Raw genomic sequence first — 72089 nt, 5'->3', positions numbered from 1 at the left:
AAGGTATAAAATTAAACAAGAGTTTTGGAGGAAGTTGGGCAATATTTACCAGTTTTCAATTTATATACATTTTGACAGCATAACTCCATTACCTGGAAGTTATTTTAAAATTTATTTAAAAAAAATATCTAGCTGTCACCCTAACTGGTTTGGCACAGTGGTTAGAGCGTCTGCCCTCGGACTGAAGGGTCCTGGGTTCAATTCTGTCCAAGGGCACGTACCTTGGCTGCAGGATCAATCCCTGGCCCAAGTTGACAACTAACTGATGTGTCTTTCTCACATCGATGTTTCTCTCTTACTCTCACTCTCTCTCCCCGCCCCCTTCCATTCTCTCTGAAAAGCAATGGAAAAAATATCCTCACTGAGGATAAAAAACAAACAACTATATAATCTTATTAACCAATATCCCCCCAATACATTTAATTAAAAAATAAAATAAAAATATCTAGCTGTTCCCTGGCCGGCGTGACTCAGTGGTTGAGCATCGACCTGTGATCCAGTAGATCATGGTTCGATTCCAGGTCAGGGCACATGCCCAGGTTTCGGGCTGGATCCCCAGCAGGGGGTGTGCAAGAGGCAGCCGAGCAATGCCTCTCTCTCATCACTGATGTTTCTATCTCTCTTTCCCTCTCCCTTCCACTCTCTGAAATCAATAAAAACATTTAAAAAATATATCTAGCTGTCTACATCTTTTTAATGGAAGGATAAACCAGAGAAGTATATAAACAGCTGTTTTTAAGAAAATCAATTAAGCCGGGTCAGGTGTGGCTCAGCAGTTGAGCATTGACCTATGATCCAGGAGATCACGGTTTGATTCCCGGTCAGGGCATATGCAGGGTTGTAGCTCAGTCCCCAGTAGGGGGCGTGCAGGAGGCAGCTGATCAATGAGGACTATCTCATCATTGATGTTTCTGTCTCCCTCTCTCCCTCTCCCTTGCTCTCTCGTAAGTCAATAACATTTTTTTTAAAAAAGACTTAAAAAAAAAAAGAAAATCAATTAAAAAAGGAAAATAAAATGATTTCCTATGGGAGGAGGGAAGGAGGGGGAAAAGGAGGAGACAGAGAAGCTAGATTTCTCTGAATAACAGCATAGTATTATATTTGGAACCTTGTAAATATATAATAATTATGTTACACAATTATATTCTATTTCAAAAGTCTTGTCATACTCCAAAGCAAGGAAGTTACTGAATATTACTGAGATCACATCAAACAAGTTTAAAAGGCTTCCACTTGCCAAAGATAGAGCGATTTGAGCATCAAAAAAGGAAAACTGTGATGGATTGAAATATATCAACTAGCCATGAGATCATGATGAGGCTAAAAAATATCACTGGCTGCCTTTGGAGGATACTAGTGAACCAGTGCATTATTCTGAAAACTGGAGACTAGAGAAAAAGTAACTGACTAGATAATTGATGATATTAAAGAATTATTGTTGAATTTTTTAGATATGATAATGATATATAGCTAACTTGTTCTAAAGAGTTATAGCAACATCTTGAAATATTTATAGCTAAAATGATATAATATCTGGTTTGCTTCAGAATATTCCAGTGGGAATGGGGAAAAGGGAGGAGGCTGTAGAGGAAATGAGATTGGATGTGAATTAATAACTGTTGCAATGGAGTAATGGATACATGGAGATTTATTATATTATTCTCAGTACTTTCCTATATGTTTGAAATTTTCCATAGTAGAAATATAATTTTATGGACGTAAAGCTATATTGAAAGCCAGACTTGGGTCCACACTGCTAACCATGATGTCTTAGTGATGCCATGGGTCATTAGTGAGCAGTCCCTGGATCCATCTATTCACAAGGGGTAACAAAATGGAATGTTCTGATCTCTCTTATTTTCTTCATTCCTTAACCCTAATATATTTATAAAGGAGAACTCCCCCTTGCCAACTCTTTGGCTCGTATAAGAAAAACAGGATAAATGCTTGATTCTTCCCTGTATTAATCAGTTTTCATTATAAAGAGTAGTTTCCTAAGCATCTTTCCCAAGGTGACCAAATGAGCGATCTTCATTTGTATCATTGTGGATTGTAAGCTTGTTTATATTGCAAGCCATTACAATTATAATCCTTGTTGATGTTCAGACTGTTCCATCTGCAATCAGTGGGATCACCTTCAACTTGCCTTCTGGAGCCTTTTCTCAGGACTCCCAGATTTTCAGCTCTAACAAAGCATGCCTTTCTTTCCCGTATTGCAGGCTCATCCTGTTGGTTCACATGGCTTATCGCTTTGTCAGAGGTTCCTCTTGGTGACAGTGTTGCTACAGAAATGCCAAGAAGCCCGCCTTCCCTAACCCCACCCCCATCTACAAGGCCTCTTTTCCCCCCACCCTTAGAGTCTGGGGGAAAAATGCCACCCAGCCCCAAAGGCTTCTGGGAAGGAGGCTGCCTGCTGTGGGGTTTGCTGGAAATCTGTTCACTGCTGCAGTACTGGCATTTCTTCTTTGAATTAGAAATCAATCTGAGGTCTAAACTGCCATCTCTCATCAGACATCATTTCTAGAATTCCATTTTTTACATTTCCAGAATTCCATTTCTGCTTGACCTAGGCTTTGTTAGCCTGCCCTAGTTAACTCCACATAAGATCCCACAATTTTCCTGTTTCTTGTGTTATCAGGAAATGCTGGAAGCTAAAGGCCTGGAGGAGTGGGGCATCCGCAGCCACTAAGCTGAAGTATAGGGCTTCATACACTTTATATATATAATTGATTGATTTGAAAGAGAGAGAGAAACATCAATTTATTGTTCCACTTATTTATGCATTCATTGTTTGCTTCTTGTATGTGCCCTGACCGGTGATCGAATCCACAACCTTGGCATATCAGGATGATGCTCTAACCAACTGAGCTACCTGGCCAGGGCTATAGGTGGCCTCCTCCATTTGCAGACTCAGATACTAGGCCAGTGGTTCTCAAAAGTGTGGCCCTTGGATACAGCCACAACACTGGGAACTTATTAGAAATGCAAATTCTGAGACCTTCACCCCAGACCCACTGTGGGGATGGGCCCCCCAGCCTATGTTTTAACATTCCCCTCCTGGGAATTCTGAAAACCAATGCACTAGGCCAGTTGTGCTAAATGGGAAGTAGCTATTGGGGGCAAGTCCTGGGAGGACCAATCAAGAGGTCCCCATCAGCCCGGCCGGCGTGGCTCAATGGTTGAGCATTGATCTATGAACCAGGAGGTCACCGGTTTGATTCCTGGTCAGGGCACATGCCTGAGTTTCGGGCTTGATCCCTGGTGGGGGGCCTGTAGGAGGCAGCCGATCAATGACTCTCTCTTACCATTGATGTTTCTATCTCTCTCTCTCCCTCCCTTCCTCTCTGAAATCAATAAAAACATATTTTTTTAAAAAGTAAAAAAAAAAAAAAGGCCCTTATCAGTCCATCAGTGTACCCCACACAATACTCACCCAGAGGACACACACAGGGTTCCTATTTCTTTTACATTAATTTCAGAAATAGTGTTTTCTCTTACCATTAGAAAAGTCATCCACACTGCTTACAAGTTTTTCTGAAAAGATGGAACTATGTTGTAGAAATAAATGACAAACATAAACCCAACATCCTAGCAACAGTTTCTCATCTCTGTACATTTATATATTTTTAAATTTCCATGTTTATATTTATATAAAATTGGGTTTACTTATACATATCATTTTGGATCATACTTTTCCACTTCCACTTCTGCAGGTACTGTTACATAATATGCAGTATTCCAGTAACAATAACTTGTGAATGCGTATTTTACCATTTTAAAATAAAAATGTAGCCTTGGCCGAGAACCAGGAGAGCTGGGCAGGCTTTATCTTGCCCCAGAAGCCACAGCAACACCAACCAGAGTTTGTGACCTGAAGATAAGCTCTGGGTTCACCCTCATGCCACAGATGAGAAACGAGAACTGGGAGATGATGCTGCCATCGCCATGCTCTGACTTCCACAAGGACCTGTTCTTAGACTTATGAGAAGCTTTTCTAGGAGTCTTTGCAAAAAAAAAAAAAAAAAGTATTTCATTTTCTTGGCTTAGAATCAGATTTTTTCCAGGCTTTCACAAACAGACCGAGGTTTCTGTGCTAGTTCCCACTTTCCCCCCAAATCATCACCAATAACAAGTGAGGTACAGTCACACCAGTTTCTTAAACCAAGAAGGGATCACAGGTGCTCCTGGACCTAACTTAATACCATGAAAAATACCTTTCCTTGCTACTTCCCTAAAAAGTTCTTGCAAAGTTTTACCAGTACTCCCCAGCTTATTTCCTATCTTTTCAGCAGATATCCCATCTTGCATGACTTGGAAAAGTAGAAGTTTCCTTGTCTTTCTTCTCTCCTTCCTGTTCATTTTTTTACATCTTCACACCCATTCTTCCTTTCTTCTCTGGAGCTCTAGAGGATGACGAGGCTATATTCTGAACTTGTGTCCTTTTTTTTTTTCTTTTTTTTTCTTTTTTTATGTGAAAAGCATTTTTTCTTTTGTAAAATGATGGTGAGAATAGTTACAAGTTGCGGCTTTTTTAATTCGTTAGTGTCCTAAATTGGCAAAATTGAAAGTTGACCAACTTCTGCCCTCTCCCACACAGACCCATATATGGCCACACCTGTGTGTGTGTGTGTGTGATTCCTTAGTCCAACAAAGATTACGTATTTAAATTTTCTTACACTTTGCTCAGCCAGCATGACTCAGCAGTTGAGCATCAACCTATTATGATCCAGGTGATCGCAGTTCGATTCCCGCGATCATGCCCGGGTTGTAGGCTTGATCCCCGGCAGGGTCATACAGGATGCAGCTGATTGATGGCTCTCTCTCACTGATGTTTCTATCTCTCTCTCTCCCTCTCCCTTCCTCTCTCTGAAATCAATAAAAAAATATATATTTAAAAATTTATTTCTTACACTTTAAAAATGTGTGTAATATTTATCATAAATTAATGCTTTATAATGAAGTCAACAATATTCTCCGTATTGTCTCTAAAAAATGGCAGCCTTTACAGAAGGGTGGATCTTTTAAAGAAACATAATATAATAATAGGAAAAAACATAATATTAGCTAAAAAATGGGTCCTGTCACAAGCATGGCCTCAAGGAAATGGCCAGAGGCAATCTTGGAGGAATGAAGGGAAGAAATAATGGGAGCCTGGTACCCAGCATACTGGGGGCAGCAGGAACTGAGGAGACTTGTAAGAAAGTAAATGTTCTGCCCTGGCCCGCGGCTCAGTGAGTTGGAGCGTTGTCTGTCCGGTATACTAAAAAGAAGCTGGAGGTTCGATCACCGCATCAGGGCGAGTACGGGAGGCAACCTATCAGTGTATCTCTCTTACGTCGATGTTTCTCTCTCTCTCTCTCTCTTCCTCTCTGTAAAATCAATAAACAGCACTAGCCGGTTTGTCTTAGTAGTTAGAACATTGGCCTGCGGACTGAAGGGTCCTGGGTTCAATTCCAGATTAAGGCAAGTACCTTGGCTGCAGGTTCGATCCCCGGCACTGGCCAGGGCACGTGGGGGAGGCAGCCAATCGATGTGTCTCTCTCACATAGATGTTTCTCTCTCTCTGTCTCTCTCCTTTCCACTCTCTCTACAAAGCAGTGGAAAAAACTTCCTAGGGTGAGGATTTAAAAAAATAAAACAAAACATAATCATAAACATGTCCTTGGGTGAGGATTAAAAGAAAAAAGAAAATGAATGTCCTGTGTTTAATGTTACATTTTCTGCTGTGTGGCCCAGGGTTATCATCCTTCTCCTGTGGCCCCACGAACATATATAACCAGAAAAGCACAAGAATTTTGGAGACAGTGATATGAACTGCCAAGAATGAAATAATACGTAATGTTAAAAAAACAAACAAACATGATGATGATGATGAAGACAGAAAGAATACAAAGTAGGAAAACTTGAGCTTTTGGCTAAGGGGCCTGGTTTAATTAACTACATGGGATTTAATGGCAAGTGCCTCTGTCAAAATTCTGTTTTCCAGCGGCCCTGTTCTTTGTATTCTAGCCTTCCTTTTAATTTATTTTTATTTTTTATTTTTTTATTTTTTCAATTACAGTTGATCATATGATTTCACTGATATGTGGAAATTGAAGAACAATATAAATGAACAAGCAGAAACAGACTCATAGACACAAAGAACAAACTGATGGTTGCCAGATGGGAGGGGAGTGGGGGGCTGGGTGAGAAAGGTGAAAGGATTGAGAAGGACAGATTGGTAGTCACAAAACAGTCATGGGGATGTGAAGTACAGCATAGGCAATAATATTGTAAAAACTATGCATGGTACCTGGTGGGTACTAGACTTATCAGTAGAATCACTTTGTAAATTATATAAATGCATTCCACCCTTTCTGAACCCTGTTTCCAAAATGTGTCTCTGGTCCAAGTATATTCAGGGAAATAGCTTCCCTCGTGTGTATTGGCTCACCCTGATTCTGCTCTTCCTCTTGCACCCCTGTGCCCTTCTTCAGTGATACATTTCTAGAGAGGAGAAGCCAGGCCTGCTTCATTACCCTTGCACATTGCCTGGCAAACCGCCTTGTGCAACAAGGTAGTTAATAAATTTAAAACAAAAACAAAAAACAATTTCTAACCCCTTTGCACTCATTGGAGAACTGCAGCCAACCAAAGGCGGTAGAATTCAGCGGCTGATTAAGGCCTAAAACGGATGCTATTTCTACCGTGAAGATTTCAAACACATGTCAACTGCTGAGTGAAAGAATTAATTAAAACGATGAATCTTCAGCAAGATCCGACGTTTTCCCCTTTGACTGCGATCAAACATTGACTTTGGTTTTTCACTTTCCCACAAGGTGGCAGCAGGAATCTCTTCTTAGCCCGGAGTTGCCTAGAGAGGAGCGGAGGGGGGAGCCGTAGGGCAGGGGAGGCAGGTGGAGCGACAGGGTAGCAGCGGGAAGCCAAGGGAACAGTGGGGGGCAAGGGGGGATCAGGGAAGCAAGGGGGCAGGGGGAGGCAGGTGAAGCAGCAGGGGGCAGGGGGGAGATGAAGCAGCAGGAAGGGGGGCAGGGGAAGCAGCGGGGAGTAGGGGGGCAGGTGAAGCAGCAGGAAGAGGGGCAGGGGGAGCAGCGGGGGGCAGGGAGTCAGGGGATGCAGGGGGGCTCCTCCCCACCTGTGGCCCAATTAGGAGCCATTGACTAACAAGAGGCCTGGAAGACTCACAGGGCCTGGCCTGGGGTTCTCTTTGTTCCACCTCTTTTCCCATGCAAAGAACTGAAAGAAAAAAATGCTGAATGACAAGAATTAATGGTGTCACACAAATACCATCAAAGACAATTTAAGAATTGCTCTTCTCTGTCCGAAATGAATGAAGAAGACAGAAGAGTGGTGGCTCCCTTTTTACCATTAACTACTCTATTTTGGAAAGAACAGATGAAAAGGGTTTTTCACTGCATTGTCATTCAGCTTGATCAATGCTCACAAATGTACTGTTTAGAGAATTTTTGAGGGAACAGTTTGCTACAAATCACATAGTTTTGATTGATCAAAACCATAACCTTATTTATAATCATAACCTTGTTCGTAATCTCAACATGTTGATATGCCTAAAATCACTATAGAATAGTTGTTTTGAAAAATAGACTTTTTGAGAGCAGTTTTAGGTACATAGCAAAATTGAGCAGGAATTGTAGAGGATTCCCATATACTCCCTGCACACACACATGCAGGGCCTCACCCACCAGCAGCACCTACAGCAGAATGATACATTTGTTACCGTCGATGAAAGTACACTGACACATCCTGGTGTTGTAACATTCTATGGATTTGGACGAATACATCATGACATGTATCCATTATTATAATATCCTACAGAGTAGCTTCACTGCCCTAAAAATCCCTATGCTCTGCCTATTCATCCCTCTCTCCCCTCTAACCCCTGGCAACCACTGATGTCTCTACTGTCTCCATAGTTTTGCTTTTTCCATAATGTCATATTCTTGGAATCATACAGTAGGTATCCTTTTCAGATTGGCTTCTTTCACTTAGTAATGTGCATTTAAATTTCCTTCTTCCTTGTCTTTTCATAGCTTGATGGTTCATTTTCTTCTAGCACCGACTACTGTTCCATTGTCTCAATGTATCACAGTTTATTTATCTATTCATCTACTGTAGGACATCTTGGTTGCTTCCAAGTTTTGGCAGTTATGAACAAAGCTCTTGTAAACATCCATTTGCATGAAGATTTTGCGAGGACAAAAGTTTTCAGCTCCTTTGCATAAATACCAAGGAGAGTAATTATTGGATTGTATGGTTAAGAGATGTTTAGTTTTATAAAAAAACAACCAAACTGTCCTCCAGAGTAGCTGTACCATTGTGCACTCCCACCCAAAATAAGTGAGAGTTCCTGTTGCTGCACATCCTTGCCAGCATTTGTTGGTGCCAGTATTCTGGATTTTGGCCATTCTAATAGGTGTCTAGTGGTTTGTTGCTTTAATTTGCATTTCCCTGATGACACAAGATGATGTGGAGCATCTTTTCATATGCTTAAGTTGCCATCTGTGTATCTTCTTTGGTGAGATGTCTTTTCAGGTCTTTGGCCCATTTTTTAATCAGGTTGCTTATTTTCTTTTAAAAGTTTATTATTATTGTATTTTAAACTGAGATGTAATTGACACATATCTATTAGTTTTAGGTGTACAACATAATGATTTTATATATGTATACACTGCAAAATGATCATCACAAATTTAATTTGTTTTCTTATTGTTGAGTTTTAAATAATTCTTTGTAATTTGAGATAACAGCCCTTTATCAGATATGTTTTTTTGCACATATTTTCTCCCAGTCTGTTATTTGTTTTCTCATTCTTTTGATCACCTTAAAAAAAAAAAAGAAATGAAAGAAAATTAGCAACTTCTAAATCTGTCTTTGCAGGAGGAACAACATTCCTGCAGAGGTAGTGTGTGGAGGGAGGGCCTCCAGAATCAGTCAGTTTGCGTTTGAATACTGGTTCTGCCACTTAGGTGTGCAAGTTGCTTAGTGTCTCTGTGCGGCACTTTCAGCATCTTTAAAATGGGGATAATAATAGTGTTTACCTCAGAGGGTTGCTGTGAAAATTAAATTAATTAACATAACAAACATAAGAGGTTTAAAACAGGTCTTGGAAATTTTGTTATAAAATTGTTCAATACTAATTTCAATATTTATTTGATGAGAACAAAAGCTATGGTATGTAGAGTTTCAGAAACATGAATGAAAAGAAATGGTGGAAATCTCTAAGTTGAAGGGCATGGCGGTTGAAATCATCCTCCACTGAGCAGCACCAGTTCTGTTTTAGAAGCTGCATCAAAGCGACTTTGGTTTTCACAAAGCAATTTCCGTCCATTTAGCACAGAATGCTAACTTGCTGTGGGAAAAGTGACAATGAAGTAAACTAAGTTGAGACATCTAGAGGTTTCTGCACAAATCACTTTACTCTTCTATGATGAAGTTAGGTATTAATCATTTTTTTTTAATTTTCTGAATTTTTTCTGTATTCTATGGTTTGTGTATTTTATGCATTGACATTTTGGGGCCTTGCTAATTCTGGAGAGACTGCCCCTCCCAAGGCTAGCTAATTCCTAGAGATAGCAAACAAACAAATTTGACCTTGGGGCACTGCCTTTGATATTCAAACCAACCATTCGCAAATCCAGACCCTCAACCCCTCCTTTATCTCACTTTCATGCATTTTAGAACAACTACAGACAGTAAAATGTATCGATCCTTATCTGTATCTATAAATCCTAAGAATTCATAACTGATTCAAAGGAGATTTTCTTCTTTTTCCTTATAATTTGGTTTGAGTTGCAAAGTTGAAGCAATGTGCCAAAATTGCTTTTATTTTCCCTAATTAAAGGCAGGATATTATCTATTCTTATTAGCAAAGCAAAAAGATACATTACAGAAGGAAAAGTAAAATAAAAAATAAGATAGTTCTTTTCCTTTCAGGATCACAAAAAAAAAAAAACACATAAAGAATTAAGCTCCAAATATTTCCCAAATCCTGAAACAGAAACCACTCATCAAAGTTCTAATTCTACTTCCTCTAAACATTCCTTTGGCTCATCCGCTTGCCTTAGGACTGCCCAGCGGGTGATGAGAGATGTGCTATTCGGCCCCGAGCTGGAGTTAATGTCTACCTGCAGCGCTGAAACCTGAAACTATTAGACCAGGAAATTCTGAATTAGGGTCTGAGGGACAAACAGATTGCTGCACACATTTATAAGGAAGCAGTACATTACACATATATATATACCTATCACACATATATATACCTTTCTCTATCTTTTGGTCAGATCTGACCCGAGCACCGTGAAAGGAGCACAGAAATATGAGTCACTGACTATTCTTGTCCTTAAACTGCTTCCAGCCTTCTTGGGAGCTCAGCCCTGTACTCTCCCGAGAACTGGCTGAGCGAGGACAGGAGCTGGGAGTCTGGAGGGAAGGGAATGTGTGACTGAGTAGCGCAGACTCCCTGGAGAACCTGGGCTTGAGAAGGGAACAAAGGGGCCAGCAAATAATAAGCCACTTGTAATAAAATCCACTTGGATAATAACTAGCAGGTAAAAGTGTGTGTGTACCCTATTCTTCAGCATCTGACTCTAAAGGTGTCAGGTTCGATTCTCCAGTTCATAATTTATATTCATGTAATTTTTCTCATACATATTTGAATTGAGAAACTAACTTGGACAAACCAAACTTTATTTGCCTCATCTCCCATGACATCAGTTTATTTTCCTTCCCTCAGCAGCTCTCCCTCCACCCCACTGTTTTCCCCACCACACTGCATTACCTTCAGTTGTTTTCTGGATTGTCTCCCTAATTAGCAGTTAACCCACCTGGTGAGACTCATTCATTTCTGTTCTCTGTACCCCACCCCAGGGGGCTCAGCCCTGGGCCAGCCCTAAATAAGGAGGCACTCTGTGCGATAGGAAACTACGGGGGGCTATGGAAACCTTTGGAATGCATCGCTCATGCATTCATTTATTCACTCATCCAACGGATATTTCTTTCGTTTCATATCTTTTTTTATTATTGAGGTAACATTGGTTAATAACATATGTTTCAGGTGTACAACATTATAATTCACTATCTGTATACACTGTAGTGTGCTTGCCACCAGGAGTCTAGTTTCCATCCGTCACCATACATTGGACTCCCTTTACCCATTTTACCGTCCCTACCCCTCTTCCCCTCTGGTAACCACCAATCTGTTTTCTGTATATATGAATTTGTTTTTGTTTTGTTTTGTTTATTCATTTCTTTCTCTTTTTTTGTTTTATATTCCACAATGAGTGGAATCATAAGATTTTTGTCCTTTTTCATCGGACTTATTTCACTTAACATAATACCCTCAAGGTCCATCTATGTTGCCGCAAATGGCAAGATTTCGTCCTTTTTTAAGGCTGAGTAGTATTCCATTGTGTACATGTACCACAGCTTTATCCACTTGTCTATCGATGGTTGCTTCCATATCTTGGCTATTGTACATAATGCTTCAGTGAACACAGGGGTGCATATCTCTTTTCAAATTAGGACAAATAGCTATAAGTGGAATTGCTGGGTCATATGGTAGTTCTATTTTTAATTTTCCAAGGAATCTTCATACTGTTTTCCATAGTGGTTGCACCAATTTACATTCCGACCAAGAGTGTATGAGTGTCCCTTTTTCTCCACATCCTCTCTGAAACATTTCTTGACTTTTTGATAATAGCCATTGTGGTTTGATTTGCATTTCCCTAAGGATTAGTCAAACATCTAATCCTCATTGTGATATCTCATTGTGGTTTGATTTGCATTTCCCTAAGGATTAGTCAAACATCTTTTCATGTGTCCCAACAACTATTTCCTGACCAGCTGCTGCACACCTGAAATTGGAAAATAAGGCCAGCAGTTTAGGGATTACAGAGGAGGAATACATTAGTGTAGTAAATGTGATGGGGTAAGTTCAAGGGGCCACCAGAGCATACATGAGAGGCACAGAACTTGAACTTAGAGTGTCAGGGTACAAGTCTCAGGGAAAGTGAGGCCTCAGCTAAGATCCAAATCATGAATAGGAATTTGATAGATGAATGAGATGAGGGGGTAGGGGAGCTGGGGGCCAGATTTTAGAGGACATAGTTCATTCTCAGTTTTATTTGTGCTGACTGTGTGGCCTTGATCAAACAAGTTACCTGAATTCTCTGAATTTCAGTTTCCTCAGTAGTAAAATGGGGATGAAAGTAACTACCTCATGTATTTGTTCTGAGGGTTAAAAGAGAGAATATATGTAAAGCATCTGGCAGAATGCTGGCATGTGATGGAGTAGAGATACCTCAGTCATTTGTTGGGTCAATCCCTGTGTATTGAAGCAGGGAAAGTGTTCTTATTTGGGGGAAAATATCCAGTTTTGGATCCAACTCACTTTGGCTTTGCAAACTGAGAAGATTAGACTAAGAGTGGACTAGGAAGGCATCAAGAATTCAGCTATCGATGACAGCTGACCAAACCAGTAGGTGGTTACTACATATGCAGGACATCAGAGCCCAAATAATTTTGTTTTGAAAATTATATATTAGAACAAAAGCGAAGTTGATCCTGAAAGTTCCAATTTGTGGATGCAGGGATGCACTAAAGAAATCTCTAAAGGCTGATAGTGCTCTGGTTGGTTTAGTTATCACCTCCACCAGCAGCTTCCTGTTCTAATAAGGGGGCAGATTTGGTGTTTCGGGTCCTAAATATGTTAAAATAGTCACAAATATATTAAAATAGTCAAGCGATTTTTTAAAAATATATCTATTGATTTCATAGAGAGGAAGGGAGAGGGAGAGAAAGAGATAGAAACATCAATGATGAGAGAGTCGTCATTGACTGGCTGCCTCCTGCGCGCCCCCTACTGGGGATTGAGTCAGCAACCTGGGCTTGTGCCCTGACCGGGAATCAAACCGCCATCTCCTGGATCCTACGTCGATGCTCAACCGCTGAGCCACGCCCAGCCGGGCTAGTCAGGCAATTTTAATAATCTTTGCTCTCCAGAACTTGAAGGAAGCTGTTTCTACATTTGAAATTATACAGCACCTTTACCTTGATTATTTAGACTAATAACTAGGCAAACAAATGATCCTCTGTCACTTGCCCATAGTATACCTTGCAGTGACACTTCTTTGGTGAAGGCTCATAATTGCTTAAAAATATATATTTTTAATTTCCAGTAGTTATTACTACAATTTCAAAGACAGCAAAGGCTATTGGTTCTGAATCTGGGGAAGAGAATTAAAGTAGACAAATGTCGAATGTGACAGTGGGGCTCCCATCCCGGGGGCTGGAGTGTCTTCTCTGCCTCCTTGCTGGACTTCCCTGGCTTACCAACAAGGACTGGTCCTTTATCTGCCAAAATAAAGTTTGCCCTGTAGGAATATTGTGAGGTTCACTCAGCCCTGGCTAGGAAAAGAAGAATGCTGTGTCAGCTTAGTTTCTGTTACAAAACAAACGACTGCAAAACTTAATCGCTTTGAATTACGATATACTGTGGATCCTTGAATAACACCGTCTCATTCAATGTTGTTTCCTTATAACATTAATGAGAAAAAGAATTCATTCCCAGTGGGGCCACTGTGTAGGGTTCGTACATTCTCCCCACACCTGTATGGATTTTCTCTGGGGACTCCAGTGTCCTCCCACATCCCAAAGATGTGCCCATGAGGTGAATTGGCATGTCTAAATTGTCCCGGTCTGAGTGAGTGTGGGTGTGGGTGTGAGTGTGTCCTGCAATGGTCGGACACCTGTCCAGGGTTGGATCCCTCCTGGCATCCTGAGCGGTAGGGATAGAGTACTGCTACCAGAGACCCTGAACTGAAATAAGCGGGTTGGAAAAGAACGATCTTCTTCTTTTTATGATTCTTTCTCTTTCTTTAAAAATATTATTTATTAATTTAGAGAGAGAGATCGATTCATTACTCCACCTATTCATAGTGGAAGCATCCGTTGGTTGATTGCTGCATGTGTCCTGACCAGGATCAACCCCAAACCCTGGTGTGTATCAGGACGACACTCCAACTGAACTACCCTCCCAGGGCTAAGATTCTTTTCCTTTCTTTTCCTCCTTCTCCTTCCCCTTCTCCCCTTCTCCCCTTCTCCCCTTCTCCCCTTCTCCCCTTCTCCCTCCCTCCCTCCCTCCCTCCCTTCCTTCCTTCCTTCCTTCCTTCATTATTGATTTCAGAGAGAGGAAGGGTGGGGGAGAGAGAGAGGTAGGAACATCAATGAGAGAAAGTCATTGATCAGCTGCCTCCTGCACGCCCCCTACTGGGGATCGAGCCCTCAACCCAGGCATGTCCCCTGACTGGGAATCAAACTGGGATCTCCTGGATCATAGGTCAAGGCTCAACCACTGAGCCACGCTGGCTGGGCTAAGATTCTTTCTCAAATGTATGTGTAGCTCAAATTTATGTCAATATTTAATACTAGAAGTGTTTTGGGTCTTTATTTAGAAGTTTGGTGATGTTTTTGTGACCATAAATATGCTGCAGGAAACTAACTCTTATTTATATCAATTAACCTATGGTGGTAAAATTGAGTTCGTTATAGGTTGTTTTTCTTAAAGCCACAGTTTCCAAGCACCTGTTGACGACATTAAGTGAGGACTTACTCTATTTGCTCACAATCTTATAGTTTGGCAATTTAATCTGGGAGCAGCTGGTGGTTCTTTACTTGGATTTCCCTTAGCTCACTGGTGTGGCTACAGTCAACTGGAGGGTTGGCTGGGCAAGAAGGTCCAATGGCCTTGCTCACGTGTCTGACAATTTGTGCTCTTTGTCAGCAGGGATGTTCTGGGTCTCTGGCACAACCCCTGTCATCTTGCAGCAGGTCAGACCAGCTTCCTCACTTGGAGGGCTCAGGGCAATGCTCCACTAGGGCCATGGCTGAAGGATCTGAATGTCATATAGCAGCACTTCTGTTGCATTCTATTGGTCAAAGCAAGTCACAAGGCCAGCACAAGTTCAAGGGATGAGGAAATGAAATAGACACCCCTGCTGGATAAGAGAGCTGCACAAACCATCTTTGATGTCTCTTCCTCTTCTTATAAGGACACCAGTCCTAATTGGTTAGGATCTCACCCTTATGACCTCATTTAACCTTAGTTACCTCCTTAAAGGCCCCATACCCAAATAGGGTCACATTAGGGGTTAGGGAGCCAACATATGAATTTTAGAGGGACACAATTTGGTCTACAACATTATCTTTGCAAACAATTTACCCAAATGCATTTAGTTATAAACCAATTATAAGATGTTTTACACCATTTACCTTTTTTTTTTAATCCTCACCTGAGGATACTTTTTCCATTGCTTTTCAGAGAGAGTGGAAGGGAGAGAGAGAGAAAGACAAATATAGAAGACCATCACTGGCAATAAATAAATTTTTAAAGTTTCCGGACCAACTTGTAGCACTCACATAAACTATGCTAATACTATGTATATGTACATATTTATCACCCAGTTTTCTGAAAGTTCCATTGATCATAAGACTGTAAACACACATTGTGTTTTCTCATAGTTGCCAAACTTAGCCACAAAAAACCCCCAACCCTCTTTTTCTCTTCAAGTTGTCTGTAATCAAGATCTAAACTGGGGCTTGGCTGGTGTGGTTCAGTGGTTAGAGCGTCAGCCAGAGGACTGAAGGTTCCTGGGTTAGATTCCAGCCAAGGGCACAGACCTTGGTTACAGGCCTCCCCAGTAGGGGGCGTGCAGGAGGCAGCCAATCAGTAACTCTCTCATCGTTGATGTTTCTCTCTCTCCCTCCTTCTCCCTTCCTCTCTCTCTGAAATCCATAAAAACATTTTTTAAAAAAAAGGTCTAAACTGGGGTTTATGATGATGATGAAATCTGTATAATTTAAAGGTCTACAGACATACAATGTAAGCTATATTTATTGGAAGTTTTTTTAAAAGCATTTTATTTTATTCAAATAGACTCATCCTTTTATTCATAAGGTAAAGATAATTTTTTTTTTGTTTCTCTCTGTGTTCTTCATTTGTATCACTTTTGGGTGGATTTCTGTAAAAGAAACTATGTAGCTTATTAAGTGTTGGGTTATACCATATCATAACCATTAGGCCAAGATCTCAAACAAAACAATGCACCCTTCACCAATTATGGCCCCTGAGTTACAAACCCAGTCACCATAAAAAAATTCAGGGATGCCTGACTGGCGTGGTTCAGAGGTTGAGCATCGACCTATGATCCAGGAGATGGCAGTTTGTTTCCCAGTCAGGGCACATGCTCGGGTTGTGGGCTCGATCCCCAGTCAGGGGCGTGCAGGAGGCAGCCGATCAATGACTCTCTCATCATTGATGTTTCTATCTCTCTCTCCCTCTTTTCCTCTCTCTGAAATCAATAAAGACATATTTTTAAAAAAAATTCAGTGATGACACATCAACTGAACCTTTGATTTGTTTCACCTAGCATCCCAAGCACTCATACACATTTAAAATAACAATCTTCCTCAGGATCAGAGCTGATACTAAGGCCTGCTTGTTTTCAACAGTGGAGGCATCCCTGGGCATAAAGTTGAAGTTTTCAAGAGAATTATGCCAAATTTGCCTTGCCTGCTGAAGGCAGGGGGCTCAGGACGCAGGCTTTCCTAAAACTGGGGGCACCTTGTTGAATTACCAACAGTCCCCTCCCTTTCAGCATGTGACTGATCCAGGGCAGTTAAATGGGGTCCCACTGCTCCATTTATATCATCTATATCTATATCCTTACAAATCATGTATTTATTTGTAAATATTCATAAATGTTATAACACATTTTATATATAATGTAAAAATTGCAAACTTTAAAAGAGGTAACTGACTATATCACCTACAATATATAGTAAATAACACGTGTCAATTTCAGGAACCCTGTCCGGTCTGACCAGGCCTAATCCTTCATAACCATCACTTTGTGCACTGAAAACTGGGAGAAGTGTTCTTTTAAACACACTCTGTCAAAGGCTTCACCGTTAGGGCTTTTAACTGCTGTAAAGTTTGAGATCAGGAGTAAAATTAATAATTTTAGTACATTGAATCCAAAGACCACAAGATGCTCACTTTATGATTTATGGTATTGGGAAAGCAGACACCCCACTGTGCCTATCCTACTGCAGCAGGATTTAATTTTGTTATTATAGCTTCCGAGAGTTTTCCTAAAACCCAAACTCAAAGAACACTTTTTGAGTAAACTAGAGAATATACGAACGCAGGAACCACTGGGTGCAGGCACGAAAACCGAACTGGGTTTGTAACAAGAGTGTGATTGGACCACCCAGCGGATTGGGTGCCATGCCCTTGTGTGCGATCTCACTAACTCCCAGCAGTAAGCACCACCTTCTGCCCCTTCTACAGGTGAACAATCTGACCCTCTGGGGCGGTATTTCAACTCACCACCCCAAGTCCCCAAAGTCCGCAAAGTCCCACTTCAACTGCCCGCCACACTGGTCTGGCATCCACTGCGCATGCCCAGAACCCGTGACCAATGGGAGCCCGGCGCACGGGAGTGGAGGCGGGGCTACCTTAGTTATTCTCCCAGGCCAGGTAGCTTCAAAGAATGGCAAGGACGAGAATATGGCCGTCGACCAATCAGAGCTCCCAATGGCCATCCGGTACTTCCTATCCTTGAGCCTATTGCCCGCTCTGGTTGGTTGAGAGCCCTCGCGGGGGCGGTGAGAGCGGTTAAGATGGCGGATGTGAGAGAGGCCGGGAGCGCGACCGGAGAGACCCGCCGAGGCGGGTGGGAGTCGGGAGGATGGGTTGCGGGTCGTGGGACAACCGGGATTGCGACATTCCCCGCTAGGGGTGGCGCAGCCGTCGTATTCCTCGCCCACAAATAAAATGGTCTTGCTAGGTGGCCGCCCCTCCCCAGTGGTGCGTTCCTAGGGGGACTGTTAGCTTTTGCGTCCCTCCCCGTGCCTGCTGTGGTCCGTTCCAGGCTGCAGCGTTAAGACTCCTGGGATGCGGGCGCTGTGGGGGTGGACCTGTCAGCCTGGCGCCTTTGCCCCCTGGCTTCTGCACGGCTGGGAGGGGCTTCCTAAGGGCTGTGGCGCCGGGTGCAATAGTGGTGGGAACGTGAACGATTTTGACTGTGGTGGAGGCAGTGGCTTGACCTCCCTTAGCAATAATTCCCCCTTAGCACACCCCACACCTGAGAACACAGCAGACAGTGGCAGGGAGGGACCAACCCCTCCCACCAGGCACTAGCTGGGGCGCCCGAGGCACTTCTTTAGCAGTTCAGGTGATGGCCGCCCCTCTCCTCTGCCGAAGTGGTTAGCTCCCTGGACTCTCCCCCACCCCCATGGCCCCACCCCCGGCCCCACCCCTGGCCTCTGTTTTGCTTGTTTCCACTGAGGCCCCATGGCCCTGATTTGTTCTGAAGGTCCCAGTGGGAAGTGGAGCCTGGGGGATCGGAAGGGGCTGGGGGATCTGAGGGCGGAGCCAGCCTCAGGGAGCCCCAAAGGAGGCACCCCCAAATCTCAAGCACCCCTAGACCTCAGCCTCAGCCCCAATATCAGCACCCATGTTTCACACACACACACCCTCGGCAGCTCAGCACATTCCTTGCTTGGACAGCTGTGCACCTGAGAGTGACATGCCTATGTGGGCTTGGGCGACTGGCCTGACCCTGCTGAGAAGCGCTAGAGCCGGCCGTTGAGCCCCTGCTAGACCATCAGTACTGAATGGCCTACTCTCCTCTGGAAGAGGAAGGACTCAGTAACTGGGACCTGTCCTCTGGCCCTCTCTGCTGGACCGCAGAACTGAGAGGCCTTGGCTTCCACATCTGAACCCTGACCTGTGGCTGCCTAAACCAGAGCACCATAACTGAGTGGCCCAGACCTCTTACCTTGACTCCTGATCTCTCATCCCTAGTCCAGGGCCTAGACTCACCAAATTGAGGCAGGCAGCCTCCCAGCCACACCCTAAGAGTCAAACCCATGGGCTGATTTGGCCTCTGGGCCTGCACTGCCTGCGGAGACACCAGAATTAATAACACTATTTTTTAGTTTGAAAAGAAAAAAACACCCCTGGGATCACATAGTCAAGGGTGTGGACAGCCCTTGGGAAGTGGACACTCCTTGAGTCATACAAGGGTTTGGATACTCATGGGGTCACACACATTCAGGAGTAGATACCCCTATGATCACACACTTGGGTGTGGATACTTCTGGTGTCACAGGCTGGGGAATGGACATTTGGGGTCACACAGATTGGGGTGTAGGGCCATAGAGAATACCCATCTACAGAGAGTTGGTGGTGACTTTGAGGGTGTGGGTAGTGAAGGGACTAAGAGAGGACCTCTGGCTCCCTGGCTAGCAGCCACAAGCCTAGAAGGGAAGGAGAGGGCTGGCTGGCACAGTGATTTCCTGTGCAGGTGGAGGGAGTAGGGTAGGAAACATGATGGGTGAGTTCTCTGAGGTTGGCAGGGAGGGCTCTAGAAACGTGTCACAGCCCTGGAGGAATCTGGATGGGCTGGTGCACAGAATAGGTCTTTGAGATGGGCTTTGCAGCAGGGGGAAGTAGAGAAAGGGTAGTGGGAAGGTGGTCATGTGTTCTGGGTCTCTGACAGTCTGCCAATGGTGGTGGGACCTGAAAGTCTGATGGAGGAGGGTGAGGAGAGGATGGGGGAACAGAAAATGCTAGGCTGAAGGGATGATAGTTCATTTATCCAATTTAGCTATTTCATAAAAACAGCGACAATACATAATTATAACGTGTTAAACTCTGTACTGATCACTGTACATGAATTATCTCATTTAGTCTTCACAACAATCTTTACTGCTATTACTATCTTCACTTTATGGATAAGAGGACTGAGGCACTGAGAGGTTACCAGACTTTAAGCAGCTGGTAAGTGCCATATTCAGGCTGTAGGGCTCCAGAATCTGTGGTTATAACCATTGAGCAATTCTTATTTCTACAGGTATCTCTGCTTTTCTGTGCATGCCCTGTCCTCACTCCATCCCACCAGGACTAGAAATCAGCACCTCCCCTAAGGGCCCCTAAAGCATCCATTTCCCTGTAGCATCAGTGAACAGTATAGACACCTCTGTGAGAGGAGCTGGCCCCTGCACACTCTGAGTTTTTCTTTCCCCTTTCCCCAGGTGTGGGGGTGAAGAGATGACAGGGGAAGCCTTGTGGGAAGAGGCCAGTAAATTACATCATAGAAATCTAGACTGTACAATGATTATTCAACAAATATTGGTTGAACTTCTGCATGCAGGGCCCTGTGCTAGGGAGGTGGGGGATATGGCAATGAACAAGACAGACACGGGTCTTGATCCTTCCTGCCCTGGGGGTGTGTTTTGGGAATGCCTGGTAGGCAGACTCTGGTTGTCAGAGTGATGGAGTTGCCTCAGCATTGAATGGGCAGGGGCCTGAGATGCTAAGGGAGAGCTCCACATCGCCAAGACTTGTAAGGTACATGAATATCATTCCGGGATGGTAAAAGGAAGGCTCCCTAGATGTTTCTTATTAAAACGGAGCATTGGGTCAGAGGGTTGAGAACTGCTGTTTCCTTAGGCTGGGTCTGTTCCCAGGAAGCACCCCTCAGTCAGGGGTACGGAGGACCAGGAGGGGCAGGAAAGTAAGGGGAGGAGAAGGATGACGTGGCAATAGAAATTCTGCCATCGTGGCCTCAGTTTGATCTTAGCAGACAGCAGTAGGACCCTACCTGTGTAAGTCTCCTCCATGGACTCAATCACATAGGTGTGACCGAAGTATGGAAGACACCCCCATGTTTATCACCGACTGTGTCTTCTTACCTACTCAGGGCTTGAGGTGTGGCAGTCAATCTTGCAGGCAATATCCTCTCAAAATAAAGCAAAATAGCCCTAGCTGGTTTGGCTCAGTGGTTAGAGCGTCGGTCCTCAGAATGAAGGGCCCCAGGTTCAATTCCAGCCAAGGGCACGTACCTCAGTTGCAGGCTTAATCCCTGGCCCTGGTTGGGGCCTGTGTGGGAGGCAACCAATTGATGTGTCTCTCTCACATCAATGTTTCTATTTCTCTCTCTCCCTCCTGCCCTTCCACTCTCTCTGAAAAGCAATGGAAAAATATCTCTGGGTGAGGATTAAGAAAATAATAAATAAATAAATAAATAAATAAATAAATAAATAAATAAATAAAGCCAAATAAGCACAAGATAGAAACAAGAAGTGACTCTGCATCTGGTGACTCCTGGCGGAGGTAGTGAGAGAGCATCAGGTGCGTGTAAGTTACTGGGTGTATCCTAGTTCTTGGTGTTCCTGGACACTCACTGGATTACTAAGAAGTAAATTAGACCTGCTCCCAGCTGTGGTGGGTGGCCTGACTTGTATTCGACCCACTCTCCTGCTGAGGACAACAGGAAAGGCTGGATTAAGGTTTTGTTTTTCTGTGTCTTAAAAAAAATTGATTTGAGAGAGAGACTTCGATTTGTTGTTCCATTTATTTATGCATTCTTTGGTTGATTCTTGTATGTGCCCTGACTGGGGATCAAACCTGCAACCTTCGTGTATCGGGACGGTGCTCTAACTAATTGAGCTACCCAGCCAGGGCAAGGTTTTGTTCTTCTTTTTAAATCTATTTGAAGACCCAGGAGAGCAAATTACCTTTGAGGTTATCACTTCAATGTATCCCTAAATACTGTTGTTCAGTGCAGAAAAGCAAGAGTCAATGGGGACACATAAAAGTAAAATAAACCAGCTCCAAATTATTAATGTAGGTCAACAGGAATTCAGTAATCTGAATAATATAAAAAATGGCATTAAGATGATTATAAATCACTATATTCCAAGATGGAGAAACTCATTCTATTAGGGACTGAAATAACAAAAATCTACTTTAGGTTTTTTATTTAGAGAAAAATATAAATTTTAAACCTATCTGCTACTTAGAAGTAAGAAAAGGAAATATACTTTTATTTTATTTTAATATATCTTTATTGATTTCAGAGACAGGAAGGGAGAGGGGTAGAGATAGAAACATCAATGAGAGTCATTAATTGACTGCCTCCTGCATACCCCCCACTGGGGATCGAACCCACAGTCCAGGCATGTGCCCTGACCAGGAATTGAACCGGGATCTCCTGGATCATAGGTCGATGCTCAACCGCTGAGCCATGTGGGCCGGGCAGGAAATATACTTTTAAATGTTAATTTTAAAAAGAGCCAGCAAATGTAGCAGAGATTTAAGGCCCCCTGATGTAGACATAAAGGGGACAGATGTAGGGGCAGAGAAAGAAGGAGCAGGAAGGTGGAGAACAAAAGACACAGAGAAGTAGCAGAAGAATTTTATCTTGGCCCCTACATGGCACTTACATTTAAGAACTTACATAATTAGCCTCAGCTCCACAAGCTCTGATCTCAGGCAAATGTGATCTCAGGCAAATTAGCTAAGCTCTGGGCCTCAGCTTCCCTATCAGTAAAATGGTGGTGACAGTTGTGCTTACGTCATGGCGTCGTCTGTGAATATGAAATGAATTAATAAAGGCACTTAGAAAAAATTCAGAAACACTAAATCAATTAGACATTAATCCCTCATTCATTCCTTCGTTTACTGAGTGTCTAGTTTGTGCCAGATACTGGAGATATGCTTTGCACAAAGTGAGAGCTCAATGAACAGTGTTAACATGAACAAATGCAGTGGCCTTTTATTTATTTTTATTTTTAAAAAATATATCTTTATTGATTTCAGAGAGAGGAAAGGAGAGGGAGAGAGAGAGAGATAGAAACATCAATGATGAGAGAGTCATTGATCGAGCCCGCAACCCGGGCATGTGCCCTGACTGGGAATCGAACCCCGATCACCTGGATCCCAGGTCGACGCTCAACCGCTGAGCCACACCCAGCCGGGCTGCAGTGGCCTTTTAAGAAAAAGCAGCGGCTGGTCCCAATGGACAGTCTGGAAGGTGCCCCAAGTCTGGAGGTAGGAAATTGCCTGGTGAGTTGGAGGCACCATAAGCTGAGTTGGTGGGGATAAGTGCGAGATAGGTTGGAATTGCCACACCAGAAGTGGCTTTGAGACTCAGGCTTAGGAGAGAAGCTTTGAACCTGCCAGCATGGGGAGATAATCAGGTTTCCAGGCATGACTGTGGGTCCCACTTTGAGATGTGCTATTTCCCTCCAGGTGTCCAGGAATCTCGGTCACACTTCAGACACACTCAGCACCCCCAAACTGCTCTATGTGTGCCTGAGCGCTTTGTGTCCCCAAACCAGAGACTGAGGCCCAAGGAAGAGTGGGGGACTGAGCTAGCATTCACTTGGGGAAACTGTCTGGCATTACCTGGTAAAGTTAGAGATATGCAAACCTTACAACCCCCTGACTCCCATCCTGAGAGTATGCATACCTGTGTGGACCAGTAAATGTGTACAGGAGTGAACACAGCAGCATTGCTCCCAACAGCAGCAGCCAGAAATAGCTGTTAACAGGAGAATATGAATAAACAGGTTGTACAGTTACCCAATAGCATACTATATAGCAGTAACAAATGTAGCAGAGGCTAATACAAATCTTAGTAACAGGCAAAGAGAAGGTGTGGAACATAGTGATGAAAAGTGTGCCCTCTGGACCTAGCCAGCCTGGCATGCAATCTGGGCTCTCCCACTTGCTAGCTGGGAGCTACTGGGAAAATCACTCGACCACTGCCTCCATTCCTTCACTTCCCTCAGTCAAATAGACACTGTAATAGTGTGGTTCCCACAGGCTATTATGAGGATTAAGTGAGTCAGTATTTACAAAGGGGTCAGAACAGTGCCTGGCACACGTGTTGAGTGTTACATGAATGTTTGTTAGATAAAAATGAATGTTGAGTGGGGGGAAAGTCAAGTCTCTGAAGATTACATACTTTAAAAGTTCAAAAGCAATGAAAAAGAAACAAGATGTTGTTTAGGCATTCGCAGATGCTATAAAATTCCTTTCTTCAAAAAAGGGGATGATAAGCAGAAAGTAGTTTGGGAGCTGTGGGGAGGCAGGGGTAAGGGATGGGTAAGTGAGCCACTCAGAAGAGGGGTGGGATCCCAGGCACCCGCCACTCACTGTGTAATTAAAGGAAAAGTTTTGGCACAGTAATCCTTCAGCACTAAGGGCCTTGGACCTCAGGCTCCCCAGGCTAACTGGATACTGTGGGGAGGAAGGAGGCTGCTCAGCCCCACGACTGACCGCAGAGTGCCTTGCAGAAGTGAGGTAGAGGCCTAGCTCTTGCTGCCAATCAGAGGGAGGAGGATCTCAGCCAGTCAGAGGGAGATGGGCTCCAGAGAGTAAGAAAGAAGGAACAGGATATGAGCTGGTCCAAAAGATGGGTCTACCCAGTCAAATGGAGGAGGGCCCCAGTCTGAGAGCAGAGGGTCCAAGTCTGTCCTAGGGAGGAGGAGCCCAGGCCCATCGAGGGGCCTCTGAAGGACTTGTTTCTCTTGTGGTTTTTTGTACTTCCTGTTCCCCTGCTCACTGCGGAAGTTCCTCTTCTTACCCTGTACCCAGAGCCTAGCCGGAGAGGACAAGGGCAGGAGGCACCATGAGTGGGGGCCCTGTGGGAGGCAGGCCTGGGGGCCGCGGAACACAGGCGGCTCAGCAGAACATACCCTCCACCCTCCTCCAAGACCATGAGAACCAGCGAGTCTTCGAGATGCTCGGAAGGAAATGCTGGGTGAGCTGGGGACCTCCTGGCCCTCCCTGTCTTTCTCCCTTTCCTCCCCTTCCTCTCCTCCTCCTTTTCCTCATCCTCCCTCTCTCCTCATCTTCCCCATTCTCCTCCTCCTCTTTCTTCCCCTTTTCCTCTCCTCCTTTCCCTCTTCATCATCTCCTCTCCTAGAATCCACTTACCCCCACTCACCAATCCCAGGAAGGTCTCCATGCCTATTCACTTTCTCTCTGGTTGCGGCTCTTCCTTTGGGGCCACGACAGCCGTGGTAAGGAAGGACTAAGTCTGGCTCCCAGACCCTCTGGTTTTCCCCTCCCAGACTCCACTGAGCCCCCACCCCCTGCTCTCCCCTCCCAGACACTGGCCACCACAGTTGTTCAGCTGTACCTGGCGCTGCCCCCTGGAGCTGAGCGTTGGACCAAGGAGCATTGTGGGGCTGTGTGTTTCGTGAAGGATAACCCCCAGAAGTCCTACTTCATCCGCCTCTACAACCTTCAGGTGATCCCTGCCCTCCCCCGCCGCACATGCAAACCCATTTAAGCCTGCAAGCCTAGATCTGTGTCCCTAGCCCTGAGTTCTTGGACAGATTAGTGAACCCCTGGGCCCCAGGACCAAAGACTTCATCCAGATGTCAAACTCTGGTTTGCCTTTCTAAGTCTGTGATGACTGACCCTAGAGTCTCCAAGTCAATGTCTATAACCCCCCCCCACACACACACATATTAGTATACTGCCTAAGTCTAATCTGTTCCATAAACTCCAAAAAAAACAACCCCAAAAACCCACTATATTTTTACCTGAAACTCAAATCCACTCTAAATTCAACATTTTGAGTCCCAGAAATCCCCCATCAAAACTACTGAACCTCAGATGTTTACTTAGCTCCTAGTCATAAATCTGTTCCCCAAACCCCAAACCTGAATATGCCACTGAGTCTTGAACTCCAAATTTATCCTTATTATTTTTTAAAATATATCTTTATTGATTTCAGAGAGAGGAAGGGAGAGAGAGAGATAGAAACATCAATGATGAGAGAGTCATTGATCAGCTGCCTCCTGCACGCCCCCGGCTGGGGATCGAGCCCGCAACCTGGGCATGTGCCCTGACCGAGAATCAAATGGTGATCGCCTTGATCCTAGGTCGATGCTCAAGTTCTGAGTCACATCCAGCCGGGCCCAAATCTATCCTTTTAACTTCACAACATGGACCACAGAATTCCTGAATTTCTTCCACAAAGCCCCAACCTGAACTCTCTGGCACGTACCCCAAATTCATCTTTCTAAACCCATAAAGATGAACCCAGCATAACCACATCAACATTCCAGAACCATCAAATACTAATTAAACTCCTAAGCCACAACTCTGTTCTACAAATCTCAAAATGCACATATCTTGGCTGAACTCCTCCCCCTAAACTCCCAAGTCTGTATGTCTGAACTTCAAATCTCAAGCCCAACTCCCAATACTGGAGCCCTACTTGCCCAAATGAAGACCTCTATAAGGGGGGATATGGGATGGGGTCTAGAATGGGCTTAGTTTCCTAGGACTGGAGTCCAAAATCCTCAAGCTCAAGCTCCCCAGTCCTACACCTAAGGCCCCAAACCCCAAATCCAAATCTCTCACTGTGGTGTCTAACTCCCATACTGTAACCCAACCCTCCACATCTGACCCCTAGATCCCCAACTCTCTGATGCTGAGTTGGAAATACCCAAATCAGATCCTGGGGCCCCAAATTTGGACACCATGTTCCCTGCTCAGATAACAGAGACCTGCCACCCAGGGCATGCCTCAATGCCAGTGTGTTCCCTACCTCTCCAGGCAGGCCTGCTGCTCTGGGAACAGGAACTGTACTCACAGCTGATTTACTCCACTCCCACCCCCTTCTTCCACACCTTTGCTGGAGATGTAAGTGACTACCCAACCCCTGGGCCTCATTTGGGGTGTGGGGAGGAGATGGGAAAGGTATGGAGGTCCTGGAAGGCTGCTGACTCCAAAGTGTGTGCAGGACTGCCAAGTGGGGCTGAACTTTGCAGATGAGAGCGAGGCCCAGGCCTTCCAGGCCCTGGTGCAGGAGAAGATACAAAAAAGGAATCAGAGGCAAAGTGGAGGTAAGGAGACCTTGGGGGAGGAAAGAAAGTTGGGTAGAGGTGAGTGAAAGAGTGGGGAGCTGTAAAAGCCCCTCTTATGGTTCTGATCTCCTGTCTACCTGTCTCTCTACAGACAGACGCCAGCTACCCCCCCCACCAGCACCAGTCAATGAAGGTGAGTCCTCTAGGCAAGTAGGGGTAATAAGAGGCTAGCCCAGGAACCTGTGGCAGAGTTGTCAGAGCTCTCTACCCACTCCATCTTCCCAGAGAGAAGAGGAGGGCTTCCACCCCTGCCCTCACACCCAGGTGGAGATCAAGGGGGTGAGTACTAATTCTTCCTTGTTCCTGGATGGACAGGTGGGTGGGGAGTGGGTGGGTGTATGAGTAATGTGGTGGGTGCAGGGACAAGTGGGTGAATGAGTGGGTGGGTGGATGGATGAATGGATGTGTAGGTGGATGGATTTGTGGTGGATAAATGGTTGAGTAAGGGGTTGAATTGATGGGAGGATGAAAATATAGATAGATATATAGATGCATAGGTGAATTGGTATGTGGATAAGTTGGTGAATGGATGGAGGGATGATTGAGTAAATAGAGTAAATGAGTGAGTGATCGAATTGAATGCACTGAACAGTGAACAAATGAAAAAGTTACATAAAATTTCAATCAGCAAAGAAAGTAATGATTGAATGAATGAATGAGTGAACAACTAATTTAACAAATTAATTAGTTAATGAGCCAGTGAATGAATGAGTCAATACTTAAGTGATAAGCATGAGTGAATGAATAAATTAATTAATCAGTGAATGTTTGAATGGTTTGTGAGAACCACCCATCCATTTCTCCTTAAACCCCCTTGGACTCCCTCCATGACCATCAAACTCACAGAGATTTCCCTAACAGTTTTTCTGTTTCTTGCCCCTATGCTTTGGTTGGTAGGTAAGTGGGTCAATGGTTTAGTCACCCTATTGTCCCCACAGGCCCAGCAGCTGGCCCACTGTCCCTGGGGCTGCTGACAGTGGACATCCAGAACCCGGACATCACGAATTCACGATACCGTGGACTCCCAGCACCTGGGCCTGGCCCAGCTGATAAGAAACGCTCAGGGAAGAAAAAGATCAGAAAGGCTGATATTGGTGCACCCAGTGGATTCAAGTGAGAACCTTTTTCCAGTGGGCCTATAGATGCCTTGGGGGGGGGGGAGCAGATGAGCAGGTGGACAGGAGGAGAGCTAAGTGGATGGAAGGATGGGCAGATGGATGGGTGGGCTGGTGGGTAGATGAGTGGATGGGTGGGTGGGTGCAAGTCCGGGACTAGGGAGAGGCAGTGAGGCACCAAGGTTGCAAACTTAACAGAGACAGTCAGTTTCAAGGTCATGAAAGTGCAGTTCATGACACTGAGAGTGAGTGCCTTCTTAAATTTTGTACCCTAGGCCTTTAACTTGCCTCACCCTAGTCCTAACTTGGGTGGGATGGTGGGTAAGTAGATGGATAGATGGATGCAGGAGTGAAATGAATGAATGAATAAGTGGGTTGGGGAATAAATGGATAGGTGGTTAGATGGATGGGAGGATGGGTAAATGAAAAGTGGGTGGATAGAAGGATGGGTGAGTGAATGAGTGTATGGACAGATGAATATATAGGCTGATTGGTTCACAGACAAGGTGGATAGGGATGGATAGATGGCCAGATATGTGGATGAATGAACAGTTCAGTGGATAAATGGACAGAAGTGTGTGGTTGAATGGAGACAAATGAGTGGATGGATGGAAAGGTGGGCACATGGGTAGATGGATAACTGGATAGACAAGTGTGTGAGGACAGATTGATGGACAAATGGGTAAACAGATGTGTGTGGGCAGATAAGTGGAGAGACAAATATATGATGGATCAGTAGTCTAACAGGTGAATGTGGATGGCTAGTTGGACAAGTGGATGGGTAGATAGATGGTGGAAAAGGGATGAAATGACAAATGGGCACCACAAACTATGGACTCCCTTCTAATTCCATAACTACTGCTCTCATTCACTCATTCATTCACTTATGGCTCATTCATTAATTCTGGTCCCTCAGAGTCCCTCTAGGCAGGAGAGGGCAGGAGGGCTTCACTAGGAAGGGAAGGAAGGACAGTGGGGCTTCACTGGGGTCTCCTCACCTCCCCTAGACATGTCAGCCACGTGGGGTGGGACCCCCAGAATGGATTTGACGTGAGTAACTCTGAAGTCCCCTGGACTCCATTCATCTCCCACCTATCCTTCCCTAGTCCAGCGATCAGACCTACCCCCAGACCCCACCCTTCCCACACCCCTCTCAGATCCTTCTCTGGGGTGGACCCCGTGATAATCCATGCCCCTTCCCTCCCCACCTTATTCGCCCACTCCTGCCTCTGACTTTTTCCTCCGGAGCAGGTGAACAACCTGGACCCGGATCTGCGGAGCCTGTTTTCTAGGGCTGGAATCAGTGAGGCCCAGCTCACTGATGCTGAGACCTCCAAACTTATCTATGACTTCATTGAGGATCAGGGCGGGCTGGAAGCTGTGCGGCAGGAGATGAGGCGGCAGGGTGAGTCCTTTCTTCTGAACACACTCTTCTTCTCCAACCCTTTTCCAAAAGATACACTGTAGTCACTTAGTCCTCGTGGAAACCCCTCTACTGTTTGAATCAGGAGTTGGCCAGTTGGATACTCATTTTACAAATGAGCAAACCAGGCTTGGAAGAAAATTATAATAGCTATGTGTTATTTTCCCCCCTCAGAGCCGCTTCCACCACCCCCACCACCATCCAGAGGAGGGAACCAACCCCCCCGGCCCCCTGCTGTGGGGAGTAACAAGGGTCGTTCTGGTCCACTGCCCCCTGTACCTTTGGGAGGTGCGCCGCCACCACCAACTCCCCGGGGACCCCCACCTCCGGGCCGAGGGGGCCCTCCACCACCACCCCCTCCAGCCACAGGACGTTCTGGGCCACCACCCCCTCCGCTCCCAGGAGCTGGGGGTCCGCCTCTGCCACCACCACCACCACCGCCACCACCACCACCACCCCTCTCTGGGAATGGGCCAGTCCCTCCCCCAGTCCCTCCTACTCTGGGGCCTGTGGGGGGCTCGGCCCCTGCTGGAGGTCGAGGGGCCCTTTTGGATCAAATCCGGCAGGGAATTCAGCTGAACAAGGTGAGGACCAGCAGGATAGAGGACTGGGGGGTTGGAACTCGGGGGTGTACTGTGCAAATAAGGGTGTTAGGGGTCTGGGGCTGAGACTGATGGGGGTCCCAAGATTTTGGGGTTCAGTGATTTTGGGAGGTTGATGCGGAGAGGCGGGCTTGGAGCCTTGAAGGGGACTGGAAGGGGTGAGAAGTGCTCTCACAGGCCCTGAGCTCTCTGTGCTGTGCCCTGCTTGCTGCAGACCCCTGGTGCCTCAGAGAGTTCTGGGCTGCAGCCGCCACCTCAGAGCTCAGAGGGACTGGTGGGTGCCCTGATGCATGTAATGCAGAAGAGAAGCAGAGCCATCCACTCCTCAGGTGAGAGTCTGCCTTCCCCACCACCTTTGGGCTGCCCTCTCTAGAGCCCATCCTGCCAGGACAGTGACCCTGTTTCCCAGGGCTAGTGTTGGCCTAAAAACAACCCCAACAGCCCTAGCTGATTTGGCTCAGTGGTTAGAGCGTCAGCCTGTGGACCGAAGGGTCCTGGGTTCGATTCTGGCCAAGGGCACATACCTTGGTTGCAGGTTCAATCCCTGGCCCTGGTCGGGGCACTTGTGGGAGGCAACCAATTGATGTGTCTCTTTCACATCAATGTTTCTATCTCTCTCTCCCCCTTCTGCTCTCTTTAAAAAGCAATGGAAAAAATATCCTTGGGTGAGGATTAAAAAAACAAACAAAAACAACAACCCCAACAGTCTCCATCAATAGTAACATTAGCCCCATCTGTTGATAGTGATAACGTGAATCTTATATCAGTCTCCTTTTTGACAATGTTAATGTTGTCATTATGTAACAATAGTATAATTAACTCTATCTTTAACAGTAATATTAACATTAATGACGCAGTATGTCCACACTATTAACATTAATCCCATTTGTTCAGTAGTATAAACATTAGCTCACTATGTGATGATAATATTATAAAGAACCCCATTTTTGACAGTAATATTAACCTTAACTCCATGTGTCAACAGATTAACAGTAACTCATTGTATGATAATATTATAACTCAATCTTTTTGCAATAATGTTAACAGGAATCCCCTAATGTGTCAACAATATTGTTATTATATGACAATTATGTGAGGATAATATGAACCTCAACCTATTATGTAACAATAATATAATTAACTCCAACTTTGACAATAATATTAACATTACCCCAGAGTGTGTTCACAAGATTAACATGAATCCATTGTATGACAATATTTTAATGAGCCTCATATCTTTTTTAAAAAATGTGTTTTTATTGATTTTTAGAGAGAGAGGAAAGGAGAGGGATAAAGAGAAACAGATGAGAGAGAAACATCACCGATCAGCTGCCTCCTGCATGCCCCCTACTGGGGATCTAGCCCGAAACCCGGGTATATGCACCGACCTGGAATCGAACTGTGACCTCCTGGTTCATGGGTGGAAACTCAATCACTGAACCACACTGGCCAGGTTGAACCTCATATCTTTTTTCCCCTTAAATATCTTTATTAATTCCAGAGAGAGGAAGGGAGAGGGAGAGAGAGAGTTGAAACATCAGTGATGAGAAAGTTGTCATTGATCACCTGCTCCTGACTGGGGAGCGCAACCCGGGCCTGTGCCCTGACCGGGAATCAAAGAGCGATCTCCTGGATCCTAGGTCGATGCTCAACCACTGAGTCATGCCCGGCCGGGCTGAACCTCATATCTTTTGACAATGATATTATTATTATTATTATTTTAATTTTTAAATTTATTTTTCAATTACAGTTTTTTGTTTTTTTTAAATACATCTTTATTGATTTCAGAGAGAGGAAAGGAGAGGGAGAGAGAGCGATAGAAACATCAATGATAAGAGAGTCATTGATCAGCTGCCTTCTGCACGCCCCCGACTGGGGATCGAGCCCGCAACTCGGGCATGTGCCCTGACCGGGAATCGAACCTCCATCTCCTGGATCCTAGGTTGATGCTCAACCGCTGAGCCATGCCCGGCCGGGCGACAATGATATTATTAAGACCATTATGTGTCAACAATATTAACATTAACCCACTATGAAACAACATTGTAATTTAGCCCACCCTTGCTAATAATATTTAAATTCACCCCATTAAGGGACAAACCTGTTAATGTTAATCCTTTGTGTGACAATAATATCCCAATTAACCACACATTTTTTACAATAATATTAACTTCAACTCCAACTAGAACCCAGACCCCAGCTATATCTTGTCCCAAACAGAAACCCTAATTCTCTCTCCTCTGAGGGGGCCTCATCCTTATCCAATGCACAGGCCCCAGATCTGATTTCCTAGCAGGAGACCTTAGCACCCCAGGACCCCGAGTCCTGACTTCTCCATCCCTAGGAAACCCCCTCTCCAGGGCTTGTGAATCCTCGTGTCCATCTGAGTTCCACTTTTTCTGTCCCCTTTCAGATGAAGGGGAGGACCAGGCCGGAGATGACGATGAGGATGATGAATGGGATGACTGAGTTACCACCATCCCCACCTGTTTTGCACCTGATCCCCTGGCAGCTGTTGCTCGAGGCCTTCTTCTCTTGGGTTCCAGGCCCCCAAGGCGTTTCTTCCCTTCCAACCCCTCCAATGCTGTTATCTCTGACTGGCCCTTAGTCGCCTTAGCAATAGCCCTTTTTTATACAAAATTTCATGGTTCTCAGTCAAAGATTTTAAAACAAAAATAAAATAACTGTCTTTTTGTTTCTCTAAATCTGTTTATGTTCCAAATGTGGGAATTTGGGGTCCTTTTCTCCAAAAGTTCCTTTTATTCATCTATACTATTTCATTTATTTAGCTTTACACATATACATTCATTCATTCACTTGTTCCCTCAGTCATTTAGCCTGTATTTCTTTGTTTCCTTCTGCCCTTTTTTTCTTTCCCCAAATATTTATTGTCAGGCACTACTTTAGAGTCTGGGGATAAAGCAGTGGAAAAAGTCGACAAAAATTCTTGCCCTAGCGGGGCTGACATTCTAGGGACTGACATTCCAGGGGAGGAGACAGACAAGAAAAGAGGAGTCAAATAGGAACAAAAGATAGTTTTAGATCATGATAAGTGCTGTGTGCTGAGGGGAAATGACATTCAGATAAGGTGTTCTGGAAAAGCTGCTTGAAGTAGGTGGTAGTTATGCTGAACCTAAAGAGAGAGGAGTCAACCAGGTGAATATTTGGGGGAAGGGCATTCCAGGCAGAGGGAAGAGCTATGCAAAAGCCCTAAATTGGGGGAAAAGCTTGGCATGAGGCCAGGTGTGGTGAACGAATGGGAGAGTTATTTATTCATTCACTTATTTATTTTTAAAAAACTGTTCAACTCACACAATACTCAATGAAGAGAACTTTCAATGGTCAGACTCCTCCACTCTCCATGCACAAAACTCACACAAGATCCTAATGGTCAGAATCCCCTTCTTAGTATTAAAATTTGTTTCTGTACAGTTCCCAGTTTAAACCAAGTCCTGGCCAATGGCAGAGGAAGAGGAAAAGACTTACTAATCAGATAGATCTGCTCTAGAACCCAGGTAAGATGCCACACTTCTGAGTCTCAGTTTCCTTATCTATACAATGGGGGTAACATTATGTAACATGGATTCCCACTGGGTCACCCCTCCTCCTCCTCTTCCTCCTCCTCCTCCTTCTCCTCCAGGACTTGCCCTCCAGAAAACAGGAGCAGCTCAAAACTGTACCTGGTGTTTAAAGCATTGCCAATGGAGTCATTAGCAACCCTTGCACATTAAAGCCTAGAATCGAGGTGCCTACCCCTTCCCATTTCTGAAATCTGGTGTATTGAAGATCTCAGGTAGCCTACCTTTAGAAGAGGAGGAGGGGAGAAAGACAAAGGTGAGGGAGAATCCAGAGAGGGCAGATTTCTTCCATCTTCAAGAGCAGTGGAAGAAATTTGGAACCATTGGGATACAGGTTGGGGGGTTAGGGGAAGAAGGGAAACAGCCAGGCAGTAGGGGAAGCTGGGGCGGTGAGGTTGTAGGTATGGAGAATGGGAGCTAGTTTTGTACCTTTAGAAATCTCCCGCTGCTGGGGAAGCTGGAGAAGGAGGGAGTCTCAGGTTCCCTTTCATTCTTCTATTATTCTTTAACCCCCACTCTACTCCCCATCTACCCAGGCCAGGTCTCCAGGACAAGCACCGAGTCTAGGAAGGTCTTGTCATATGACTTACTCCCCTCCCAATCCCCCCACCTGCTGAAACCCTAGAAATTGTGTTCTGGGACCCCTTGGTCAGGCTTTGTTTTAGAAAATACCTTCTGAATCCCCAGTAGCACTGGCTAGAGCAGGCACAGACCTGGGGTAAAAGAATTGACTGTGGGCAAGTTACTTGACCTCTCTAGGCCTCAGTTTTCTCAGTCTTTAAAATGAGGATGAAAACGCTTATTTCACAGGCTGTAGTCAGAATGAAAGTAGATGGTGCCCTAGCCGGTTTGGCTCAGTGGTTAGAGCATTGGCCCGTGGACCAAAGGGTCCCGGGTTCGATTCCAGCCAAGGGCACGTACCCTGGTTGCAGGCTCAGCCCCTGTTGGGGTGTGAGCAGGAGGCAACCACTCAGTGTGTCACTCTCACATCGATGTTTACCTCTCTCTCTCTCTCTCTCCCTTCTACTCTCTCTGAAAAAGCAATGGAAAAAAAATATCCTCCAGTGAGAATTAACAAATAAATAAGTAAAGTAGATGGTGTCTGCTAAGTGCCTGGGTCCTTGTAGGCATCTATAAACATTAGCAGCAGCAGCTGCTATTGTTATTATTGGATGTCACTAATCCTGAGTCACCATTGATTATAAAATGCATCATTATTTTATGTATCACTAAGAAAGACAAAAAAAGTACTGCAATTGAATTATGACCCACCAGTGCTTGAGAGATGGAGCCTGATTTGAGAGATGTTAAAAACAACAACAACTAAATGCTTTTGGTGCCCTGGCTGGCTATGCTGTCCCTTAATCTGCATTCCAGTTCCACATGTATATTTCCTGGTGAAAAGTCATTCCACTGATCACCCATGGTGTGTGTACTCTCTGTATGTGTGCTACACTCCAATATGAGGTTTACATTAAAAACAGGTCAAACCTGTGTGGCTTGGAATGGATAAAACCCTGTTTTGGTCCCAGCACTGGACAAGGCAATGTACACACTAGGCACTAAATTAATACTGAATGGACAAGTGGCTTGGAGTAGGACAGAGTAATAGCAGGGTGGCTTCTTACTTTTGAGGTCTCCTGAAAAGGTGCTAGTCCTTCTGAAAGATTCATTTACCAGGTGAGTGGGAGATGCCCACTCCAAGGTCACTCATCTGAGGTTTTGTTTTGTAGAAAAGCAAGCAAGAATTTCTTGACTGCAACAAAAATATACTTAGGATAGTGAAACAAGGAAGGGCATAGAAGAAGCAATAGGAGAGCCTAGGCTGGGCTGCTTTGGCTCACTGTGAAGTCAGAGAAAAGGGGGCCTTGGAGACAGGTTCAGGGAGTTAGCCTGGAACGAGCTACTGCTGCCCATTGCTCCCCTGGTTGTAAGTCTTATGTAAGTCCCTTAGAGGTTAAAGGATACATCCCTGTGGGGGAAGGAGAGGGGGAAGGGAATGGCACAGGCATACTCCCTGGAGGGAGAGCACCTCATCTGAGGTTTTGCAGATGAAGAAACTGCCTACACAATTTAGTAAATGGTGGAGTTGGGATTTTAACCCAGGCTGCTGTGCTACCAGAATCTAGGCCTTTACTCACTATCCTATACTGTTTAGGAAGGGCCAAGGGATGCTCCCCAAAGACCCCCACATCACCCTTCCAGATTCAGGAAGAAAGAGGTCATACTTTGATACATCCAATAAGGGGTTAATATCCAAAATTTATAAATAACACATGTAATTCAACACCAAAAAAACAAAAAATTCAGTTTAAAAGTGGGCGGAGGAGCTGAATAGACACTTCTCCAAAGAGGACATACAGATGGCCAATAGACATATGAAAAGATGCTCAATGTCACTAATCACCAGAGAGATGCAAATTAAAACCACAATGAGGTATCACCTCACACCTGTCAGAATGGCTACCATCAGCAAATCATCAAACAACAAGTGTTGGCGAGGATGTGGAGAAAAAGGAACCCTAGTACACTGCTGGTGGGAATGCAGACTGGTGCAGCCACTATGGAAAACAGTATGGAGGGTCCTCAAAAAATTAAAAATGGAACTGCCTTATGACTCAGCAATTCCACTTCCGGGTATATATCTGAAGGAACCCAAAACACTAATTCAAAAGAATATATGCACCTCTATGTTCATTGCAGCGTTATTTACAATAGTCAAGCTATGGAAGCAACCCATGTGCCCATTAATAGACTAGTGTATAAACAAGTGGTGGTACATATTTGCAATGGAATATTATTCAACCATAAAAAAGAATAAAATCTTACCATTTGCGACAGCCTGGACGGACATAGGAGGGTATTATGCTAAGTGAAATAAGTCAGTCAGAGAAAGACAAATAGTATATGATTTCACTTACATTTGTAATCTAAAGAACAAAATAAGTGAACAAACAAAATTGAAACACTATAGATGCAGAGAACAGACCAGTGGTTGCCAGAGGGGAGGGGGCTTGAGGGAATGGGTGAAAAAGATGAAGGGATTAAGAAGTACAAATTGGGCCCGGCCAGGCTTGGCTCAGCGGTTGAGCGTCGACCTAGGATCCAGGCGATCGGGGTTCGATTCCCTGTCAGGGCACATGCCTGGGTTGCGGGCTCGATCAATGACTCTCTCATCATTGATGTTTCTGTCTCTCTCTCTCCCTCTCCTTTCTGCTCTCTGAAATCAATAAAGATATGTTTAAAAAAAAAAAGAAGTACAAATTGGTAGTTACAAAATAGTCACGGGATGCAAAGTACAGCATAAGAAATACAGTCAATAATATTGTAATAGCTATGTATGGTGCCAGGTGGGTATGGAAATACTGGGGGAGCACTTTGTGAGGTGTATGATTGTCTGACCACTGTGCTGTACACCTCAAACTAATACAAAATAATATTGAATGTAAACTGTCATTTAAAAAAAAACAATGATATATATCCCAGGCCAGTGTGACTCAATTGGTTGGAGTGTTGTCTAGTATACCAAAAGATTATGGGTTTGATCCCTGGTCAGGGTGCATATGGAGGGTGGCTGATCTCTCTCTCTCTCTCCCCTTCCTCCCTCCCTCTCCCTTCCTCTCTCAAAAATCAATAAAAAAACCAAAGCCAAAACAAACCCTACATATGTCTATGTGTAGAAACAGAATACTTGTTTTGGAAATGTATCTATTAGAAAAAACTGGAAAGGAACATAGAAACATTGTGTCTAGGGAGTTTTTTCCTTTTAAAATTCCTTTAACATTGTATTTAAAAAGTTTTAAGTAAAAAAAAAAATAGATCATGCTTTAAACCACTCTCATGGGTTGGACAGGTCTCTTGAACTCCTGGGTGTGGGAGGGTCCTGCCTGCCCCAGGAGACTGGGAGCCTGTGAGCACTGACATTGGACTCTGTTCTAGATGGAATAAGGGAGGGAAGGAGAATCCATGGTGGGACTTATGCTGTTGACTGTTCTACTCAAGGCAAGCAGGAGCTGATGCAACCTATTATTTATCCAAACAGCTCACAGCTGGACTGACAGACAGGCAGACAGAATAACTGTTTGATTAACTGTGTAACTGTTTGGTTGGCTATATAACTCATGGACCGACAAGGAGAGGGGCAGTTTTAGGAACTGACGGTAATGTTTCCTGATGCTGTGCAGTACTGGATAGGTAACAATTACAACCCCCTGGGACTGACTGGGGCTGGTGGTCTGACAGTGTAGAAGACCTGAAGCCTCCTGAGGGACTGACATGCTGGCTGAGCCATGGTGGTGGCAGGATGCTGTGGATGGATGACTATAGCTAGGAATCGCACCCGGCCTGAGGGAGTGTTTGGATGTTAAGCTGCCTGGTGATGTGTAAAGGAGGGCTACCCTGAGGGAATTTCAGGCTGGCTGATGGACAGATCTGTGGCCCTCTGATACGTAGCTGTCTCAGGTGACTGACCTTCCACCCCGCCGGAATCAGCATGCTTGGCAGACCATATGCTCAGTTGTATGCTGAGCATGGCTACCTGGCTGACTGACAATATGATGAGGGGTGGACAGAACGAGTCACAAGCCAGCTGACCAACTGAAAGAGCAGTGTAGCTGCCTGACTCGATTACTGTATGAGGTTAGAATCACAGCTGCACTGATGGGTCAGAAGATACTGACTGACTGTCCAATGTAGGGTATGCCTCCCTGAGAAAGGACGGACTGCTAACCCACTGACAGGTGGTGTGCAGGCTTAATGCTACCTTTAGTTTCTGTGACTATTTGCTCTGAGGGAATAAACTACCTGATCATGGTCGGAATGAGGGGGTAATGACAGTCATTGACAACTGATGGTGGATAGTGTGACTGCCTGACAGGGCTACATGAGATGCTGACAATGCCAAATGCCAGCCAGGCCTGACCTAATCATAGCCTGCCTGAGGGCATGGCTGGTGTCTGGGGTTTCCTGAGGAGGAATGAGATGATTTGCCCAGGGGGATTCAGAGCAGGTGCCAGGGCAAGGGTAGCCAGAGAAACCGTTGCTTGAGTGACTGCCAGTGAAGAAGGGACCGTCTGGGGCAGTGACAGGCTGACTAGCAGTGTGGCTGTTAGTAAGCGCAGCATGTCCGCCTCTAGGGACTTGCCGCTGGCGCGGGGTGGATGGGTGGGGGTTGCACGCGGATGGCTGTTACTGGTGACTGAAGTGAATGGCAGGCATGGCTGGAAGTGTCTGGCTAGGCAGTTGTGATGACTGACCCATTGTGTGATTTGAGTCTGGAGTGATTTTGAGCCTCAGCAGCAGTCTGGGACCATAGTCCACCGCAGGAGCGGAGTCACGGCCTGTTCGGGATTAAAATGTGACGGGCCGCCTGAGGGTGGTAATTGGGGGTCTGACAGAACGGAGGATTTCCGCCACCGCCACCCCATCCCCTGCCGCCCCGGTCTGGCTGGCTGACAACAGGATTGGCTGACAGCGTGACAGACAGACCGGCGGACGGGCAGGGCCTCCAGCAACCTCCGTAGCCGCTGCTGCCGCCGCTTCAGCCGCCCAGACGCACGCTGGGAAAGCGCCGGCGAGCACCCGCCTTCGGGACCGAGCAGAGTGGCGGGAGGGGTCCGGTCACGGCTCGCCTGTTGGTCCGCGCGGGCACTGCTCGCGGAACGGTGCGGCCAATAGGCTGCGCGTTCTCGGCCACGCCCGCGCGAGGGCTCTTCTCGCGAGGCCGGTTAGGCCCGAATGTCGTTAGCCGTGGGGAAAGATGGCGGAAAATTTAAAAGGTGAAGTAGTGGTGGCAGCAGCGCCGGCCTACTGGCCGGGCTGCGTGGGCTGGAGGGGTAGCGTCGCGGGCTCGGGGCCCAGGCGTCCAAAGCCACGGAGCTGGGAGCCGGAAGCCCAGCGCTGAAAGGCTGGGGCTCGGGGAGCGCGGGCCTGGTGTGCGAGGCAGGGCGGGGCTGAGAGGAGGGGGCGCGTGCTTCGGAAGGCAGCGGGCGCGGGGCGAAGTGGGGACTGGGGAGGGGGGCGCGCGCCTCTAAAAGCTACTGGACAGCGCGTGCGCGCTCTCGCTTGCGCGCGCGGGGGGAGGCAGCTGGTTCGGGAAGGCCGCGCCCGCGCGCGGGAAAATCGGCCGCCGGTGACCGTTACCCGCTTGGTGTCCACGCAAGACGCCGGAAGGAGAGGGAAGGGGAGGGGACGAATCTCATTTTCAGAGTGGGGCTGGGCGATAGAGGAATCTTGTGTTAAGGGTATCTCCTCTCAGCCTGATGAGGGAAGGGTCTGCAGTAGAGAGGACTCCGTCAGAAAGAGGGGCAGGGGCTTCCGGAATGGGAGAGCTGGACCCCCCTGTGTGCAGGGAAGAAAGGGGTGATTTTCTCAGTATATTGGGGGGTGGTCTCCTCTGGGTAAGGAAAGCTGCGGGGAGGATGGGTTCCACAAGTGTCCCGGGGGGGGGAGAGGAACCTCTAAGGGATAGGAGATTCCACCTGTGGTCAGTGCGGCACCAGCAGCTGGAGATGTGAGTTGGGACCAATTTAGTGGGGTTTCAAATACAAGTTAAGGGGTTTGAAAGGGAGAGACGTCACAGGGAGGAAGGCGTGGGCTCTGGCTGAGTCTCCACTAGGCCTGCCTAAGTGTGTGTGTGTGTGGGGGGGCGGGGTAGTGCAGACGACATAATGTTGCAAAGCTCTTAGACATTTTTAGGTTGACATCTAGAGCATTTCATCATGAGTTTAAATGTTTCATTTTTAAAATGAGAGGTAGAAAATATTAATAGGATGAGGACTGGCTGACTACATTTGGAATAAGTGTTCTCTGAAATGATCTGATAAAATGGCTTCTGAAGCACATTAAGAATGTGCTTTGAATCTTTGAATCAGAAGGCCTTAAAAAAAAATCTGTTTCTTGAAAATTTTTGGTAGCCCCAGAAACATCCCAGGTATATTTAAAGAATCATTGTCACTAATCTATTACTGTTTTGCCTGTTCCTGAATTCCTTTGGGCAAGATTTACCCTTCACAGAAATGTGGATGAGGCTGAGAAAGTCAAAATGCAGTGTGAAAAAATACACCTTGTGGGTTTAAGGCACCCAGACTAATCATTCAAGGAGGCTTCCTGTAATTTAACACCAGTCCACAATCTTATTCATAATTCCGAAATTTAAAAAGCTCAGAAAACTTAAGTTTGGTACCATTCAGTGACAAAACTAGACTATAAGGTGGGACATTCAGTGGCTCTATCTTGCATCTTTCTCCTATTTAATGTGAAAATTCAGACTTTTGCTGCAGAACTATTAAAGTGTTTGATTATGGCTTGAAGCCCCTGACCACATTGGGGATGTTAATGTATGGGATATACTTAGAACTACACTTGTAAAATAAAATAGAAAACTCAATTCCATAACACATCTGGCCCCAGCGATTTCAGATCAGGGCTTGCTGACCAGTCTTTCCAGTTTGTGTGGTGCCCTCAAGGTTTTAACCTCATCCCACCTATGCCCTTGGGGCAGTGCTCCCTACTGAGATGGGGGGTTGTTCGCTTTTTGCAAGTGCGGAGGAGAGGATTAGGTCCTGAATGCTAGGCTGGTTTTGCAGGCAGTTTTAGGAACAATATAGAGGGAGTTGGGAGCTCTGGGAATAGATTTCTTTAGGACAATCCATGCAGGAGATCCCACTTTGAGGTCTGCTGCTTAAGGGGTAGCCTTGGATGGTGAGCACTGGGGTTGAAGAAACTGGCACATTTTTGTGGTAGAAAGATCTTACCATTGGGAAGACCTGTGGATTAAATTTCACTGACTCTGAGGCAGTCCTTGGGAAGTTTCAGGGAGGACTTAGGGTGCTCTTTGAGTCCTGGACTTGCCAGTATACCCAGTAATGTTTTTGTGTTCTAGGCTGCAGTGTGTATTGCAAATCTTCTTGGAATCAGCTACAGGACCTGTGCCGCTTGGCCAAGCTCTCATGCCCTGCCCTTGGCATCTCCAAAAGGAATCTCTATGACTTTGAAGTCGAGTACCTGTGTGATTATAAGAAGATCCGCGTGAGTCTGGGGTGACCGTGGCCAGGCAGGGGTGCCTCAAGGAAGCTGGCTTCCTGTCCCCTTGCCCCCACGGTCTGCATTTGATTCCAAAGGGAATTTTCTTCTCTGATCTTAAAAAAGTAGGATTAATAGACCCTCTTCTTGTTCCTGTCTTACTGGTAGGGAAACCAAGTGACTTTCTGAGGGAGGCAGGAGCCACGATGAATCCCCAAATAAGTTTCTCCTCCCACCTCCCTAAGAATACAAACCAGTTGAGCTGCTGAGCCCAGGAGTGGGGATGAGGATAGCTAATGGTTATTGAGCACTTTCAGTGTACAAGGCACTTCCCGTCAGAAACTCATTTAATCCCCCCAACAATACTGAAATGAGAACTGTTATCATGGCCAGAGGAGGTAATGGCAGGATAGTTACGAGAACAGACTAGAGCTAGCATGCTTGGGTTCAGATCCTGGTCGTGTAACTCTAGGGTATTTATGCAAATTCTCTGTACTTTATTTTCCTCATCTGTAAAGTAGGGATGCTTAGTAGTATCTACCTCATAAAGAGTTGTGAGGATTAAATTAGTTAATAATACAGGTAAGCTACTTAGAACAGTATATGCTACATAATGAATGCTAAAAAAATTTTTTCTAGCTTTTTTTCCTTATTTACAGATGAGGAAACTAAGGCTCAGCAAAATTAAATAACTTGTCCAAGGCCACAGATAGGGAATGACAGGCTCAGAATTTGTATCTAGGGTGTCTAACTAGAATCTGTGTAGTTAAACTGTGTCCTATAGCCGCCTTTCAGCAAGAAAAGGTCCCTCTGGCTGCTGTTTGGAGAACAGACTATAGAGGCAAGGGTGGAAGCAAGGGGACCAGTGAGGAGGCTACTTCTGCAGTGCAGATGAGTGATGAAGGTGGTGGCAGTGATGATGGTTCGAAGTGGTTGGATTCTGGATGTATTCTGAAGGTGGGGCTAGCAGGATTTGCTGAGGGCGGATGTGAGGAGTGCTTTAGAGAAAGGAGTCAAGGATGACTCCAAGAGTTGGGGCCTGCATAGCTAGCAGGAGGGAACTGATGATGGGGAAGACAGAGAAGGGAGTGGGTTTAGGAGATTAAAATTTGGAATTTAGCCTTAGCCAGTGTGGTTCAGTTTGTTGGGCATCATCCCGTGCGCTGAAAGGTTGCTAGTTTGATTCCCGGTCTGGGTGCATGCCTGGGTTATGGGTTCGATCCCTGGTGGGGGGTGTGCAGGAGGCGGCCAGTCGATGTCTCGCTCTCACATCTATGTTTCTCTCTTTCCCTCTCCTTTCCTCTTTCTCTAAAAAATCAATGAAAAATCTTGTAAAAATTATTTTTTAAAAACGTGGAATTTAGACAGATCGTATGAGTAGCAGGATTTGTAATTTAGCAGAATTTGAACCTAGTGATCCTGGCTTTAGAGCTTGTGCTTTTTAACCAATGCATGGAGTCATTCCAGAAAAGGGTGGGGAGTAGTTTGGGTGTTATTCATTGGTTTTGGAATGGAAGTCCCATGAGGGCTGGCCCAAGGGTCTCACCACTTATGGTGGCCCCGTCCCCCTGGTCCCCCCAACAGGAACAGGAGTATTACCTGGTAAAATGGCGTGGATACCCAGAGTCAGAGAGCACCTGGGAGCCACGGCAGAATCTCAAGTGTGTGCGCATTCTCAAGCAGTTCCACAAGGACTTAGAACAAGAGTTGCTTCGGCGGCACCATCGGTCAAAGCCCCCCCGGCACCTGGACCCAAGCTTGGCCAGCTACCTGGTACAGAAGGCCAAGCAGAGGCGGGCACTCCAGCTCTGGGAGCAGGAGCTCAATGCCAAGCGAAACCATCTGGGACGTATCACTGTGGAGAATGAGGTGGATCTGGATGGCCCCCCGCGGGCCTTTGTATACATCAATGAGTACCGTGTTGGTGAGGGTATTACCCTCAACCAGGTTGCTGTGGGCTGTGAGTGCCAGGACTGCCTGTGGGCACCTGCTGGAGGCTGCTGTCCTGGGGCATCACTGCACAAGTTTGCCTACAATGACCAGGGCCAGGTGCGGCTGCGAGCTGGGCTGCCCATCTATGAGTGCAACTCCCGTTGCCGCTGTGGCTATGACTGCCCCAACCGCGTGGTACAGAAGGGCATCCGCTACAACCTCTGCATCTTCCGCACGGATGATGGGCGTGGCTGGGGTGTCCGCACACTGGAGAAGATCCGCAAGAACAGCTTCGTCATGGAGTACGTGGGAGAGGTAGGGAGACAGGACCATGCGTGTGTGTGCAGCTCTTCCCACCTTGTGTTCCCACTGTGTGTGCCCGGCTCTCATCACAGTGTGCCTGCAACTTCCCTGCTTTTCCTGTGGAAAAGGTGGTGGTGGGGTGTTTAACCCAAGTGCTAGGGATATCCTTGCGGGGGAGAGTATTCTAAGCTGGTAGTTAAAAGCATATTGAAACACTTTCAGACTGAGTTGATTTCATAAGGGTACCTGGCAAAGAGGAGAGTGGGAACTGAAGTCCAGGCAGTGTTTTTTTAATGGGCCATGTGGTCTGCACAGAGTTGCATCACCTGAAAAGGCACTTCTCATTTTACAAGGGTCCAGCTTATTGCTAAGCAGTGTCTTCCCGAAAAGAGCACCTTTTACTAATCTGCACAAAAGGAACACAGTCTGGAGTAGGACATAGACATGCCTTGTGGAGGTTGGCTGCTTCCTCCTCTAGACTTGCAGGACACTGTGGAAAGACCAGCTATATTAGGCAGGCTAGTTGCTGTGCCAAACAACTCACAAGTCTTAGTGGCTTTGCACATTAGAAGTCTGTTTGTTCCTGTAACACTCTAGCGTAGGTGTTTGGGTAGTATCCTTCTACACAGTGGCCTGGCCACGTAGGCTCTTTCCTTCTTTGCCTTTGCCATGCCTGAGAGCCTTGGAGCTGCCTCTGGTCCTCAGCCTTGCCTGGTAAAGTGGGCCAAGAGTAGGGGGAGAAGGGGAGGTTTCTAATGGGCCAGGCCTGGATGCAGTGCACATATATCACTTCTGTCCACATCCACTGGCTGGAACCAAATCACTGGCCTTAACTCCATGCAGGGGAGGCTGAGAAGTATGATTTAGCTATATGCCCAGGTAGAAAACAAGGGATTTGGGTGAATAACTAGCAAGTGTCTGCAACTGCAGTGTTACATTCAAAGGTGGAAGGCAGTGGGTTTTTGGGGTGGGGCAGTTCTTGATTATGTAGGACCATCTCATGCATTGAGGAACGTTTAACATCCCTGGACCTGGACCTTTTAAATCCAGAGTATGCCCTGTCATGGTGACAATCCCAAATTCCTCTGTATTTCCACAGGTTTCTTAGGGGTTGCTATGATTGGGAAGTGACAGAAAGTGGCATAAGGGACACACCCCTGAGGATGTCCACACTGTAGTAATGACACTGATGAAGAGGAGAGGCTCCTACTTTGACAAACTGTAGAGAGGGTCGTAGCCCTGGGAGGCAGAGACAATCTAGAGGCAGAGCAGTCCACACTGCAGAGAACCCTGACAGTCTGGATGAGATGTCCATACCCCAGATAATCCTGGTGGTCGTGGAGGAAATATCCACACATCAAAGGACCTGACAGTCTGGAAGAAGGAGGAGGTGGCATTACCCCAGAGTGGTCCTCACAATCTGCAGGAAGAGGTGTCCACATCCCAGAGTGACCTAGAGGATAAGAGCAAGCTCTCCACACTCCAGAGGACCCTGGTGGTCTGCCTTAGGAAGTGTCCACACCCACACTGTTCTGACAGTCAAGAAAAAGAAGTGTCCTCACCCCAGAGGGATTTTGACTGTCTAAAGGAGATCAGGTCTACACCCAAGAGGACTGACAGCCTAGAGGAAGTGTCCACACCCTCAGCGTCCTGACACTCTGGAGGAGGTGTCTAGACCTCAGAGGGATGCTAACAGTTGTGAGGAGATGTTAACAACTCAGAGGGATGTTACCATTCTGGAGGAGGATGTGTGCATACTCCAGAGCCTCTGATGGTTTGGAGGAGGAGGTGTCTTGACCCCACAGGAGCCTGGCAATCCTAGAGGAATTCCAGGACAGGTAGTGTCTCTAGCCTCACTACTGTACTGACGATCTTAAGGAAAGGCTGTCTACAACACAGAGGATCCTGAGGCAAAGAGGAAGAATCTGCAGTCCCCAGGCACCCTAAAGTCCCCTTGGCTGGGTACCTTTCTGGCTGCTTTTCCTTAGTGTCCTTACTCCTCTACACTGTGAACATCAGGATTCCCAGGGACCCACTTGTTCCCTGTCTTCACTCTTCCTATTCTCCATATGTTCTCTCTGAGCTATTTCTTAGCCTCCCTCCTGCCACATTCAGCAACTTTCAGGTCCCCCCTCCAATACCCTCAGACCTGTGAGACTTCCTGATGGCACCAGAGGCCCCCAAACATTACTGGAGCCAAACTCATCTTACATTCCCCTGTGAGGAGGCAGCATGGCAAAATGGGCCGGAGGGCAGAGGGTGGACCCTGGAGCTTGGCTTCCTGAGGTTGAATCCCAGCTCCACCACTCATCAGCTATCACTTTACCTCCTTGTGTCTCAGTTTCCTAATCTGTAGAATGGAAATGATAATTGCACCCACCTCATATACTTGTAAGAACTAAATGAGTTGTCATGTGTAAAGCACTTAAACACTATTCAGTATAGAGTAAATCTCCAATCAGTGTTAGCCAATACATTCCAAAATTCAGAAAACCACATTTTTTGTAACCCGTCTGGCTATAAAACATAACTGGACCTGATTTGGGCCTATTTACAGTCTGTTCATCTTACTTGGTATGATTTCATAAATTTCATTGTAGAAATATTAATTTACATGATTACATGGTGTTGCTGTCTCAGCCCCTACTTAGTGTTATAATTGAGGGCACACACCGCATACCTATTGCCACCCTATCCGACTATCGACACGGCATTCACTTTCCTACTTCTACATCTGCACTGAGAGTCCCTTCAGGTGAGCTGCCCTTCCTCTCCTTTGCACCTTTCCACCTTCCATTAGAACATCCCTACCCTCACTCAACAGAGAACCATAGCCTGTTTTATCCATTCTAAAACATATTTTCTTCATATTTTAACAACTCTGAAGTGATGATGAGTCTCAATTAGTTTAATTAAATGATGGCATATCATTTATTTATTTATCCTCACCTGAGGATATTTTTTCCATTGCTTTTCAGAGAGAGTGGAGGGGGAGGCAGAGAGAAAAAGAGAGAGAGAGACAGCGATGTGAGAGACACATCGATTGGTTGCCTCCTGATCGGGGCCAGGGATCGAACCTGCGACCAAGGTACGTACCCTTGGCTGGAATCGAACCTGGTACTCTTCAGTCCACAGGCCAGTGCTCTAACCACTGAGCCAAACTGGCTAGGGAAGCATATCATTTAATGGGCAGCAGTTTTTCCTTTCTTGGGAAAGGGCACATAAAATAAAGGGAACACCTTAGATTTTGACAAGATACAGGACTCTCAACACCTCCTAACACTGCTCAGTTCCTAATGAAAACGAAAACAGAAACACCTTTCACATCCCTCATCTTGTCAAATCTTTACAACAGCCTCTGACTAGCTGGGACTATTGTCATTGTCACCCCCATTCTACAGATGAGAAAACTGAGGCCTAGAGCAGTGTAATAAAGTGCTCAATCATCAACTGTTTAAAATTGGTGCCCTGCCAGAGCTGGTATAGTTTTTTGTTTTCTGTTTTTTTTGGCTGAGGAAACAGGCTCAGGGAGAGAACATTCAGGATCCCATATCTGGGAGGAGGCAGAGCAGTAACTGCACTCTGAGTCTTCTGGTTCCTGTTCATGTCAACACCCTTTCCAAGCTGCCAGTTTATAGCCCATTATCTTCCCCAGTCATTTTGGAGAGTTGCTAGGGAACAGAGACATGGACTGATTTGTTCCTGAGTTCTCAGGGCTGCCCAACCCTTACAGAGTGGGACTGAAAAGAAGACAGCAGGAACGGTTTGTGCCCTGGAGGGCTTGCAGAGTGACTCATTCCTGGTGAAACTAGGGGAGCAGGTAGGGGCAGAACAGGCAGGAGGATGAGACTGGGGAGGTTATGGAGCATTCCCTCTGGTTGGGGAGGGGCTAAAAGGAATAAACTGGCTCAGATACCACCCAGTGTGCTCCAAGCCCAGCAGAGGCTACCCTTTGATCCCAGGGCTTCAGAGGCTGTGCTGTGGTGGGTAGGGACTGGGAGACTCAGGAAGGCTGCACAGAGAAGTAACATCTAGAGCTGACGCCACAAGAAGAGTGCATGTTCTCCAGGAGGGAGGAGACTGATCTTGCTGTCTGCTCTTCAAGATGTTGCTGTGCCTCCTGTTGTATCCCTCAGGAGAGATTCCCCACTCTTCAACCTGGTGTCAAAGCCCTTTTATAATCTGTAGCTTGCTTTAGATGGTGTCTCTCTTCTCCATTGCTCCTCAAACCCTACGCACTCTTTCACTGTGGATGTGTGAATCCCTCTTTTCTCTGTCACGAGGCTGGCCCATGAAGGACAGAAGTGGGCCTGGTCCCTGTGACTCCTCCACTAAACTGACCCCTGAGGGCCAGGACCAAGCCTGGTTCCTTTGTTGTCTCCCCCACCCAACTGTGACCCATGTCTCCCCCAGCAGACACTGACTTCTGAGCACTAGGACTAGGCACAGGGTAAGCCTCATAAAAATCCACTGAATGAATGAGTGAATAAACAAAAATTGGGGGTATAGGTGAGCCAGCTTCCTGAAGGAACAGCTGGAGTATGGGGCAGTGAGCAGTGTGACCTGAGGGATAAATCTTGGTCTTCTAAAGGTGGTGTTGATCAGCAGAGGCTGAAGGTGATGGTGTAAGAGGCAAGGAGGAGACAGGACACTAGTGTGGCCATCCTGAGTGGAGAAAATGGAGGGTGGTCAAGGCTAGAATGGGAAGTTTAAAAGTAGAAACAGTATGGCCACTAGCTGGCATGAGGGTGAGCAAGGAAGGCGGCCAGGGTGGATCCAGTGTCAGAAGGGGGCTGGTGATGAGCAGTGGGTCTCCAACAAAAGGAGAGGGAGGGAAGAAGGGGTATGTGTGTGTTGGGGGGGGGGAGTGTTTGAGTTACCTGTAGAGCCGTTGCTGGGCAGAGGATAGGTTGCTGGACTAGAAAGAATAAAAGGGCATTTCTTGCAAGTCCGTTGTGTGCTGTATACACTGTGCTGGCACTTGTTTTTGAGGGCTGTGCAGAAACCTGGGGGAGGAGAATGAGATCTGCCTGGTCTAGAGGGACCCTAGGCTGAGATGAGGGCAGCCTTGAGTACCAGGGGACCCTCACCCAGAGACTGGCATGGTTATTTACACATGGGGACTACCAGAAGGCTGTGGTTGGTCCCAGGGGGAAGAGAGAACTTGAGGGATGGAGAGGAGAGGTTGGGTTGGGTGGAGAATCCATCTACAGCATTTGGGAGGCAGGGACAGGTCAGGGCTAGGATGGTGAAGCAGCTTCCTGTTTACTAGGCCAGCAGGAGGCCCAGCCATGAAGGAAGAGATTCCTCCTGCTGTCTTATATCCCAGTCATTGGCACTGCACAGCCTCAGGGCTGAGAGAGGGGTTCCTACCCAAGCTCTTGCCTCCTCTCTTTCATCTTCCTTCTGCGTTTTTGACCTTAGCCTCTTTCTTGCATCTGAGACTCTCAAGGGTCTTGGTCTTATCTCTGGGCCTGGATCTTTCATATAAAACTTCTGTCTGTGTTTCTTACTCTCTGCCTCTAGCTCTCCTGTCTGAGTCTCCCATTCAGTCTCCCTTTCCCCACCAGCCCAGGGCTCTTCTTGTTTTCTTTGTCCTTCTCACTGCTCTGTGCATTGCCGTGCATTGGCTCTCTTCTCTTGGGTTGGGTCGTGTGATGACTCAGGCCCTCTTTTCCTGGATCAGTCAGCCTCTCTCATTCTCCTCCGTTCTCCTCTCCCGTCTCTGTTGAGCCATGGGTCTTCTTTCTTACCCTTAATTTGGGTCTCCTATATCTCATTATGGGTCTCATGATGGGACTATATCTGTGTCTTTCTGTCTGTCTGACTACTGTCTCACTACTGGACCTTGTGGCCAGCCTCTGCCCACCATTAAGAGACTCCCTAGACCATCCAGAGGCCTGAGGAGGGATGGGTGGTGGGCAGCTGAGGCCCACCCTGATGAAAAGGGCTGACACATCCTCTGCTTCACTGCCTCCCATGTGTCCATTGCCTGCCAGCCACATGGGTGGGGGTGCCTTCCTGCTCGTTTGTTCTCCTGGGGGACCAGGCACTGTGCTGGCTTTCCTGAGCCTTCTTGGCCAATCCCCCCTCCCCCATGACCCTCTCCCCAGATCATTACCTCAGAGGAGGCGGAGCGGCGGGGCCAGATCTACGACCGCCAGGGTGCCACATACCTCTTCGACCTGGACTACGTGGAGGATGTGTACACCGTGGATGCCGCCTATTATGGCAACATCTCCCACTTTGTCAACCATAGTGTGGGTACCCCGCAGGCGGGCGGGGGTTGGGAGGAGCAGGCTGGGCCCCTCCTCACCCTCCTGCTGTTCTTTTTCTCCCAGTGTGACCCCAACCTCCAGGTGTACAACGTCTTCATAGACAACCTTGATGAGCGGCTGCCCCGCATTGCTTTCTTTGCCACAAGAACCATCTGGGCAGGCGAGGAGCTCACTTTTGATTACAACATGCAAGGTGGGGGTGTCAAGGGACCGGGGGCAGGGGCACACAGTGACATGGGACACAAGGACCCCTTCCCAAGGAGCTTTAAGATGCTCTTTCTGACTCCTAGTCTCCCATCTGGACTTCTGGACCCCTGCCTACCCTTTGGGAGTCCCCTCATTCCCAACCCTTGGACCAACTTCTCCCAAGACTCCTGGGGGAGGAAGATGTTTGGCTTGAGAGTTATGATACTTCTGACTCCAGTCTTGTCTGAAATATCCCCAGTCCCCCAACCCTCCCTGTTCCTAATCCTTTTTGGCTTTCCTCATTCCAAGCCTCTGGACACCCTATGGCCTCCAACCAGTCCCCTACTTGACAAACTAGCCATCTCTGAGACACTCAAGAGGGGATCTTTGGCAGGAGAGTTCAGATACCCCTCTGATGCCCAGGTGACCCTTCATTCCTGGACCTCTGCCTGACACAACCCTCCTGGTTCTCCCTGACAACCCCGTTTCCCCCACAACCCCAACCCTTGACCATCTTCCTTTCCCCCATAACCTCCAACCCCTGGCCATCTTCCTAACACTTGAACTCCCTCCAGTGCTAAGCCCTGGCCCTAGTCCCAAACTACCAACTCCACAACCCCCATCCTGACCCAAATCCCAGACCTGCTCCCAGTCCCCAAGAACCCTGGGTCTCATGGTAAAGGGGCAGTGGGACACTTCACCTAGGCCTTCTAACAAGTCCCCTCCCCCCTCCCACCTTCCCTGGCTGTGTGACTCCACAGTGGACCCCGTGGACATGGAGAGCACCCGCATGGACTCCAACTTTGGCCTGGCCGTGCTCCCTGGCTCCCCCAAGAAGCGGGTCCGTATTGAATGCAAGTGTGGGACTGAATCCTGCCGCAAATACCTCTTCTAGTCCTTCGAAGTCTGAGGCCAGACTGACTGTGGGGACCTAAAGCCACCCATCCCACCCACCCCGTGCCCACTTGCCCTCCTGTTGAGGAATGACTGCCAGGGCCTCCTGCCTGCCTTCACCCATCTCCACCTGCTCTGTGCTCGGGGTTGTGGTGAGGACTGACTTTCAGAAATCCCCTCTCCCTGTCCCAGCTCTGTCTATGGGTTGCACTTACAACCCTTTGCCCACCTTGAGAAGTAATTCAACATCAGGAGTTTCTGCAGTTGAGATTCATGGTCTATCAAGGAGGTCCAAGGGGTGAGCCCCAACCCCAGAATGGAAAGATGTTTATTTACCTGCTTCTGCCTGGAGCTTGAGAGGTCTGTTGCAGGCCCTTTCCCTACTGCTCCAAGAGTGTAGAAGCTGCCCCAGGGCAGGCTGACATCAGAGCTCAGACTTCCCAGCCCACTTGATGAAAGAAAGGGTGTCTGCAGGGCTGGGGACTGGTTTCTGCTTATGCTCACATGTAGGCTTTGCATCCAAGAAGTAGAAGCCCACATGCCACTGGAAGGAGAGTGGATGCCCATGGCTCACTGGTCACTGGTCAATGAGAGGAAGGCAGTCCAGACTCTCTAAGCCCTTAAAGTGGACTGGGATTGAGCTCTGCCCTTGAGGTGCACAGAAGGCGCCTGGGAGCCCCGTCGGCGTGTGACGACTGCTGGGACTACTCAGAGCTGGAACCAAGACCTAGGTAGGCTGTAGATAGCACTTAGGACAAAAATGTGCATTGATGGGGTGGTGATGAGGTGCCAGGCACTGGGCTGAGCACCTGGTCTACATAGATTGTCTCAGGGAAGCCTTAAAAACTGTGGAGGTGGATCCTAGGAAAGGGCCCATATGGCAGGAGGCCAAGTACAGTCTCAAAAGTTACCTGCCCACAGATGTACAGAAGACGAAGGCTCTGATGGCTGCCTCACCCCTTGCTTTCCCTGTGAGGTCTTCTCCAGGAAGCCTTCCCTGACTACCTGTGCCCAGAGTGCCCCTCTGTGAGACTGTGCCCTGCCACCAGATCTGTGTGGCTGTCTGTGTGTCCGTGCTCCCTGTCCCTAGACTGAATTTCAGGCATGGACTGAATCTGATTCTCCTCTTGTATATTTCTTGGCTCTACCCAGCCTGGGGTGGGCATCAATAAAGTGAGTTGTTGACTGAGCAAACCAAGGTGTGGGGATTGAAGACCTCATGTAGGTGGGGGTTGGGGGATGAGAGGCTGGGAGTTGGGGTACCCAGGGACATGTTCCTCAAACCTCAGCCGTTTGACTAGAACACCCCTACTGCATACTACCTACATCATCATCTAACATCTTGACCTAAAATAAGCTTGCTTTATACTTCAATTTTAAAATGCACTAAAAAAGCAAACTAAATCCATTGCTGTCTCAATGAACAAACCATTATCACTTGCCATAAACAAAAATAACCAGAGAAATAAATACAGTGGAAATACAGAAATACACAATTCTAGCTGGACACTCCTGGCTCTTAGAGGCTTTGAACCCAAAGCCTGCCTGCTCCATTCAAAGATAAAAATCTGTTTTTATTGTATTTATATTTTCTGCAAGTATTTATTGAGCACCTAGTATGAACTAGGGTAGAAAGTGGAGAACAAGGAGATGATGTTTCAAATATACTTGTTTTGATCATCCCTCAACCAGAATGTGTGCCTATGCCTTGTTTCTTCTCAGAGATCTCACATGCTATGGCACAACTACCCAAAGATTTCAGTGTTGACACACAGGTGACAGAATCCTAAACAGCTCAGAGACCTCTATATACAGCATGTAGGACAAATAACTCATAGATCATATACCCTGGGTATTGACTCCAGACCTCACATCTGGGATACACATCTCCATGCAGTTCGGAGATCTCATACCTGGACACAGGCTCTGAATAACTAACAGGCTGCACCAAAACTAGTGGACTAGTGGACTCAGACTCGCAAAGAGCTCCAAGACCTAAATGCTGCCTCTGACATTAGGATCTGGACCCTAAACACATCACAGAACTTTCTTTCCTGGATAGAAATACACAAACATCTCAAAGACCTCACAACCTGGGATACCATTACCTAAGTTATTCAGAGCCTTCACATCCTGATTATCAAGTCCCAGACTGCTTGGAGCTCTCACATCCTGGGACAGATTCCCAAACAGCTGAGATACCACACCACAACCACAGACAGCCCAAACACCTGAGACCTCACACCCAGAACACAGATCCCTAAATGATTCTAAAACCTTACACCTTGGACACAGACCCCCAAATTGCTCAGAGACATCCTGAAAAATAAAGCACTAAACATCCCAGAGACCTCACTCCCTAAAATGGGTGGGGGACAGCCATATACGGCCCGCAAAATCATTTGGTCTGGCCTTGCCAAGGCAACCACAGGTGGGACTAGAAATTCAATAAATCTAGGAGCTTTTTTCATAGCTAATTTTTAAGTTGAGAATTTTTTTTTTTTAATCCTCACCCAAGGATATTTTTTTCCATTGCTTTTTCAGAAAGAGTGGAAGGGGAAGAGAGAGAAACATCGATGTGAGAGACACATCCATTGGTTGCCTCCCGCAAGCGTCCCAACCTGGGCCAGGACAGAGCCTGCAACCAAAGTACGAGTCCTTGGCTGGAATGGGACCCAGGACCCTTCAGTCCGGAGGCCAGCGCTCTAACCACTGAGCTAAACCGGCTAGGGCAAGTTGATAATTTTGTATGGCCCACGAATGATGTTACAAATACTCAAATGGCCTTTGGCAGAAAAAAGGTTCCCCACCCCTGCCCTAGAACATGGTGCCACAAACAGCTCAGAGCCTCAAGTCTTAGACCTCAAAGAGCTTAGAGATCTCATAGCCCCAAAACACCCTGTTTAGAGAATTCTGACCCTGGGAAAGAGATCTATGTACAGCTTAGAGACCTCACACCTTCTGACACAGACCCCGAAATGGTTCAGAGTAGCAGAGGAAAGATGACCAAGTGCTTCAGAGACCTCACACTTTGTAACCCACACATCTGAAATTCTGATTACAGACCCCGACAATGCTCAGAGACTTCAGAACCAGGGATATAGACCCACCAATTCCTCAGAGATGAATTTACAAACTGGGACAAAGATGGACAGATGGTTCAGAGACCTCATACCCTCTTCTCAGACCACCAGACAGCTCAGAGACCTCACCCTGAACACAATACTCAAGAGCTCCCAAATCCTACACTCTGGAACACAGGCCCTAAACCAGCTCAGAGAACTCACGCTCTTGACACAGATTCCTGTTCAGAGATGTCATGTACTGGACACAGACTTCCTAAAAGTAACCCAGAGCCTTCATATACTGAGAGATCCCCAAACAGTTCAGAGTCCTTACTCAGTTCATGGAGGAGCTCAAAGACCTGAAAATCTGGATACCAATCCTCTACATAGTTTAGAGACTTCACACCCTGAGATACACACCCCAGATATATCTGAGGTCACACAACTGGACACAGACCCCAAACAGCTTATAAACCTCACATCCTGGCCTCAAGTCCCCAAACAGCTCAGAATCTTCATACTCTAAGCACAGACCTCCAAATGATTCAGAAATAATCACACCCTGGACTCAGACCTCAGAACCATTCATGGAGCTCATCCTTTGTCCTCATACCCAGAAAGACTTCAGACAGATGACACTCATGGACACAGATCAAACAGCCTGGAAACCTCACATTCTGTGCGAAGTCTGCCACAAACAGTAGAGAGACCTTATAAAGGACAAAGACCCACAACATTGTGGATGCAGCCTCTCAGACAATTCAGAGAGCTTCTAACCTGGGAGACAGACACGAAAATAGCTCAGAGACAGCACATTTGGCTGCATATGTCCACACGGCTCAAGTACTTCACATTATTGGACAGAAACACTCAGGGAGTTCATTAACCTCAATCTGCAAAGCAGACCCACAGGTTTTCCAGAGACCTCACACATTAGGCACACAATGCCCAAATGCTCTGAGTTAACAAAATTTACACCCTAGGACAGAGATTGCCACACAGCTCAGAGACATAACCACCTGGACAAAGATGTCCCCAAACACCTGAGAGACATCTTAAACTGGTAGCAGAACCCCAAATCACTCAGAGACCTCAAATGCTGGAAGCAGACTCCTAAATAGTCAGAGACCTCATACCCTGGAACTGAGACTCCCTCAACAGGAACTACTGTGCCCTTGGAAACACACCCCAACATTTACGGACCTCACCACCAAGGGATATGGAGATCAGAGATCTCACTCTCTGGGACACACCTCAGAGGTCTGAAACAATAAAAAGACATCAAACTTGGGAAACGGATTCTGAAACTGCTCTGAAAAATCACACCCAAGGGCAAAAAGCCACAACATAGAGAACTCATTCCCTAGGACATGGGCTCAAAGCCGTTCACAGGGGTGACACCCTGAGCACAGACACTCAAAGACATCAGAGTCCTCATCTGAGGGTTGTGGGCCCTCATACCTGAAAGGAGAGACTTCTAAATAGTTCAGAGACATCATACTCTGCACAGAGACCACCACAGCATTGAGAGATTTTACACACCAAATAAAGACCTTCGAACAGCTAAGAAAACTGGGGTATATGTGTACACACACACATATACACACACACACACTCACACACATACCATTGAAAGCTCAGAAAGCATGCCCGGCCAGGCGTGGCTCAGCGGTTGAGCGTCGACCTGGGATCCAGGCGATTGGGGTTCAATTCCCGGTCAGGGCACATGCCCGGGTTGCGGGCTCGATCAATGACTCTCTCATCATTGATGTTTCCATCGCTCTCTCCCTCTCCTTTCCTCTCTCTGAAATCAATAAAAAAGATATATTTGAAAGCTCAGAAAGCATAACCCTGGAACAAATCCCTAAAGTGTCAGATATGTCACACCCTGGGTCTGAGACCTCCCAAGAGGAAGAGGCTTCATACCTAAAAATATATCCCAAACAGGTCAAGGAACTCTCAAACCAAAAGAGCTCAGGAACCATGTATTCTATAGGACAATCACCCAAACAGCTCAGTGAACTCACCCCTGCAAGGTAGACCAGAAAAAGCTCAGAACCCTTGAATCCAGGAATTAGAAATTCTTCTGAGACTTAGGGTATAGATCCCAAAATATAATTGAGAGAATTAATATGCTGAATGCAGAACATCAAATAATTCAGAGACGTTAAATCGTGGGACATACACACCCAAACAGATCAGGGACCTCACACCCTGAGACACACAAAAACAGCTCAGAAAATTCAAATTCTAGGAAATGAATGATGTTGGCAAAGAACAGATCCTACATCTTGTGACATACGCACAACAATATCAACCACATGAACTGAGATATACACCCACAAATATTTCAGAGGATTAGCATCCAGGGACATACACTCACAAACAGATCACAGACCTTAATCCCTGTGACATATGCACATAAAAATATTAGATATCTCACATGCCGGGACATACACCCATGAATGGCTGAGAGCACTCACATCCTGGGAAATAAACCAAGTGGATCAGGGACCTCACACATTGAAACCTATACCCACAAAGAGACCAGAGACTCAAATCGTGGGACATAAACCCAAAACACCTCTAAGACCTCACATGCTGGGACAAAGAAAAATAGGTCAAAACCTGGCAACCCGGACACATAGCCACAGACCGATCACACACTGTTGACATACAGGAACAGACCATCACAACCTGAGACATACAACCACAAGAGATCAGACATTTCACATCCTGATGTACACCCATAAACAAATCTGACACTCTGGGACACAGACCTTCAATTAGATCAAAGACTTGATACCTTTGGAAATACACCCACAGACAGTAGAGCTTGCAAGCTGGAAAGACACACAGAACTAGATGAAAGACCTCTCATCCTGGGACATAAACCCAAAAAGGAGTCAGAGAACTCAGGTCTTAGTATATAACACCCATAATCACAACAGAGACCTAGCTTAAGGCACACCTGCAAAACATCAGAGCACACACCGTGGGACGTACACTCACAAAGGGATCAGATACTGCCCATCCTTTGACATACATCAAACTAGACTAGAAAGATGCACATTCTAGGAAATACACTTCAAAATCCTTGGAAATACATCCACAAAGAGATTAGAGACCTCAAACCCTAGGATATATGCCCACAAACAGATCAGAAAATACACACCCTGAGACATATACCCACAAACAGTTGGGGATTTCACATGCTGGAACAAACAGCAAGAAACAAATCAGACAATATACATGAAGAAATCAGAGATATCACATCTTGGGACATTCAGTGACAAAATGTTTTACAGACTTCACTTGCAGGGAAATAACCACAGAAACAGATCAGAGACCTCATATCCAGGGGCTGCACCTACAAAGAGAGTACAGATAACAGATCCTGAGACATGTACCCAGAAACATATCAGATAAAACCCTGGGAAGACAGCCATAAACAGATCAGCAACTCCCACTGACAAAATACACACGAGTGGAGAGAGACACCTTCTAGAACCACCCCCAAACAGCTCAGAAAAATCACATATGTTGGAAAATACACCCAAAAGCCCCTCAGAGACTTCACATCCTTGGACATACACCAACAGATCAGATACCTCAAAAACCTACAAATCACACATGGAAACATATCGGCCCTCACATATAGGGGAATACACCCATAAACAGCTCAGATACCTCACATCCATGATCATACAAAACAAACAGATCAGAGACTTCAAATTACGTAACATACATCCACAATCAAATCAGACATTCCATGTGCTGAAAAATACACCAGATAGCAGACATGACATCTTTCGGCAGAGTCCATAAAGAGATCAGAGGATTCAGCATTTTAGCTTCAAGTCTCTCTCTCTCTCTCTCTGACCTCTTCTTCTGCCATCACATCACTTTTTTTTTTTTTTTTTTTAACCCTCACCTGAGGATATTTTTTCCATTTCTTTTCAGAGAGAGTCAGGGGGGAGAGAGAGAGAGAGAGAGAAACATTGATAAGAGAGACATATCAATTGGTTGCCTCCCACACGTGCCCAGACTGGGGCTGGGGATTGAGCCTGTAACCGAGGTACGTGCCCTTGGCTGGAATTGAACCCGGGACCCTTCACTCTGTGGGCCGACACTCTAATCACTGAGCCAAACCAGCCAGGGCCATCATATCACTTTTTGTGACTCTATTTCCATCATCACATGTACCTCCCTGTCTCAACATACATAGTTACTTAGTCTTTTCTGATCTTGAAGTTTCTGCCTTCCTCCTATAATGACCCTTGTCATTACAAGTGAGACCTCTTAGATAATCCAGGATAACTGCCCATCTCAGGATGCTTACCTACTATGTATCTGCAAAGTCCCCTTTTCCAGATAAGACAACATATTAACAAGTTCCAAGAATGGGGTGAGGACATATTTGGTGATCCATTATTTTATCAAACAGAACATATATGTACACAAAAAAGAAACGTCACATCCTGGGACATACACTCATGAAGTGCTCAAAGACTTCACATCTGAAGTCATACACCTCCAAAGAGATCAGAGACCTTCCACCCTGGGACATACATACAAAAGATGAGAGAGCTATGCATTCCAGGACATTCACCAAAGAATGCCTAGAGTCCTCACACTCTGGGAATTAAACCCACAAAGACATAAGAGAACTCACTCTCTGGGACATACACCCACTAAGAGACCAGGGACCCATATTCTAGGATCCCCAAACAGACTAGACCTCTGACTCTGGGACATAGAGAGCAGGAAAAAGCCCACATTCTCTGACATACATACACAAACAGATCAGGGATCTCACAGAATGGTACATATGGGGCATATAACCATACAGAGAACAGATCTCATATCCTTTACAAACACACCCAAGGAGATGACACACTTACATATGTGACATATACATACAAATAGATCAAAGACCTGATCTGAGAAATACAATCCAAATCACACCAGACACCTCCAATCCTGTAGCATGAACCAACAAAGAGGTTATAGCCCTCACATGCTGGTAAAGCAGCAGATAAATACAGACACCTGAAATCTTGGGGTGTACAGACTCAAAGAGATCAGACAGCTCAGATCCTGGGATACATACCCATGAACAGAAATCCTCCCGGAAACAATGTGCACGGAAAAACACGCAGAAACATATCAGAGAGCTGTCAATGTGGGTGGGACACACACCCACAAACAGATCAGAGTCCTCACATCCTGAAACATACACCCAGAACCAGCTCAGAAATCTCTCATCCCAGATATTTATATATCTATATCTATATTTATATCTATATATCTATACATATATATCTATATATAGATATATATATCTATATATCTTAATAGAGAAGAATTTCACTTCATGGCATATATCCCAGCAAACAAAAAATGCTTGCAAATATCCACATAAGATATCAGACATCCGACAACCTGGAACATACACCCACAGACAGCTCAGACCTCACACTCTGGGATATACAGTCACAAAACATCAGAGACCTCACACCCTAGGACATGCATTCAGAAACACATCAGACAACTCACCTCCTGGGAAAACATCTTCAAACAAAAAGATTAGAGACTTCATACTGTCAGACAAGTATCCACAAGCAGATGAGGGAACTCCTACCATGGGACATACACCCTGCTTCCTTCATCAGCAAACATACCATAGGGAAACATACCAGCAAATATGTCTTACAAACACGAGGCAGACATAAACAGGCAGGAAGTCTCACATCCTGGGATATGAACCCAGAAATGGATCAGAGGTTTCAAGCAAAGGGAAATATACTCACAAAGCTCGGAATCCTTACACCTTGAACATACACACCTCAGCAGTTCAGAGAACTCACATCATGGGACCTGTACACAAAATCACATCAGAGACCTCCTCTCCTAGCACACGCACCCCAAAATAGCTGGGTCCACAAATTCTGTGACCCACACCATCAAACAGATCAGAGACCTCACACCCTGGTTCGTACACCTGCACACAGATCTAGGCTTCCCACCATCAGATACACAAACAAATGTGGAGTTCACATCCTGGGATGTGCACCAACAACCAGAGACATCACAACCTGGGACATTGTAAAAGTTTCTTCTCCCCTCCCCCCCCTTCCTTTCTTTTTAGAAAAGAAGACCACATTTATTCCATTTCTTAAAGGTGCAGGCCTTTTATCTCCTCAGGGCTCTGGATTTGCTGCTGTATCAAATCACCACAATCTTATTGTCATAAAACAACACAAATTTATTGTCTTACATTTCTGTAGGTCAGAAGACTGACAAGGAGTCTTACAAGGGTAAAATTCAAGGTGTCAGCAAAGCTGACTTCCTTCTGGAGTTCCTAGGGGAGAATCCAGTTCCCATAGGACACTTGCACTCCTAAATTATGGCCCCTTACTCCACCTTCAAAGTTAGCAGTGGTTCATGTCCACATTCTGGGACATACACCAAAAAGGTCATAAAACTCATATCCTGGTAAATAAGCCCCCAAACAGATCAGAGACCTCACACCCAAAAAGACCTTTCAGACCTCACACACTGAGATATACATGCACAAACAAACAAGACACCTCATACCCAGGTTCATACAGCCACAAACATATCAGAGAACTTAACATTCTTGGCATACACCCATGAGAGACATCTCACACACTGATAATTATAGTGACAAGCAGATCACAGATGTCAAATCCTGGGCCTATATGTACAAACAGATCAGTGACCTCATACTCTGGGACATACGCCCATAAACATATCAGAGATCTCCCATTCTGGTGACTATACTCACAAAGAGATCAGAGACCTCACAACTGGGACATACACACACAAGGAAATCAGAGACCTCACATCCTGGACATATATACACCCAAATAGGTCAGACAACTCTCATCCTGGAATATATACCCACAACCAAATCATAAATCTCTCATCTTGGGAAACAAACATCCAAACATATCAGAGACCTCATAATCTCGGGCACACACTCAAAGAGCTCAGATACCTCACACCTGGTACATACACCAATGAACAGAGACCTCATATACTGCAACATATAGCTACAAGCATGTCAGGGACCCCACACATTTGGGATATATACCCACAGAAAGCTCAGGAACCTTACATCCTGGGATACACACCCATAAACAGTTCAGAGAGCTGATACCCTGGGACACAGGTTCCCCCATCCTCAAAATCATTAAAGCAATATCTGGACATAGACTGTTGAACACCACAGAGACTTCACATCCAGGGACTCAGTGGCCTGAACTGCTCTGACACGTAACACCCTGAATGCAGACTCCTGTCACTTCGATGATGTCTTTTCCTGGGACTTAAAAATCCATACACCTCAAAGAACAAACAAAACTCATACAGGGTCCTCCAAGGAGCTCATGGCTGTGAAACTTGAGACACAGACTTCTAAACACCTCAATGCCCTCACACCCAGAACACAGACTGCCAGAGAGCTGCGTCTTCAAAGCCTGGCCCCAAGGACAGCGTCTCTTAGAGACATCAGACTCTGAAATTAAGAATCCCAATAGGTTATGACCCCATTCTGGACATGAATGGAAAACAGCCCAGAATCCCCACACTTTGGGACACAGAACCCCAAATAGTTCAAAGATCTAAAAACCTGGAGATCTAAAAATGTGAAAAACAGCCCTGGCCGGTGTGGCTCAGTAGGGGCATTACCCCGTGCACCAAAAGGTTGCAGGGTCACAGGTTCAATTCCAGGTCAGGGGTTTGATCTTGGGTTGGGGTGTGTGGGTTCAGGCCCATCAACATTTCTCTCTCTCTCTCTCTCTCTCTCTCCTTCCCTCTCTCTCTCTAAAATCAATAAAAATATGTCCTTGGGTGAGGATTAAAAAAAATAATAAAATTAAATAAATAAATAAATTAATTAATTAATTTAAAAAAATGTGAAACACGGAGTGCCCAAAATACTCTGATATGGATACAGGTCACAAAAAGCTTAGAAATATCGAACCCTGGATAGACTTTCAAAGACCCCAGGAATACCACAAATTATCCTAAAATGTAGCAGCTCAAGACAACAGTAAACATTCATTATCTCACACAGTTTTTGGGAGCCAGGAATTCAGGAGAGGCTTAGCTGCGTGGTATTGGCTTTGGGTCTTTCAGGCTACAGTCATCTGAAGGGTTGACTGGAGCTGGAAGCTCTGCTTCCAAGTTGGATCACTCATATGGCTCGCAGAGTTAGCGCTGCCTTTTGGCTGGGATGCCTCAGTTCTGTGTGTATATGAATCTCTCCATAGGGCTGCTTGAGTGTCCTCACAATATGTATGCTAGCTGGCTTCCAATAGAGCGAGTGATTCAAGAAAGAGCAAGATGGAAGCCAAATTCCTTTTAAAGTTCCTTCTAAGTAAGCACCACTTTGCTGCATCTCACAAATTTGGTAAGATTTATTTGCATTTGCATTTTGTTCAAACTATTTTTAAATTTCTCTTAAGGCTTCTTTGACTCACTGAGGCGCTGCACCCTCCCCCAAAGCCTTTCTCTAGAGCTCAGACCCTGCCTCTTGCAAACCCCTCTCTGATCACCAGATTTACAGTTTTCACAAGAGGAACAGTGTTTTTCTTTTCTTTTTTTTTTTTTTAAATCCTCACTGGAGGATATGTTTTTATTGATTTTTAGAGAGAGAGGAAGGGGGAGAGTGCAAGAGAGAGAGAGAAAGAGAGAGAGAAACATCGATCGGTTGCCTCTGGAATGCGCCTCGACCCGGGATCTTACCCACAACCTAGGTATGTGCCCTGACCAGGAATTGAACCGCAACTTTTTGGTATACAGGACGATGTTCCAACCGACAAAACCGCCCAATGTTTTTTCTCGCTGTGTATCCTTGCCTTATGATGCACAGCCTATTATGTATATTTTCAAGAGAACAGCTGAAGTAAAATTGTGGATTTACTAGAGATGGAGACCCAATTCTGGAGAGTTTTTACTTTCTTGAACCCAACACACATTTATATTAAATGACATGTCCACGTTACTCCTACGTTCTAACTGAGACAGTCTCAGACACAAACTGGCCCCTGGCTACAGATGGCATTTATTTGGATCATGTCCCCTTCCCAGCCCTGACTTCTGCTTTCAGAAGGAATGTGTGATTAGGGGAAAGGGGTTGAAATTAGGGGGGTATAGGTATGTGAGTTATACACTGTTCTCCTGACTCAAAGCAGTCTTGTAAAACCTCAGCAGGTCAAGTTAAGGCTTAGAAAGATGATCAAAAAAGCTAGACTCTCCTACCATTGAACCAAGACTTGGGGGTTCCAGGCTCTGAAATAGGGTCTACCAGGCTTCAAAACCCATCTGCACTAGGCATGAACTGGTAGTACTGGGTGTGAATGAGGTCTGAGGAGAGATGGACTCCAATGTTCATCTAAGCAATGTCCATCCTGAGAGACAGGGTTTCCACTCCAGGGCTGGTGTCAGGAGACACAAGTACCTCCCTACAACACAATCTCCATGCACTGTGTTAAGGGAGGCTGTGACTTTCAGAACAAAGGGCATGACAGAGGTTCTGAAGGAAGTCGCAACCTATACTTTATGGTCTAGACAAGGAAGCCTGGGTTGCTGTGACCCTTGTGCAGGAGTTCACAACCAATCAAGTGACTCTCACTTCTCACTGTCTTTCTGAACTGGCATAAGGCCAGGGAGAGGGTAGGGTGCCACAGACACCTCATGTCTGGATTTGGGTACATAATGAGGTCACTCATTCCTGATACAGCACGCCAAAGAGCTCAGAGTTTTCAAACATTGGGGCAGAGACCCTGACACGGACCAGAGTCTTCACATTCTGAGACAGAGACCTAAACACCTCTCAGAGAACACAAACCTCATACAAAGACTCCCATACTACTCAAATGCTTCATACCCTAGGCCCTGGAGAACATCTGGCAATATCTAGGGATAGTTTTGGTTGTCACAGCTTGGAAGGAGGAGGTGCTACTGGCATCTAGTGGGTAGAGATCAGGGATGCTGCTTGTCAGTGCCCTTTAGCCAAAGACTCCCCAAGAACGTACCTGTGGTTGAACAAGCTGGGTTTATTATTCATTGCAGTGAGGGAGAACACACGCCATGAGGAACTGTGGGATGTCTTAGTAAAAGGGTGTTAGACCCCTGGCCAGTGTGGCTCAGTTGGTTGAATGTCATTCTGTGCACTGAAAGGCCACCGGTTCGATTCCTGGTCAGGGCACATACCCAGGTTGAGGGTTTGATCCCCAGTCAGGGCACATTCCAGAGGCAACCAATCAATGTTCCTCTCTCACATTGATGTTTCTCTTTCTTCCTTTCTCCCTCTCCCTTCCTCTCTTTCTAAAATCAATAAAAACATATTTAAAAACAACAACAACAAAAATAGGGCATTTGAAAGAAGCAATTACAGAACCTGGGCTTCAGTTGAGTGGTTTGGGGGAGGGTCTAAAGAAGCAGGGAGGTGTAGGGGGGCTCATTCCAGATTAGATGATGTCAGAAAGTGAGGGCAATTTCATGATTGGGTGTTTCAATAAATCTATAGGGAGGGCAGATTAGTGAGGATAAAGCTGTACTTGGTAAAGAAGCAGCAGTCACTCATTTTAACCAAGAGAAGGGGATGTTTTCTATCTTGTGGGTGGCATGGTTACCTTGTTTTGTCTGTGCTTAGACAACACTATAAAGTAGCTTTGCTTTGTCTCATTTTATTATGGTCTCAGAGTAACCTTGTCTGGGATTTAGTATTCTGTGAGACTGTTTATGTCTAACAGGAGAATAACATGGCCTAGCTGTGAGTGCCAGGTCAGCTTCTGGATGTAGTAGGCTGTTCCCTCCTTCTCTTTTTCCCTCCTTTCCTTTCTTTCTCATGCTAAACATCTGTTACAGGTTATATTGTGTTCCCCCCATTCATATGTTGAAGTCATAACCCCTCAAAATGTGACCTTATTGGAAACAGGGTCATTGCAGATATAAGATGAGGTCATGTTGGAGTAGGGTGGGCCCCTACTCCAATATGACTCGTGTCTTTTTTTTTTTTTAAAGGGGGAAATTTGGACACAGAGACATGCATGCATACCGGGAGAATGCCAAGTGAAGATAAAGGCAGAGACTGGGGTGATACAGCAGAAGTCAGAAACATCACACTTCTAGCAAACCACCAGAAGCTAGGAGACAGGCATGGGACAGATTCTCCATCTCAGCCCTCAGAAGGAACCAACCCTGCTGACACCTTGATCTCTGACTTCTAGCTCCAGAACAGTGAGAAAATAAATTTCTATTGCTTAAGCTACCTAGTTTGTGGTAGGTAGCCCTAGCAAACTAATACAACAAGCTACAATGCCCTCCACAGCAAAGAATTTTGTGGTCCAAAATGTCAGTAGTGTTGAGGCTAAGAAACCCTGCCCTAAGCACAGAACCCATTTACTGACCTGAGAATCTCTGATAAAGACCAATAAAAACTGAGAGTACATACAGCTTTGGACAGAGCCCCCCCTCACCCCCCCAAACTGCTCAGAGACCTCACACTCTGAACAAGGAAGCCCAAAGAAGCTCAGAGAAGACATGCCCTAAAGAGACACCCTAATACGTCAAAGACATTCTCGGCCAGAGACCACTAAGATGGAAAGCTGAGCATCTGGAAACATACACCAAATGCTCGGAGACATCTCAATATGAGACACAGAACCCACAGGAGCTCTGGGTCCACAGAGCTCAGACATTTCACATCTTGGAAACCAAATAGGTGAACAACAGCTCAGGAACCGTATCATTCATTTCCTGGTTTTAAAATTATACTATGGGAACTGTAAGGTCTTTACATGAGGGGAAGTGAGGCAAGGGGTATACAAGAATTCTGCACAATTTTTGCAATTTTTCTTGTCTAAAATGACTTTAAAGTATTTTTTTAAAAAGGAAAAAAGATCAGCCCTGACCAGTGTGGCTCAGTGGTTAGAGTGTCAGCCTGTGCACCAAAGGGTCTCTGATTCAGTCCCCGGTTAAGGGAATATACCTCTGTTATGAGTTTGCTCCCCACCCCCAGTTGGGGTGAGTGCAGTAGACAACCAGTCAAAGGGTCTCTCTCATGGATGTTTCTCTCTCTCTTTCTCTCCCCATCTCTCCCTCCCTTCTACTCTCTCTGAAAAAGCAATGGAAAAAATATCCTCAGGTGAGGATTAACACACACACACACACACAAATAAAAAATAAAAATAAAGAAGGAAAAAAGATCAAAGGACATAAAAGGGAATTTATAAAACTTAATCACAACTTGCCCTGGAAGGTATGGCTCAGGTGGTTGGGGCATTGTCCTGTGCACTGAAAGGTTGCCAGTTCGATTACCAGTTGGGGCGCATGCCCAGGTTGCTGGGTTCAATCTCCAGTAGGGGCCATGTAGGAAGCTGCCAATGTTTCAGTGTCACATCAATTTTTTCTCTCTCTCCCCCTTCTTCTCTCTCTAAAAATCAATAAAAATATTAAAAAGCAAAAACAAAAACTTGAATACATCTTGCCAACAAGCTCAGAAATCAACATTAAGCTCCTTTAATAGTCAGAGAAATGGAAAAGTAGACCTTGGGGCACATCTTGGTCCTTTTCAAACACACCCAGCCCCAGCAGAGGGAACCACAAGCTGTAGAGTGCAGAAAACTTCAAACAAGGTATTCAAGGCCAGTCACAAACAGCACCTGACATTGGCCTGCACCAGAGACCACCCAAAAGACTGGGGGTCCTAGCAGATCTACCTAACACATAGAAACAAATCCAAAAAAGCAGCCAAATGGGGAAACAAAAAAAAAAGCCCCTAAAAAAACACAAACAAAAAACAAAAAAACAAGCTCCTAACGAAAGAACAAAAGAATTCTCCAGAAGAGGTAAATGAAATGGAGATAAGCAATCTATCAAGATATAGAGTTCAGAATACTGAGCATGAGGATGCTCAAAAGCATGAGAAAAGAAATGGAAACTATGAAGGAAATTAAGAATGACATAGTAGAAATAAAATAAAAATAGCTGGAAGGAACAAACAGCAGATTAGGGGAAGCAGAGGATTGGATCTGCAAATTAGAAGATCGGGTAGAAAAAATCACTCAGAGAAACAAAAAGAAAAAACAGTTAAAAAACAGGAGGACAGTTTAAGGGAGCTGTGGGACAATGTGAAACATAACAATATTTGCATCATAGGAGTGCCAGAGGAGGTTGAAAGTAAGCAAGGGTTAGAGAACCTGTTTGAAGAAATAATGGCAGAAAACTTCCCTATCCTGGTCAAGGAAAAAGTCACACAAGTTCAGGAGGCACAGAGAGTCCCAAGCAAGAAGAACCCAAAGAGGCCCATGCCCAGACAAATCATAAAATGCCAAAAATTCAAGACAAAGAGAGAATCTTAAAGGCAGCAAAAGAAAAGCAATCTGTTACCTACAAAGAAGCTCCCATAAGGTTGTCAGCTGATTTCTCATCAGAAACTCTACAGGCCAGAAGGGAATGGCATGAAGTATTCAAGGTAATGAGAAGCAAGGATCTGAAACCAAGACTACTCTATGCAGCAAGGCTATCATTTAAAATAGATGGTGAGCCTGGCCGGGCATGGCTACATCCAGCGGTTGAGCGTAGACCTAGGATCCAGGAGATTGAGGTTCGATTCCCAGTCAGGGCACATGCCCAGGTTGAGGGCTCTATCTCCAATGACTCTCATCATTGGTGTTTCTATCTTTCTCTCCCTCTCTTTTCTTCTCTCTGAAATCAATAAAAGATATATATATATATTTAAAAAGATGGTGAAATAGAGCTTCGCAGACCAAAAAATGCTGAAGGAATTTATCACCACCAAACCAGCATTGCAGGAAATGTTAAAGGGACTGCTGTAATAAGAAGAAATAGAGACAGAGAGAAACATAGGAATAAAGAAATACAATGGCAATAGATAAGTACCTATCAATAATAACCTTAAGTGTAAATGGATTAAATGCTCCAATCTAAATGCATAGGGTAGCTGAATGGATAAGAAAACAAGACCCAAATATATGCTGTTCACAAGAGACCCACCTCAGAACAAAAGACTCACACAGGCTGAAAAAAACCAAAAACTTCTGGAGGATTTTAAGGGAGAGATCGACAGCAATACAGTCATAGTAGGGAACTTTAACACCTCACTGACTTTACTGGATAGATCTTCCAGACAAAAAATCAACAAGGAGACATTGACTCTAAATGACACACTATATCAGATGGATTTAATTTACATTTACAGAACGTTTCACCCCAAATGTAGAATATACATTCTCCTCAAGTGCACTTGGGACATTCTCAAAGATAGACCACATGTTAGGACACAAAACAAGGCTCTGCAAGTTCAAGATTAAAATCATATCAAGCATCTTCTTGGACATTTACACCATGGAATACTATGCAGCTGTAAAAAGAAGGATCCTTTATCCTTTGAGACACCATGGTGGGACCTGGAGAGTATTATGCTAAGTGAAATAAGCCAGTCAGAGAAAGACAAGTATCACATGATCTTACTCATATGTGGAATCTAATGAACAAAATAGACTGATTAACAAAACAGATCCAGAGACATAGAAGCATGGAACAGACTGATGAATCTCAGAGGGAAGGCAGGGTGGGTGGGAAGAAATTAACCTAAGAACTTATATGCATATATGCATAACCCACAGCCACAGACAACAGTGTGGTGAAGGCCTGGGGGAGGGGAGTGCAAGGGGGAAGGGAAAAGGGGGACATATAGGGGGAAAAGGGGGATATATGTAATACTTTCAACAATAAAGATATATTAAAACATAAAAAAAAGGAATTTACTCTAAGGAGGTAAGACAAGATGTATACTTAAGAATGAAAAAAAAATTAGAGAAATGTCAACAAAACAAAAATAAAATTCAACTTTAAGAAGGAAAAAAAAACACCTGTACATCCAGGGACAAGGACTCCCAAATAACTTAGAGACTTCACACCATGGGAAAGAGAACCACAAACATCTGGAAGACCTAAACCTCTGTGACACAGACCCCCAAAACAGCTGAGAGATTTCACAGTCTATCACACCTTGAACTGAGATTCCAAAACAAGTCTGAGACTTCACATCCTGGACACAGTCCTCCAAACTGCACCCAGTGTGTAATAACTACCTTAGGAGTTAACTGACTTGAGAACCACTTTCCTCCCAGTAACCTACACTCAGCCAAACACCTTCCCTGCCAGATGTTTAAAATCCCATCACTAAAAAGTTTACTCCTTTGAGTTTAATCATGCTCCCTCCTCCCTCAAAATCTCATTTTCATTGTCACCCACCCTTCCATCCCAAAGCATGAAAACATGCATCTTTGTCATTCATGGCCCACCTCCTCACCCTACTCCTCCACACACACAAACACCTCCACACACCCCTACTCAGGCTTAGTCCAGAGGGGACAAGATGCCTCCAAGTCACCCTCTCCAAGGGAAGGTGGGTATGGCTTGGAGGAGGATCATGAGATCATTTTGAACCTTCTCTGCAGGATTCAGAGCTACAGGCTGCTTTAAATACAGCTGTCAGGAACTCTGGAGAAGACTTTTTCGCAGTGCTGTTGTGAGTGGTCAGGGGTTCCAGAAACTACTATAATAGGATGCAATAAGCATTGCTTTAAAAAGAGGAAGAACAGGTAGAAGAGAATAGAAAAGATTACCTGACACATTCTGTGCCAGTCAATAATGCCAGCTTCTTTTACAGGTGCATAAGCTGAAGTTCCTATCAGGATTCGAACCTGTGACCTCCAGTAGCCAAAGCCCTGCCTCTGCAACCCCTAACACCAGCCTAGGGGCCACAGCGCCTGCGCCCAAGCCAGCAGCCAATGGCAACACGTAGCCAGAGGACCCAACTCACCGCAGGTGATTCGGACACCTTTGCTACCCTGGAAGAGCTTGGGTAGGTACTCTAGCAGCGACCAATCAGAGATCAGGGGAAGACTTAGTACCGCCCTACCCATCCTGGAGCCAATCACCAATCCACGGCCTTCACCCCACCCCACCTCAGCTGTTGATTTGAGTGTGCAGAGCCAACTGGGCGGGACTAGAGATAAGACCCTGGTGTTGGCTGCTTCCAAATAGGTGAAGGCCTTTGAGCAAGGGTGGGCTGTGTCAGGGTTCTCTTCTCTGTTTGGGGTGGGGCTCTATCCATGGGCGGGATAAGGAAACCTTTCGTGTCCCCACACAAAAGTGGTTTCCTCCAAAATACACGACCCCCCTACCCCAGTGGTATCTCCCGAAACGGACTGTTCCATCTCCGCGTTGCGCTAGGGTACGTCCTGGAGCTTACTGTCTCATTAACTCTTCATTCCCACTCCTCACACTTTCTTTGTGTGTGTGACCTAGGAAGGGCTGTTTCATGTTAATGTCCCAGTAATCATTAAATTTCCGGTTAGCCCCAACACAACTAAGTAGACTCTTTTTTTCACGTCCCCCCCCCCCACGTTTCATCTCCGTCTCCCACATGTCCCACAGTGGACCATCCCAGCCCCATAGCCTGATGGTCATTAAAGGCCAAGTAAAGGTGACCAACCCCGTTGCCGCAGAGCCCTGGACCATAAACAGGCCTTCATTACCCTGATGCCACTGATAGAAGTGTGAATTTGTGTGGCAACATCTATAAAAATAACAATTGGCACTCCTCCTCACTAGAATGTCAGTACCATCTGGTGTATGTGGATTTCCAGTTTCCTCCTGTTTCCACAGGCCCTAAAACTGCCCTGCACACAATAGGTGCTCAAAAGGAGGTTTGCTGAATAAATGACTCCTTTGACTTGGCAATTCCACTTCTATGTATGTGTTCTAAGGAAATACACACGCACAGGTCTGTCTACATAAGCATGGGAGGAGCAAACGCCTAAGAGGAAAAGTGTAAATGAAAATAAGTGGTTCCTGTTATACCATGGAGTTCTGGCTGACAGTGAAACAGAATGAGACCTCACCACCGGAAACATATCCCAGGTGCCCAGGGATGTCACATCATTGGGCACAGAGCACAAAGAGCTTGGAGACCTCACACTCTGGCCAAAAGCTGGCAAAATGTTCAGAGAATTCACATTATGATCCATAGATAATCTGTTAATTCACAGTTCTCATACTCTGGTCACAGACTCCTATGAACATCCCAGAGCTCTCACACCCTGGGACACCAAAACACCTCAGGGACCTTCCATACTGGGACACAAACCCCAAACAGTTCACATTCCTCATACCATGGACACAGACCCCAAAACGGCCCAGAGACCTCACCACCTGAGATATATATTAAAAATCTGGGCAAAGACCTCACACTCTTGGCATAAACCATGAAACAATTCAGAGGCCTAGACACAAACAGAATGAAGGTGACACACATGTACCAGCTGGAGGGACTCTCTAAAAGACATGCTGTTGTTAATGGAGGGGTGGGGAAGCAAGTGGAGAGAAATGCTCGAAGACAAGGTGAGCACCAGCCTTGCAAAGTGTTCTGAGACCTCATACTCAAACAGCTGAGAGAGCTGTGACACAAACTTTGGGACCCAAATCATAATCACTTCAATGACCCTACTCCCTGGGGTATTGATCCTAAATATCTCAGAAAGGTGACACCCTGCACATAAGTACCCAAACAACTCAAGAACCTCACACCCTGGAACAGGACACAGAACTAAAAATAGTACAGTGACCTCAGATTCTAGAAACATCTCTAAACAGCTTATAACACTTTATACTCAGGAACACAGACATTCAAACACTTAGAGACCTTACACCCTGAAAGAAAGGTTCCAAAAACACTTCAGAGACTTAATAACCTGTAACAAAGGCCCTTAAACATTTCAGCTACCCCAAAACCTGGGACAGAGTTTACAACATAAAGACCTCATACCTTGGACACAGAACTGGAAACATTTCACAGACCTTACAACT

General features: G+C 45.8%; 2 protein-coding genes across 5 annotated transcripts; both read left to right on the top strand.

Annotated features, from left to right (window-relative positions):
- Positions 1 to 24463: 24463 nt before the first annotated feature.
- On the top strand, positions 24464 to 32599 carry WAS (WASP actin nucleation promoting factor). 2 transcript variants are annotated; one of them, XM_081125736.1, is made up of 12 exons: positions 24464 to 24635; positions 24987 to 25127; positions 26447 to 26533; positions 26634 to 26736; positions 26849 to 26890; positions 26983 to 27036; positions 27696 to 27870; positions 28880 to 28922; positions 29124 to 29277; positions 29470 to 29879; positions 30112 to 30226; positions 32311 to 32599. In XM_081125736.1, the coding sequence occupies exons 1-12, from the start codon at positions 24504 to 24506 to the stop codon at positions 32364 to 32366; spliced, it is 1512 nt and encodes a 503-aa protein (XP_080981862.1). In that variant the 5' UTR covers positions 24464 to 24503; the 3' UTR covers positions 32367 to 32599. The 2 variants fall into 2 exon arrangements, with proteins under 2 accessions (XP_080981862.1, XP_080981861.1); XM_081125735.1 differs by having other exon boundaries at positions 24483 to 24635; positions 26956 to 27036.
- Positions 32600 to 39087: 6488 nt separating this feature from the next.
- SUV39H1 (SUV39H1 histone lysine methyltransferase) lies at positions 39088 to 52281 on the top strand. Of its 3 annotated transcripts, XM_081126526.1 has the most exons (8): positions 39088 to 39252; positions 41358 to 41503; positions 43082 to 43744; positions 49846 to 49992; positions 50074 to 50203; positions 50958 to 51037; positions 51615 to 51821; positions 52012 to 52281. In XM_081126526.1, exons 1-7 carry the CDS (start codon positions 39234 to 39236, stop codon positions 51618 to 51620), a joined length of 1191 nt encoding a protein of 396 aa, XP_080982652.1. In that variant the 5' UTR covers positions 39088 to 39233; the 3' UTR covers positions 51621 to 51821; positions 52012 to 52281. The 3 variants fall into 3 exon arrangements, with proteins under 3 accessions (XP_080982652.1, XP_080982650.1, XP_080982651.1); XM_081126524.1 differs by having other exon boundaries at positions 51601 to 52281; XM_081126525.1 differs by having other exon boundaries at positions 50958 to 52275.
- Positions 52282 to 72089: the final 19808 nt, after the last annotated feature.

The sequence above is a fragment of the Miniopterus schreibersii genome (genome assembly GCF_964146895.1).
Source record: "Miniopterus schreibersii genome assembly, chromosome: X".
Classification (NCBI taxonomy): Eukaryota; Metazoa; Chordata; class Mammalia; order Chiroptera; family Miniopteridae; genus Miniopterus; species Miniopterus schreibersii.
This window is presented reverse-complemented; position numbering and strand designations above follow the sequence as displayed.

Coding starts and splice junctions, on each gene's coding strand:
- SUV39H1 (XM_081126524.1), top strand. Junction 41,504..43,081: donor GTGATTATAAGAAGATCCGC/GTGAGTCTGGGG, acceptor TCCCCCCAACAG/GAACAGGAGTATTACCTGGT. Junction 51,038..51,600: donor CTGGCTCCCCCAAGAAGCGG/GTCCGTATTGAA, acceptor GCTCACATGTAG/GCTTTGCATCCAAGAAGTAG.
- WAS (XM_081125735.1), top strand. CDS start 24,504: ATGAGTGGGGGCCCTGTGGGAGGCAGGCCTGGGGGCCGCGGAACACAG. Junction 25,128..26,446: donor TCCGCCTCTACAACCTTCAG/GTGATCCCTGCC, acceptor CTACCTCTCCAG/GCAGGCCTGCTGCTCTGGGA. Junction 30,227..32,310: donor CAGAGCCATCCACTCCTCAG/GTGAGAGTCTGC, acceptor GTCCCCTTTCAG/ATGAAGGGGAGGACCAGGCC.